Below are 72,089 nucleotides of genomic sequence, written 5' to 3' on the forward strand. Positions count from 1 at the left end.
TTTTAGTTTTTTTGAGGAACCTCCATACTGTTCTTCAGAGTGGCTGCATCAGTGTGCATTCCCACCAACAGTGCAAGACATTCTCCTTTCTCTGCATCCTCACCAACACCTGTAGTTTCTTGTGATACTCAACATCCCTCACCATAAGGGAAATCAAAATCAAAATCATGATGCAATACAACCTTACATCTGTCAGAATGGCTAAATTAACATCACTCAGTTGATCTTAAATCAAATCTGCCAAAACACTTAAAAAGGGATAAAGTAGTGCTTTCAACAAATGATGCTATCTACCCATCAATAAATACTGACCTTTGACTACTACTTTCCTGTATATCCAACAGTTATCTTAAATTGGATTATTGGCTTTAATGTAAATGCTACAACTATTACATTTGTAGGGCAAAAATCATGAGAAAAGCTTTGTAAATATGAAGCACTTACAAATTTCTTAGAAAAGACATAAGAGCATGCACCATAAAAGTAAATAAAAATTAGATTTATTAAAATTAAATAAAAACCGTGTTCTCCAGATGATATTAAAAGGGCATGAGTAGGCAAGATACACACTGACATGCATATTAGTAATGCATATGTCAAAGAAAAAATTTATATCCAAAATGTGTAAAGATATCTCACAAATCAATTAGCAAAAACAAATAACTCAATGAGAAACAGGCATAAGATTCAGCCACACACTTTGCAAATGAAATACGTGAGTGGCCAATAGAAAGATGAAAAAGTACTCAACATTATTAATCAGCAGTGATATCTAAATTAAACCATAATAAGATACTACCACACTTAATCAAATGGATCAATTTTTTAAAAACCTGGCAATGTCAAATATCAGTAATGCTAGTGGATATATAAAATGATATAATCAGTTTGCAGAACAATCAGTTTCTTAACGTATTAAACATCCACTTGTAATTTGACTTGCCTTTTTACTTAGCAATTCCACAATCTGATGTTTACTCAAGAGAATTGAAAACTTATGTCCACACAAATACTTGAAAATGAATCTATATAGCATTTTTATAAATAATATGCCCAAACTGGAAGCAATACAAATGTTAAACAATAGGTGATAAATTGTGACATATTTACACAATAGACTACCATTCAGCAAGGAATGAATTATTAATAGGCACAAACACACCAATGAGTGAGGAAAAGAAGGATGAGCGGAAGAAGCCAGTCACAAAAGTGTATGTACTATACGATTACATTGTAGGAAACTCAAAAAAACAGATCTAACCTGTAGTGAGAGAAAGCAAGTCAATTGGTCTCAGGTTGGAATAACAGAAAGGACACAGGTATTCCACTGTGGTGATGGGAAGGTTTTTTACCTTGATTGTGGAAGCAACCAACATTTGTTAAAACATCAAACTGGGTGCCTAAAATGGATACATTTGACATATGCAAATTATACCTTTATATCATTTTTTTTCCAAAGCAGGCAAGGAGAAAAGTTAAATTACAAATTAAAAACAAAAAAGAGGAACCATTATTTCTACGCAGCCATGACAAAGTAGCTGTCAGACTTAAGCTCCCTCTGTAAGGAGTATGAACTGCATAAAATATAACCGTGCACTATAAAAATTACTAAAGGAAATTCCAAAATTGAATAAAATGATACCAGATCAAAGTATAAGAAGGAGTAAAAAACACTGGAAAGGGAAAATCTAAGTAAATATAAAACACTGTTGACTATTTAAAGCACCATAATAATACAAATCAATTAATTAATAAACCGCCAATAATAATGTCCTGTAAGGCCTATAATATATTTAGAAATAAAATATAGGACAAAATATAAAAGTATATAAGATGCTACATGGAATCAAATGACTATAAGGGACTTGGGTTATATAGGATGTGGTAAAAGTGCTAATTTAAGTAAATTAAAAAATTAAAGATTATATTAAATATCATAAAAAGATAATAGAAAAAGAAAATACTTAAATAACAAAAAAGCAAATAAAATAATGAAAAAACTTGATTAGTACATTAAATACTTTGATTAATACAAAGGAAGACAGAAAAAGTACAGGAATAAAGAAAAAAGAATTTAAGGTATGAACTGAAAACAAGTAGCAAAATGTTTGACTAAAACCTAACTATATCAGTAATTACAGAAACAGTAACCACGGCAAATAAAAATATCACAGACAGCCTTAAAATTCTTAATCATATCTAGTTCATAAGAAACTGCATTAAATACAAACAATGGAAATTAAAAAGTGGAAAGCAACAGAGTAGGAAAAAAAAGGATATTTTTAAAATTTTTATTAAATGTAGTTGACATACAATATTAGTTATAAGTGATTTGACAATGATCTGCATCAGGAAATGCTCACCAGGGTAAGTTGAGTCACCATCAGTCACTATACAAAATTATGCATATGCTCTACTTCTAATCCCCATGACTTACTATTTTATAACTGGAAGTTTTTACTTCTTTATCCCCTTCACCTACTTTGCTCATCCCCGCACTCCCCAGCTGCCTGCCCCCCACTCTGACACCACCAGCTTGTTCTCTATTTGAGCCTGTTTGCTATTGGTAGAGCCTGTTTCTGTTTCACTGTTTGCTTGTTGGTTTGTGCTGTTTGTTTTGTTTTTTAGATTTCACACGTAAGTGAAATCGCATGTTATTTGTCTTTCTCTGTCTGACTTGTATCACTTAGCATAATATCCTCTAGGTCCATCCATGTTGTCACGAATACAAGATTTCATTCGTTTTGTGGCTGAGTATAAAGGGCATTTTATAAAGATAAAAGAGTCAATTTAACAGGAAAATATTAAAAATCCCAAATTCTTATGAACTTGGCAAAAGAGCTTCAAAATATATGTCTTGTGGAAATTGCTATTAGTAAGTTATTCTTCAATGAAATAATATTTTAACAGCTGACTGAGCCTCAGCAATGATACAAATCAACAAATATTGAAATAAAGTGCCAAGACTGCAAGGAAGTGGCTGTGAAGAGCGTGAGGAGGTAACAATCAAGAATTATATGCTAATAAATACAGAAAACAAACTTATAGTTGCCAGAGGGGCTGGGGGGTGGGTGAAGTTGATGTAGGGGAATGGGAGGTGAGGGCTTCCAGGGATGGAATGAGGAAGTCAGGGGATGAAAGGTGCAACATAGGAAATATGTGATATTGTAATAGCCTGTGTGATGACAGATGGTAGCTACACTTACGGTGAGCAGAGCATAATGTGTAAACCTACAGAATCACTAGGTTGTACACCTGAAACCAATACAACATTGTGTATCAACTGTATTTCAATAAAAAATAAACATAATTGAATGCTAAGCAATTATCAAGAATGAGTGTGAAATACCAAACCCTACACCCGAAAAATAAATAACCCAGTGAAGAAATGGGCAGAAAACATGAATAGACACTTCTCTAAAGAAGACATCCGATGGCCAACAGGCACATAAAAAGATGCTCAACGTCGCTCCTCATCAGGGAAATACAAATCAAAGCCACACTCAGATATCACCTCACGCTAGTCAGAGTGGCCAAAATGAACAAATCAGGAGACTACAGATGCTGGAGAGGATGTGGAGAAATGGGAACCCTCTTGCACTGTTGGTGGGAATGCAAATTGGTGCAGCCACTCTGGAAAATAGTGTGGAGGTTCCTCAAAAAATTAAAAATAGACCTACCCTATGACCCAGCAATAGCACTGCTAGGAATTTACCCAAGGGATACAGGACGCATAGGGGCACTTGTACCCCAATGTTTATAGCAGCACTCTCAACAATAGCTAAATTATGGAAAGAGCCTAAAGAATGGATACTCTTTATCTTTTCTTGGATAAAGAAATTGTGGATAGCCAAATTATGGAAAGAGCCTAAATGTCCATCAACTGATGAATGGATAAAGAAATTGTGGTTTATATACACAATGGAGTACTACGTGGCAATGAGAAAGAATGAAATATGGCCCTTTGTAGCAACGTGGATGGAACTGGAGAGTGTTACGCTAAGTGAAATAAGTCATACAGAGACAGACAGATACCATATGTTTTCACTCTTATGTGGATCGTGAGAAACTTAACAGAAACCCATGGGGGAGAGGAAGGGAAAAAAAGAGGTTAGAGTGGGAGAGAGCCAAAGCATAAGAGACTCTTAAAAACTGAGAACAAACTGAGGGTTGATGGGGGGTGGGAGGGAGGGAAGGGTGGGTGATGGGTATTGAGGAGGGCACCCTTTGGGATGAGCACTGGGTGTTGTATGGAAACCAATTTGACAATAAATTTCATACATTGAAAAAAAAGAATGAGTGTGAAATAATGATATTTGGAGACATTAAGAAATGGAAAGTTTTTACCACTACTAGAACCATAAGTAACTTAAAAATATACAACACAATAATAACTTATCCTGAAAGGACTATTTGAGAGATAGGAAGGAATAGAAAGCTTGTATTATTCATACACTGTATGTAGTAATTATTATGAGTTGTGTGGTTGAAGCAAGCTTTTGTTACCTGTACACGTAATTTTCTTTATTTTCACCTGGTAATTCAATCTACTACCTAATCTGTGTTTGATGCCATGTAGTTTACTGTAGCACCTCATATATACTTTAGGACACTGTAAGATTCATTTGTTTACTTATGTGTTGCCCATTGGACTCTGGAGTTCTGGAGCACAGATTCTGTCTTAACACTGTATTCCATGCGCCTTAAATATAGAAGTCACTTAAATTAAATTGTCGAAGGACTTATGGCATTGATTAATTATTTGAAAAAGCATGACTGAATGAACAAGTATCAGCATAGGAATAATTTTAAAAAGTCACCTGGGGCACCCGGCTGGCTCAGTTGGTTAAGCATCTGACTTCTGCTCAGGTCAAAATCTTGTGTTTCATGAGTTCGAGCCCCACATCGGGTTCCACACTGACAGTGTGGAGCCTCTCTCTCTCTGCCCCTCCCCCACTCGTGCTTCTCTCTCTCTCTCTCTCTCTCTCAAAATTAATTGATTGATTGATTGATTGATTGATTAAAAAGTCACCCTGTTTATTCCAGATTTGAGCAAGATTCTTTCTATATTAGTTATTTACTTCTTCCAACTGAGCTGCTACTTCTATAATAGAGACCATGTTCAACTACCAATAAACTCAGAAAATATAGCTTCAAGGAATCAATCAGACACATCATGCTATTACCAAACAATATTTTAAAAATTCAGGTTAGCAGTGCAATGGCATCACTAAGAACAAGCCTCAATACACAAGTTCAATACTGCAGAGCTGCTATTTTGAGGAAAAACCTAAGAGGATACATCAGAATGTGGGTCAATGTGATGAGAAATTTGCTCAGATTTCATTATTCATTATGTGGAATGCAAACACCAATTTTCCAGTATTTTATTCTTTTTTTCATTTCCCCCCTTTTAAAAACAGTCCTAATAGCTCTTGGGGCATAATCACAAAACAATGAAATATTTACAAAATAAGGTTGTCCCAATTATTATTTGATAATGTAAAGGATTCATTATTGAATATTAAAATTATCCAACATTTTTTCTTTATTTTTCAGAGCTTTCTCATGCCATCTTTCCTCCATCATCTTTCTCCATTTCTTCTCTTACCCCTTTTTCAATTTCATGAATAAATATATGAGCAGAGACTATAGGAAAACCTTCGAGTTTCGGGGTAGCTTTCATGTTGCCAATCATACCACAGAGAGACAAATGTTGAAGAAGAGGCAAAAAAAAGTTTTGGTTTGGACATGCGAAGTTTGATGTAATAGCTTTAACTCCAAATGGAAAGATAAAATGAACTAAAGTTATCAGGGACTTGAACAAAGAAGGTAGAACTGCACGGAGGGAAAGAAGGCATCTGTTTAAGAATGATGTCTAATATTATGAGCGCGGATCAGAAGCTGGGTCCCTCAAAAAGTAAATATTTGGAAATAGAACAGGTCTGTAGCAGGGAGAACATGCTAAAGAAAACAGACCAAGATTTATGTCAGCAGATTACTACAGAGCTATGACAGTATTTTTCCTAGAGGAATCCACAGCTTAATGTGGAATACGTAAATAAACAGATGGAATGATATCAAGCGATGAAGCACTTACAACCTCAGTTAGGTGGAGGTAGGGTAGATAATACACTTTTCATAGTCTATGAAGGGAAATGTAGCTTCTTAAAAAATCCTACATTGGATATAGAAAAGGTGCATAACTATTCAAAAATCTGTTTTGTTATCCCAGTAATTATTGATGTTCATTGACATTGCTCTGCTCCTCACAAAATGGAAAGTTCCTGAAATTAGCGATCATAATGTATAGTAGAATTTAACACCAATGGGCTTTAGTGCCAGATAGTCTGAAATCAAACCATATGCCTTCACCATATTCCTTACTAGTGTGTGAATTTTACCAAGTAATTTAACCTTCTTTATTTTCTCAATGTATATAATAATGGAACCTATCTCACAGATGCTGAGAATATTTTGGGGTGACAGTGGGGTTCGTGGGGTCCGGAGCCAATTGCCAAGAAGGAATTCTTGAAGATGTCTTTGGTGCAAAAAGGTGATTTATTAAAGCACAGGGACAGGACCCGTGGTCAGAAAGAGCTGCCCAGAGACCATCAGGAGACACTGGTTATATACTATGGAGTTGGGGGAAGTAAAGTCCAGGGGAAGTTTCCAGTAAGATTTGCATATGCTAAAGAAGACTCATAGGATCCTGGAAGCCCAGATATTGTCAAGCTAAGGCTGTTTGTCCCTCTAGCAAAGAATTAGCATCAAGACAGTAGGGAGTTCTGGAGAAGTGTTTTACTCTGTCTGCCTCAAGTATTTGTCAATGGGCTGCAGGTTATACAGAAATTTAATTTTATCTGCAATTTCTGCCTTTGTTTCCCACATCAATAGAGTTCATTTAATAAATTAAATGATTAATTTATGAAGTATCTAGTATATCCCAAGGTCAATATTGTTTACTGTTTCTGCCTCTGAATTATTCCAGAATAATTTCATTTATTATATATATTTTTTCATTTATTATAATTTTAACCCTTTAAGTATTTTCCTACAGTTAAATTCCTTGAAAATAGTAAACATAGGAGAACCACATTTATGAAAATAGTTAATTAATCAGAATGATTAAATTGTCCACAATTAGCTACAGTAATTTATTATGTGTAATTTAAGGTGACTTAACGAAAGTAACATTCATGCGTCTTCAAAAATACTATTTCAGTGGCTGGGAATCATGAAAACGATTTGTGTAGAGAATAATTCTGAGAATCACGCTATCTGGCTGGTGGCCCCAGGATTGAATTTGAGGACTTTAGTTAAGATTTTGTAATGAATCAGGAGTACCTGGGTGGCTCGGTTGGTTAAGTGTCCCACTCTTGATTTTGGCTCAGGTCATGATTTCACGGTTCGTGAGATTGAGCCCACATCAGCCTCTGCGCTGACAGCATGGAGCCTGCTTGGGATTCCCTCTCTCTCTCTCTCTCTCTCTCTCTCTCTCTTTCTCTCTCTCAATTCCCTTCCCCCGCCCTCTCTCTTTCAAAATAAATAAATAAATAAATAAACACTTAAAAAAAGAATTTATTATGAATCAGTGTCACTCAAGCCACTTCTATTTAATCTCATTTAATCCTCATAACAGTATTTTGAAGTCTTTATTATTATTATGTTAATTTTATTTGAGAGAGAGAGCACCCATGGGAAGGCTCAGAGAGAGAGAGGGAGAGAGAATCCCAAACAGGCTCCACGTTATCAGCACAGAGCTCAACTCTGTGCTTGATGATCCCATGAACCATGAGATTATGACCTGAGCTGAAATCAAGAGTCAGACACTTAACCAACTGAGCCACCCAGGTTCCCCGAGAGAGTCTTTTTTTTTTGAGATAGAAAATTGAGGTACAGAGCATAAAATTATTTCCAAACTCATGTGAGCCAATATTTGTTTTTGTTTAGATGCAAATACAGCATTTCATCCATTATATGTATGAATAAGCCCACAAGTATGTGATGACACGTTCCTTAAGTATATTTTCACTTTTCTACCTTTTACACTGGAAACATCACTGGCCCCAGCCTGCAATGTGGGGTGCTCCTGTCCTAAAGCAGTTTGTAGTTTGGTGCAGCTAAATTTACAAGACCCTAGGATGGTAGGAGAGGCAGCTACCTGGGCAGATGACCAGCAGCCACCAGCTGCAGTAAAAGAATCCAGCATCAAATGGTTTGATCTATCTGCTATCCAATACTATCTGGTCAGCTAGCACAGGAATTCAAGGTCAGAGTATGTGACGGAGACGAGTGGTTTCTGCCCTTAACTTCATCCTCATCTGCCTCACCCAACCAGGGAAACTGCAGGGCTCTCACAAGGTGAAGACTGTTCGCAGTCACTGAGAAGAGCACGTCAGCATCACAGCCTGTCCTGGCAGACCCGCCTAGGGAGACAATGAGCTGCTCTGAGCTTAGAACTCTTGTCGTATGGGCATGGTTAGCACGGTTGTGATGTACCAGGAAGAGGGGTGGTCACACTGGGACACCCTCACACCACACACACACACACACACACACAGCCACTAACAAGACTGAGAAAGCAGTTAGTTGCACCCTTGCAACCATGAGTAAGTGATGCTGATATTTGTTGCTGTCCTTGAATGGTATGCCCAGGATTGTAAATTGTTGTGTACAGAAGACTTCAGCAAAAAAAAAAAAAAAAGCATATTATAGACTTAGGCATGTGACCTAATGCAACCCTGTGTGTCCAACATCCAACCAGAATACTTAACTTTTTTTAAGAAGGCAAAAACAATGGTATATGGATTGTATCTCAATGAAATGGAAAAAAAGGTAAACCTTTTACAGAGACATGCATTGATAGATCAAAATTTAAGCAAGTTCATCATAAACAAAAATTTAATTGTGATTTTTGAAAATTCCTCAGACAAATCCATGAAACAAATATTGCTGAGTAGATGGTTTTGGACAACATTTAACACTGAGCTACACATGTAATAAATTTCATGGTGATGACTAAATTATACTACTACTTTTTTCAACAGGCACATCTACTTTCCAGTGTTTATTTTCTCTGAGACTATGTTACTTTGTCTTTAAGCTTCAATAGAGCTTTCTTCACTTCCTTGTTCCTCAGGGTGTACACCACAGGGTTTAGAAGGGGAGTCAGCACAGTGTAGAAAACTGCCACAATCCCGTCCACAGCATCCTTGGAGCCTGGCCTCAGGTAAACAAAAACACAGGGAACAAAGAAACAAAGGACCACAATGCAGTGGGAGGTACAGGTCTGAAAGGCTCTGCACCTCCCCTCGGAGGTGCGGATCTTCAGGATGGAACAGACGATGGACACATAGGACCCCACTATCAGGAGAAAGCAGCCCGAAGCCACTACCCCGATGTTGACAAAGATCACCCTCTCGTTCATGGATGTGTCTGCACAGGCCAGTCTGAGGATGGGTGGTCCGTCACAGAAATAATGCTGGATCTGGCTGGGCCCACAGTAGGGCAAGCGGAAGGTCAGTGTGGTCTGGACAGCAGAGTGCAGAGAGCCGCTGAGCCACGTGGTGGTGGCCAGGAGGGCACACGCTCTCCCACCCATCAGGCTGGCATACCTGAGCGGCTCACTGATGGCCAGGTAGCGGTCATAGGACATGACTGTGTAGAGGAAACACTCGGTGCTCCCCAGGAAGTGAAAGGAGTAGAGCTGGGCCACACAGCTGTGAAAGGAGATGGCCCCGCCTCCCGGGGAGATCAAGGTCATCAGCATTTTGGGCACAGTGATGGTGGAGAACCACATGTCGATGAAGGACAAGTTGGCCAGGAAATAGTACATGGGAGTGTGGAGGTGGGAATCCACCGTGATCACCAGCAGGATGAGGAGGTTCCCCACCACAGTGAGTACATAAATCACCAAGAAGATTCCGAAGAGGGGGATGTCCAGTGCTGGTGCATGGGGAAGACCCGTGAGGATGAACGTTGTCACTACGCTCATGTTTCTCATTTTCCACGCCTTTGGCACCTCTCCCTAAAGAATAGAGAGAAAGCACCCAGCATTTCATTGAAAACTAAAAACCCATTTTCATGTGGCAACTGCATCATCCATAGTAGATCATCCTAAAGTTAACCTCAACTTTGCCTGTTACAAAACTTATTTGGTAAAAATGATAGAATGATCCATCATCATCCTCTCTCCCCCCCACACACACACAAAGGAAGGTGCACACAGATGTATGCAGTAGAAAGTCAGAGAAACCCATTGTATCAATCTCTATTTATGTTTCATAAATGACCACCCATTTAGTAGCACAAAACAATGCAAATGTCCATTCTTACAGTGTTTTAGTCAGGTGAGTGGGGTGTTCTGCTCAAGGTTGAAATCGAGATGTCAGCTGAGTCTGGAATCTCATGAGAGGCTTGGGATCCGCTTCCAAGCTTATGGAGGTTGTTGGCAGAATTCTGTTCCTTGCACATTTAGGACTGAGGTCTCTGTCTTTCCTGATGCCCATTAGCAGGGATCATTACTCTCAGCCTTAGAGTCCAACCTCAAGTCCTAACTACCTGGCCATCTGATAACTCCCTGGCAGCTTACTTCTTCAAAGCCAGTAGAAGTTCTCTTGAGTTTGCTGTGACAAAAGTGTGAGATAACAGAATGCATCAAGAGTGATATGCCATCACAGCCTTGGGTCTCACCCACACTCAAAGGGAGGCAATTTAGCAGGGAATGTACACAGGGGACAGCAATCTGGGGAGCCTTTCGGGATTCTGTTTTCTCCCCAGAGTCCATGGGGAAACTTAAAGAACCAAGAATTTAACACTGATAGCAGTGCATGCTTCAAAATCTACGTTCGGTATGGCCGAACAAATCTCTGGGATCCTTATAGGTAATCTGGCAATAGTAATCCCAGCTGAGAAATTACAAGTATTAAATAAGACAATAGATGCGAAGTCATTAATAAAGTGTCTGACATTTGATACCTGCTCAAAAAATGATAATGCATCATACAACATTGTTGCCTTGTAATGCAGAATTACCTATCTCTATCTATCTATCATCTATCTATCTATCAAGAGGGAGGAATAGGAGGGAGAATTAAATTCTCTTGCTACTGTAGAGATTTCTCAATTTCAAAACTAGATCTTTAAGGAACATTTCATCGCTGGTATTGGGACTGGTGTCTCACTACCACCATCACCTGCTTGCAAAGGGACTTTCCTCAGAGGAGACTGAGAAACTCAACTCCATGACATGGACATCCCTACAATCTTCCACACGATCCAGAAGGCACCAAGCCTTGTACACTGCTGGCTCAACACTTCTCTCACACTAGACGATCCTTTATGAGGCTCTAAGAAGATAAAATTCATATGTGTTCTCCCAAACAGAATCCACTGGCAATTTTATTTTTCTTTTTCTTTTTTTTAAATTTAAATCCAAGTTAGTTAACATGTAGTGCAATAATGGTTTCAGGAGTAGAATTTAGTGATTCATCACTTACATATAACTCCCAGTGCTCACCCCAACAAGTGTCCTCCTTAACGCTCATCACCCATTTAGTCCATCCTCCACCCCACTTCTCTCCATCAACCCTCAGTTTGTTCTCTGTATTTAAACGTTTCTTATGGTTTGCCTCCCTCTCTATTTTTATCTTATTTTTCCTTCCTTTCCCCTATGTTCATCTGTTTTGTTTCTTAAATTTCACATATGAGTGAAATCATAGGATATTTGTCTTTCTCTGACCGACTTATTTCTCTTAGCATAATACACTTTAGTTCCATCCACGTTGTTGCAAATGGCCAGATTTCATTCTTTTTCATCACTGAGTAATATTCCACTGTATGTATATACCACATCTTCTTAATTCATTCATCAGTCGATGGACATTTGGGCTTTTCCCATAATTTGGTTATTGTTGATGGTACTCCTTTAAACTTTGGGATACACAATCGCTTCTCGGCCTTTTGGCTAAGATCAAGTATAAACTTTGGGATACACATCCTCCTTCAAATCAGCATTTTTGTATCTTTTGGATAAATGCCTGGTAGTGCAATTGTTGGGTCATAGGGTAGCTCTATTTTCAATTTTTTGAGGAACCTCGACTGTCCTCCACAGTGGCTATACTAGTTTGCATTCCCACAAACAGTTCAAAAATATTCCCCTCTTTCCACATCCTCGCCAACATCTGTTGTTTCCTGAGTTTTCATTTTAGCCATTCTGACAAGTGTGAGGTGGTATCTCACTGTGGTTTTGATTTGTATTTCTCTAATGATGAGTGATGTTGAGCATTTTTTCATGTGTCTCTTAGCCATCTGGATGTCTTCTTTGGAAAAGTGTCTGTTCATGTCTTTTGCCACTGGCAGTTTTCTAACATATATCCTTTCATCCTAAATATCCAGATATTTTCTAATTTGGTTTTGTTAGAGATAATATCCCTCTCTCCATCTTCCACTCCTCATACCCATAAATTCAGGCAACACCCTTATAAGAGAAGACATCTCCATCAAGTATATGATTCTTACTTAAGAACGACTACCTGAAAGAGGAAGAACAGAACCAACGCCAGAGGAAATGATATGTCAGCTTGATGTCAAGAAAAGTTGGGATTCTATACAATGAGAAATGAGGCATGAATGATGTTTTTTATTTAGCCCAAATTAGTGTTGAGTTCAGGATTATTTTCAATCATTCTTCAGAAAAGACTAGGAGGGACACCTGGGTGGCTCAGTCAGCTACGCGTCTGACTTCAGCTCAGGTCATGATCTCATGGTTGGTGAGTTTGAGCCTCACATTAGGCTCTGTGCTGATGGCCTGGAACCTGATTCAGATTCTCTGTCTCCTTCTCTCTCTCTCTGCCCATCCCCTGCTCACTCACTCTCTCTCTTGCTTTCTCTCCCTCTCCCAAAAATAAATAACTAGGGGCACCTGGGTGGCTCAGTTGGTTAAGCGTCCAACTTTGGCTGAGATCATGATCTCACAGTTGTGGGTTCAAGCCCCATGTTGGGCTCTGTGCTGATAGCTCGAAGTCTGGAGCCTGCTTCGAATTCTGTGTCTCCCTCTCTCCCTGCCCCTCTCCCACTCGCACTCTGCTTCTCTCTCTTTCTCTCTCTCTCTCTCTCTCTCAAAAATAAATAAACATTTAAAAATAAAAATAAATAAATAAATAAACATTTTTTAAAAGACTATGAAACTGGCTTTACCATATGAAAGAAGCCAGGATCTCTGTTCTCAGTAAAGTTTAGACAAAACGTATCCTGTGTCTAGACAACGTGGCTTAAGCTACATCAAAGCTATAATTTTCGTGGATGAACGAGAGTGGGAGTGGGAGGGAGGTTCAAGCTTCCAGGTATGGAATGAATAAGTCATGGGAATAAAATAAAATATGGTCGATGGTATTGTAATAGTGTTGTATGATGACAGGTGGTAGCCGCACTTGTGAACATAGCACAAAGTATAGAGAAGCCGAATCCTGATGTTGTCCACCTGAAAACACTGTGACACTGTGTGTCAACCATACACACAAAACAAACTTGGAAACATAGTTTTCAAATAAAAGAATAAATAACAGGGCGCCTGAGTGGCTCAGTCGGTGAAGCGTCCGACTTCGGCTCAGGTCATGATCTCGCGGTTCATGAGTTGGAGCCCTGCATCAGGCTCTGGGCTGACAGCTCGGAGCCTGGAGCCCGCTTCAGATTCTGTGTCTCCCTCTGTCTGCCCCTCCGCTGCTTGCACTCTGTCTCTCGCATTGTCTCAAAAATAAATAAACATTAAAAAAAAAGAATAAATAACAGTGACAGAATTATCATAATCATCTATATGGATATCAGAATTCAAAAAATGGTACTAATAGATCTGACACTTCTACTTTACCAGTGGGATCACGTAACCTGGGTAACTCCACATTCAGATTAGATGAAATATGAACCTTTTCATCAGGTGAATTGCAGAGTAGCCTGAGATTTAAGGCATGACTCTCGATTAGAGGTGTCAATATTGACTTTTCGTCCATGCTGCAGCAATTTGGTTCCTATTTGTAGGCCTTTAATTAGTAATTGTTTGTGTGTGTAGAGAGAGACAGACAGGGAAAGGGGAAACAGAGAGACAGAGAGACATAGAGATTGTGACAAAGTGAGACTTGATAATCCAATGTAGAGGGTTGTCTAACCATCCCCAAGCATCTTATCTCTCAGCAGAAGTTCACAAGGGAAGGCAGGGAGACTAAGAGAAATCTGCTTTTTTAAGAACTCACCTTACAGTATGTGATTCATTTCAGTACAAAACTCACCTGTGCTTTTTCTTCAAGTTTTTCACTATCTGTGTCAAGGAAGTAGTTTGCAAGCCATTACTCAAAGAACAGAGGTACCTGTGATTCCTTGGTGAGAAAGAGTGGCTCGTTTCTATTCAAGGACCCAACTGGTTCAAGCACAGGGAATGGAAACTAACAAGGCTAGATGGGTAGGGACTTAACTGGGGCGGGGACTCCTCTTGGGTCTTCAGGTTCCCTTGATGAGCTGAAAAACAAGAAACTAATCAAAGGTTTTTAACAATTGTTTTTAATATATTTCCCACTGTGTTTGCTTTTTGAACCCTCCTGAGATGAGTTCATGTCTCTCTGAAACTAGCATTTATACTTAAGAGGAAGGGAAGAGGACCCATTTAACTTTTCCCCTCAATAGTGATGCAGATAAACACACAATTGCTGACTCTCAACTTAAAATTGTCCAGAATCCATAAATGGTCACCACCTGTCCCTTCACTCTCCATCTGAATGCAACTCTCTCTTCCACTATCTTTTTGAGGTGTGTTTAAAATATATCAATTTCTAAACTTTTTTTATTGTTTCAAGTTTTAGAGTGACTTTGCCAAGGAAATACCTAAGGATATGTAACTATTTCCCACTTTTGTAACTAATAGATTGCATTGCTATCATAACTTTTATTGTCTCTATAAGCATGTGTAAACACACGGTATATTGAAGTGTATCTTCTTTTGTAAATTAGCTTTTCTTGAACTTTATTGATTTCTTTCTTTTAAGGTAATAGTCTTTTTCTTATTGGTTTGTCTGAACTTTTACAAATTAAGATAGCGAATTCAAGTTACTAACATTAACATCTACTGCTGGCTCAGACAAAAGAAAAAGCTTCATTACGCATAGAGTTGGCACAAATCTGTATAATTATAGTACCTTCTTTAGGAAAGCAATACGACAGTAGTTACTGAATTTAAGATTATATATACTCTTAATTCTAGTAATTCCACTCCAGGAGTCTATTCATGATTATGAAAGCACCAGTATATAAGGGTCTTTATTCAAACATGTGTGTTGATACATGGTTTGTAGTGGTGACACAATTGAAAACCAAAATATCCCTAAAAGAGAATAAATCATGATAATGCTGCATCATGAAACATTAAGCAGCTACTAAAAGACTGAATTTCAACCACACCAGTTAACTGTGAGGAACTTGCCAGGGACATTTTCAATGGGGAGGGGGAACATGAGGCACAGAGTACGGTTAGCAGCATGATGCTTTGGTAAAGCAAATAATCACATTGTATAATACAGGGACATGCAGAAGGGAGTGGAAGGATATAAGTGAGGTTATTAATCTGGAGTTGAGAAGTTGAGAGTTTGTTGAAAAACACACACAAAAATTAAAAATAAGAATAATAATATGGCATATCTGATGTAATCTAATTACTTTAAAGTCATATTCATTATTATCTTCATAAAAAACAGAAAATAGGGGCACTTGGGCAGCTCAGTCAGTTGAGCGTCCGACTTCTGCTCCAGTCACGATGTCCCAGTTCAAAGGTTCAAGCCCCACATTGGGCTCTCTGCTGTCAGCACAGAGACTGCTTTGGATCCTCTGTCTCCGTCTCTCTCTGCCCCTCCCCCACTTTTGTGTGTGTGCTCTCCCTCTGTCTCTCAAAAATAAATAAACATTAAAAAAAACAGAAAATAAAAGAATTGGATCTTAATCTACTGACCTGTAGGGATGTCAACATTATATATTTTAAGTAAAAAAGGCAAGCTAAACAAAAATTTATATTTATATAAATTTATGAATTTATAATAATATTTTACATTAAAACACATTCTCCTCCCCACCCACACTCATGTAACACATGCCTAGAAAGCCAAAGAATCAAACTTGAAAGTGGAACAAGAGACAGGAAGGCCAGGCAGAATTATTTCAAATTCATACCTAATAAATATGTGATGACAGTCCACTGACATTTCCATGGGGGGTTCGTCCACAGGACCTTACCATCACCATAGATGTAAACCCCTTGACACACTGTGGGATGCTGTCGCCCTGCCTTTCAAAATTCTACGTTGCTAATCCTGTCACGCCCATCATCTGAATCATCCTCTCTTGTACGTGCCTTTTGTTGTCCTTGCTTCTGACCCAACTCTAGGTTGATATATCTCATTGGCCAAGTCTACATCCCATGTCCATGTTCCATATCTGCTAGAAGGAATGGGAAAGCCTCTAGTATTTCTGTTTCTATAGCAAAATGCAGGCCCACTTCCAGGAAGAGAGTTTAAATGACACACAGCCAAAACATATGAACAAGTAAGTATTCCAGAAAAGATCCATGACTGTCCACCACACTGACCACACGCCATTTGTGTACCTCCTTCCCTTCCTTTTTACACACACACAATGTCAGCACTTAATACAGTGCAACTGTATTCCTAAGGTCACTCCCTTCACAGAGGGAGCCATTTTGATATATCACCATTTATTTCATCCAAATCCAAATCTGAAATCTCTGAGTGATGTCAGTTCCAACTCTGGTCTGAGGCAATCCTAACTCAACGTGGTGTGCCCTATGGGCAAAATGGTAAAATCACCACGAATATGTCTTAAATATAATAATGGAGTAATAATATAATATAAAAATAAAGGGGAGGAAAGTAAAACATGGAAATAAACACACACAAAAGCATTGTAGAAATACATGTAGAAGGTACCAGACTTACTTTGCAACTGACTGTGAGGTAGTAGCTAACATTAGGACTTCTGTCTTCTTCAACACATTTTCTTATCAGGAAATTCAGAATGTCAATGCCGCCAATGGGGTGAATCACACCGTTATTTCTGCAAGACACGAACAGGTATTGATCTTGCCAATTAATGCTGCAGTCGTTTATGATTAATTTTTACCTCTGACTGTTGTTATATGCAGAGGCATTCCTTAGAATTATCGAGATTCACTGTCTGAGGAAGAAGGCAAAGTAGAAACTTACTGCCCTATGCGTTAGTGCAAATATTTTTTCAGCAGGGGGGGAAAAGCCAGTAATTCCACAATTTTGTATTGTATGACACGCCAAATATTATTCATCATGCAATGTGTCAAGAAAATGAAACCCTCCAGGTGGAAATAAGAACACCAGGGAACTCATATCCTTCATCCTATGTCAGTACATCATACAGAGCCTTTGAACTACCTATTCGGTACTTCCGGAGTAACATGAAATAAAAAAGTGAGCACAGTACAAGCTGACATTCCTGAACGTTGTCAAAACTGTCAAAACTGGAACAGATTTTGTAGACTAGCCTAACTCACCCCAAGGCAACTAGATGTCCAGAAATGTCACTGACGTGGCAGTTTGTTTCCATAGGTTTTCCTCTCACGGTGTGGTACACAGATAAATTTGCAGGGCATCTGGATTTTATCTTCTATTTCTCACTCACCAGCTCCTATTGGCACGATGTTACCCATATAGAAAACCGACAAAGTAGCCTCTGAGTCTGTGGGTGCACAGCCACTAAAGTTAAATTGTTACCCAATAACCGTGATCCAAAACAGTACCTGTCCCCTGATAAAAGTTAACTTGGAATAAATAAATTCATGGTGTAGAAAAAATTCTTTTTTTAAAAAAAAATTTTTTTTTCAACGTTTATTTATTTTTGGGACAGAGAGAGACACAGCATGAACGGGGGAGGGGCAGAGAGAGAGGGAGACACAGAATCGGAAACAGGCTCCAGGCTCTGAGCCATCAGCCCAGAGCCCGACGCGGGGCTCGAACTCACGGACCGCAAGATCGTGACCTGGCTGAAGTCGGACGCTTAACCGACTGCGCCACCCAGGCGCCCCGAAAAAATTCTTTTTAAAAGACACAAAAATATCATTCTTTTTTATGGCTGAATATATTTATTTATTTATTTACTTACTTATTTATTTATTTATAAATTTATCTATAAATTTATATAAGTATAAATTTTGTATATATTTATTCCACCTCTTCTTTTTTCCACTCACCAGTCAACGGACATTAGGGCTCTTTCCACAAGTTAGCTATTATAGATAATGCTACCATAAACATCAATGTGCATGTTTCCCCTCGGATTAGTATTTTTTTGTATTCTTTGGGTAAATACCTAGTAATGAAACTGCTGGATAGTAAGGTGATGGGGAATAAGAAGGGCACTTGTGATAAGTGCCGTGTGTTGTACATAAGTGATGAATCACTAAATTGTACATCTGAAACCAACATTACACTGTTTAGTAACCAACATTACACTGTTTATTAACTAACTGGAATTTAGATAAACACTTAAAAAAAGACACAAGAACTAAGTAAAAATTCTTAATTTTGTTATGGTTGAATTATCGAAAACATCCTAAAGACAGAGAAGGGGTAAATTACATCTTAAGAGAAAATACTATACATAAACTAAAGAGAAAATAAAAAGTATTAGTAGTTGTAATACAGAAAAATATATACAGCAAGAAGTAAAAATAAATACAAATAAATATAATAGGCAAAAGGCACATCGGCTTTCCAGAAAAATGGAAAATTAGAAAGGTTGAAAAAAAAAACAAGGAAAGCATGCTCAACCTCCTTAGTAATCAGGGAAATGCATGTTAAAGCTACGATAACATATAATTTCATACTTTCAAGATTAGATTTTAAAATGTGTCAACGGTGGGGCACCTGGGTGGACCAGTCAGTTAAGCCTCTGGCTTCTGCTCAGGTAATGATCTCACGGTTCATGAGTTCGAGTCCCACATCGGGCTCACCGCTGTCAGCACAGAGCCTGCTTCAGACCCCCTGTCCCCCGCCGACCCTTCCCCCCCTCTCAAAATTAAATAAGGATTTTTTTTTAATGTGACAACTGTGTCTATACCAAGTACTAGCAAGAATGTGGACTGCAAGAGCCCTCTCACTCTCCTAGTTAACATGAATATTGGTATGAATGCTAGATTTTCAATACAGTTACAAATCTGTATACTGTGTGGCCCAGCAGTGCCTCTCCAGGGACCTACATAGATTTGTACATATGTGTTTCCTATCACATATACAGCTCTGCTTACGTGTAGAAAAAAAAATATTCACAACTCAAGTGCTGTTTGGAAAGAGAAGAGTGTGAACGGAGAGAGAGAAGAAAAATGTGCTTTGTTCATAAAAGAAATACCACAGAAGTAAGAAGAAAAAGGCAAATAAAGCAAGTCATGAAAATCAGTGAGTCTCAAAAGCATCATTTTTAGGTAAGAATACTGCTGGATGATTCCACTGATACAAAGTTCAAAATAGGAATGAACACATATTTGGTAAGCTTACAAAAGAAAATCAAGGAAAGGAATCACAGAAGTTTCAGGAGAGAGGCGCCTGGGTGGCTCAGTGGGTTAAGCGTCCAACTCTTAATTTCGGCTCGGGTCATGACCTCATGGTTCCTGAGTTCAAGCCCCACGTCAGGACGTGCGCTGATGGTGTGGAGCCTACTTGGGATTCTGTCTCCCTCTCTCTCTCTGCCCCTCCCCTGCTCGCTTTCTATCTCTTTCTCCAAATAAATAAAAATAAACTTTAAACCAATTATTAAAACAAAGAAAATATGCAGATTCCAACTTCTTAGAACCTCCCCATAAGTTGTTACTTACATTAGAATTTGCCACCACCCCCCCCTCTCCCCTGCAGAGATCTTCCATGACCCCATCCATAAAGAAAATCAGTTGTGAAGAAAAGGAGTTGTGGAGTGCAAAAACCACCACGTAGGCTCCCTAATACACATTAAATATCTTTCCTGACGTTCCAAGGCCAAGGATCCACACCAGAATTTAGAACCAAAGCCCCAATTTGCGATCAAGTATTCTTTTGCCTCGTATTATTCTATGTAACTATTTATTCCTACCAGGAATATCACAGAACTTAAAAAGTCCCCTTTGACAGGGGGACGAAGAAGTGTTTGGAGTCCTAAATTCCTTCCACCTTCTTTCTATATGCAGAATTCTCTCTTAGCAGAACCCCAAATCTGACTTAAAATCTGTATCATGAAGAAGTATAGGAAAAGTAGGAAATCGTATCCTCATAATAGGAAAAGGTACTAATAAGTACAAGCTGAAATACCTGATACTGATTTTATGTAATTTTTAAATTTTTTTTAATGTTTATTTATTTTTTAAGAGAGAGACAGAGCATGAGTGGGGGAGGAACAGAGAGAGAGGGAGACACAGAATCCGAAGCAGGCTTCAGGCTCTGAGCTGTCAGCACAGAGCCCAAGGCGGGTCTCGAACCCATGAACCGTGAGATCATGACCTGAGCTGAAGTCAGACGCCCAACCGACTGAGCCACCCAGGCGCCCTTGAGTTTATGTAATTTTTAAAATGGAGAATGGCTCGTGCAAAAAATAGACCAAGTGCAAAGTGGTGTCTCACAACACATTACTTAAAATTTGCACACCAACAGTGGTTCAAAGTAAATAATTAAAACATACTAAAAAAACAAAAACTTTTACAACAGATATTTATTGATCTATAGTTTGCCCAGCACTATTCCAGAACTAAAGCTCCTCTATTCTCACACATGGGGGATTCTTTATCATAGATCTACCTAGACTTGTAGGGGATTTTTATCTACTACCTACACAGTACAATCTCACCTTGGAAAGAGTCCTTATTCTCTTTAGAATTCAGTTTTTAAGTGTATACGGGGGTGTGCTCTAGATCATTTCTCTAAAAGTCCTTCCTGGTCTAATCTAAGTGTGTTTGACTTTTAAGGGATTGCCAAAATTTTATACTCCATCTAGCTTATTTGCATATTGGGTGATCAAGACATTTCTGCCTGAAACAGTGTTGCCTCTCCTAGAGATGTACTTTTTCAATCTGAGTGAAATTCAAAGGGCACGTGTAAGTAATTAACATATGGCATTCATGTAGCATCTTTGGCTTTAAAGTTCTTTCAGATTCCATCCCCACATCTTTATGGGATAAACAGATAAGGCAACATTATCTCCAATTTAGAGGTGAGAAATAGAAGGAGTGATCCTTCCTGACTCCTAATCAAGTGTGCTCGTAGCAGAATCCCAAGCTACAGAGACACTACTAGCAACTAGGTCAACTTCCTGGAATAGACTTAGCAAACATTTTGCTGTTAACAAAGCCCACTGCAACTTGTTTTCATGCAAGTTAATTGCCCCTGAAGGATGAAGCAGAAGTGATGTCAGCCCAACCCCTACCCCATGGGGACTACAGGAAGGAAGGAAGAAGCTGCTTGACAGAAAGTTGAGACTCCAGAGATCAAAGCCCAGGGACATCGCTGCCAACACTTTCAAAAAGGCTACGCAGAGGAGGGATGAGCCCAGAGAACTGCACAGAAAAAAACACAGTGACAAAACCAAGTCGGGGCATGTCAGAGGAGCCCAGGGAATCTGTGCAGCTCAAAAAGGTGCTTCCACAGGAAACAGCAAAGAGCAAGAAGAAGCTGAAGCAAGCGACAGACCATGACCTCATAGCAGATTCACAGCCAGGTGGTGGCCTTCAGAAGAGAAGACTCCAGAAGGGAGGCAGAGGTGTAGTAATGGAAATTCTTCTGACATACATATTTATTAAAAGTATGTGAGAGGTTTTGGGAAAACAGAAGACAGCCAAGATCTCCTAAGGGCATGTGCGTTACACATACATGGTGGGGAGGGAAGGACCTTTATACTCTACTCACCAAAGAAGTTCACCTCTCAGTTTTCTGACCCAGATGAGCTTCAGGGTCTACCTTAAGCCTAGTTCAGCTCATACAGGGTTTGAAATGGCCAGAGAAAGCTAGTATATGGGTTCTAATGTCCTTTTCCCCAAGACTGCTTATGGAGACTACTTTTTTTTCCCCATCACATAGATGAATATATCATATATTGATAATATCATGTGATCCTGACTAAATAGTCTACACCACGTAACTGTGGCAGTTTTCGTTTCTAATAGGTAAGGGCGGGCATTTTTTTGTTTTCCCAGGGGAGAAATTATTTCTGTGTAGAGAGAACAAGAAACTATAAAAATGAAAGAGGATAGAGATGGCAGGGAAGCAGGGAGACAATAAAAAAAAGTAGAGTAGAAAAGAGAATTGAAGCTAGCAGGAAAGTTCATCTTCTCCGTGTAAGAACCAAATTTAAAAACTAAATTTAAAAGGTGAGTTGATATGGATGCAGGAGAGATTGTAATTCCTCGTTTGGGATGGGAATCTAAGCCAGCTCTCAATCTCTCTCTCTCTCTCTCTCTCTCCCTCTCTCCCCAAAGGAGAAACTGAAACTAAGAATATTAAAAGACTTGTTCAAAACACTGTAACTCATAAGTAGTGACAGTCTCAGTAATGGAATTCTTATGATTTCAGGAGCTAGATTTAACACCTAACTGATATTATCCTGGATTCAGTGCCGAGCTAACAGGAACATCCAGACAGAAGGCAATGCATTTATTCAATAAGATTTAAGCATTGAGGAGGGCACCTGTTGGGAGGAGCACTGGGTGTTGTATGGAAAGCAATTTGACAATAAATTTCATAAAAAAAAAAAAAAAAAGATTTAAGAGTCTTCCAGTGCTAGATATGCCACAAACATGGGATGAAAAACAAATGAGACTAAGTCCATTAGGAGCTCGCAGTCTAATGGGGGAAATCAGGTACTCAGAAAGGTAAATTGCAGCATGCTTTGTGAGCCTATAGACACATGAAGGACTGTGGAGGCTACAAAGAACGTGTGACCATTTGGGAGAAATTGAGAAAAGGCTTTACTCAGTGGATCACAAATGAATGAGATCTTGAAAGATTAGTGGAAATTTTTCAGGCATCAGAAGAATGAGGTCATTCTAGAGTAAAGGGACTGATGTATAAAGAAATAGGAAAGAATATCTGGGGACAGCACACATTTGTGGGATGGAGCACAGAGAGAGGAGGCTAAGGAAGGAGATGAGTAAACACGTATTATAAAATTCCTTGTTCTAGGGGGGCCTGGGTGGCTCAGTCGGTTGAGCATCCGACTTCGGCTCAGATCATGATACCACGGTTGGTGGGTTCGAGCCCTGCGTCGGGCTCTGTGCTGACAGCTTGGAGCCTGGAGCCTGCTTCCAATTCTGTGTCTCCCTCTCTCTCTGCTCCTCCCCCACTCGTGCTCCGTTTCTGTCTCAAAAATGAATAAATGTTAAAAAAAATAATTTAATAAAAAAATAAAATTCCTTGTTCTAGAGGCCATGCCAGTAATTTTGCACTTTCCCCTTGGCTACTGTGGTGCTAATAAAGGTTGGTAATCAAGAAAGCATCTAGGAAATTTCTCCGAATTTTCTCCAAAATTCTTTCAGAATAGATTCTGTACTTCTATGGTGAGTGATTATCCAGTTTCTATGTGGTTTAGACCCTTCCTTGGGGTGACCACCTGTCTCACCCTGAACTCTCCTAGGTTTAACAAGGAAAGTCTCATGACCAGAAAATTGTTTAGTCCCCAGAAAGCTTGTTTTCACTGATAAGAGTAGTCTCTGTGGCACTGAAGAATATTGGAAGGGATAAGTTTACAGATTCATGGTGTAGAAGGAGAAAGGAAGAGCCAGATGGCAGTGTTTCGTCCTTTGCCCTGCAGAAGGTCCAACTAGAAATCAAATTTCATGCCACATCCCTGAAGCCTTCTGAGTGATTCTGGGAGGACCCTGCGTCCTCAGGAAGGTGACACGCCATTTTGGATGCTTGACTCCACTTGGTAAACAGACCGTAAAAGCAAAACTGGGTGGCAGGAAGGTGACATTAGGAAAGATCTCCTCACATGGGCCCTCAGTGTCTGGAAGAGCTCTGGCCATGTCCCTGATTTCTCCCTTTCACGTGGCTGATGCCAGTCACCTGTAGTCCTGGGACAAAAGGCTCTTTATGTTGTTGCTTCAAATCTGGGGACTTTGATGTGCTGTGGGACAACTTACAGGAAACTACATAGATTCACTTCAGACCTGAGGCACAAATGCAATGACTGAATTTGCCTCATAAGGAGAACCACACCACATAGTGGATGGAAAATAATAGCTAATGTTGACTGAGTGCTGCTGTGGATTATGTGAATTTATTGAATCCTTACAATGATTCCATGAAGTGGACACTATGATTGTCCCCACTTACACAATTAGGCAAGGAAAGGGGAAATGGTTTCCCAAGTTTGCCAATGAGTATAAATGGAAGAGCTAGGATTTTTAATTCTGGTCTGACCTCTGAGGCCATGCTCTTAGGATATAATGCATGCTTCCTTAGTGAATGAACAGATAGACGGATGGATGGATGGGTGGATTGACAGATGGGCTGCACTTATCCAGAAGCAGAGAGAAGAGATGACAACAGGTCCCCTTTGGTTGAGATTTTGTATTTCTTCACTATCCTGAAAGATTTTTAAATGGCATGTGTATTTTTGAGGTACAGTTTATGAACATAGTTATTTATAGCTCCCATGCCATTCGATGTGTAGCCCATACAATGCATGTTTAAAAATCTATGCTGATTTTTATTGCACACACCTGCATTAGGAGCTGTTGTTAAAAAATAAATAAGCTCTGGGGCGCCTGGGTGGCTCAGCCGGTTGAGCATCCGGCTTCGGCTCAGGTCATGATCTCACGGTTTGTGAGTTCTAGCCCCAAGTCGGGCTTTGTGCTGACAGCTCAGAGCCTGGAGTCTGAAGCCTGTTTGGGATTCTGTGTCTCCCTCTCTCTCTGTTCCTCCCCCACTCGTGCTCACTCTCTCTCTCTCTCTCTCAAAAATAAATAAACATTAAAAAATAAAATTAAATACATAAATAAATAAATAAGCTGTTACTTACCTCTCTGGTATACAGAGCAGAGATCAAAGTTAAGGAACACCATGGAATAGCTGTTTCTTCATGAATTGATTTAGGGTTTATGTGACTGTACTACTTCCTTGCACGAAAGGCTCTGTGTATGGTCTTTCCTTCCTTCACTCTCCCGAATTACATACAGATAATCTGTTACATAGGTTTTAAACTTGGACAAAACAGTTACCCCATGGAACCCAGCAGAATCCCAAAATCAAGGGTTGGGCAGGTAGGTGGGCGTGAGGGGTGGTTGGGGGTGGGATTACAGAATGATTGAGAACAAGAGCTAGGGCATAATCTCTCTTTCTGAGATGTCTTTCTGAGACCCTTCTCTGTCCGTGTTTGGGAACAGCACAGGATATGTGTTCCATGCCTAGAGAATCTAAAGGGCCTTGAGCTCTCCTTTCTGCTACTTCTTCTAGCAGATGTGAACAGCAAGGAAATGCACAGTGGAAACCAGACTTCTGTGTCTCACTTCATTTTGGTGGGCCTGCACCACCCACCGCAGCTAGGGGTGCCGCTCTTCCTGGCTTTCCTGGTCATCTATGCCCTCACTGTCTCTGGCAACGGGCTCATCATCTTCACTGTCTTGGTGGACACCCGGCTCCACCGCCCCATGTACTGGTTCTTGTGTCATCTCTCCTTCTTGGACATGACCGTTTCCTCTGCCATTGTCCCCAAGATGCTAGCTGGCTTTGTCTTGGATAGCAGGGTCATCTCCTTTGGAGGCTGTGTAATCCAACTCTTTTCTTTCCATTTCCTGGGCTGTACTGAGTGCTTCCTTTACACGCTCATGGCTTATGATCGCTTCTTGGCCATCTGTAAGCCTTTACATTATGCCACCATCATGACCCGGAACGTCTGTAATTACCTGGCTTTGGGCACCTGGCTGGGAGGTACCCTCCACTCACTTTTCCAAACAAGCTTCATATTCCGGCTGCCCTTCTGTGGCCCAAACCAGGTAGACTACTTCTTCTGTGACATCCCCGCCATGCTGCGTCTAGCCTGTGCTGACATCACCGTCAATGAGCTGGTCACCTTTGTGGACATTGGGTTCTTGGCCCTCACCTGCTTCATGCTCATCCTCACTTCCTATGGTATATAGTGGCTGCCATCCTGCGAATCCAGTCCGCTGATGGGCGCCGCAATGCCTTCTCCACCTGTGCTGCCCACCTCACTGTTGTCATTGTTTACTATGTGCCCTGCACCTTCATTTACCTTCGCCCTGGCTCTCAGGAACCACTGGATGGAGTGGTCGCCGTCTTCTACACTGTCATCACCCCCTTGCTTAACCCCATCGTCTACACGCTCCGCAACAAAGAGATGAAGGCAGCATTGTGGAGGCTGGGAGGTCGCAAGGATGTGCTGCCTCACTGACTCAGGCATTGCAGACATGCAGAAGACACTAGAATTTCGGGCACCAGATGGGACATCCGTAACCGGGGAGTTTTTAAGACAGAGAGGAAAGAAGGATCCATGCAGAGAGTAGAAACTCCTAGGTGGAAACTCGAGAAAGTTTCCTGCTTTCAGACATGATTTTTCCATATTTGTTCTTTCAATTCCAATGGAGATCGGGCAAAACAACTCAGCAAGGATGGCAGCTTGTGGAAAAGATCCAAGATAAGTAAAATATCCACATAAAAGCCTGTTTCTCTGTGGCATCAACCTATATGTTTATTATTGCTTCTAAGCCTTGAGCTGATACCCATATTGCTTTTTACATGTTACAAATAACCTTCATGCAAAACTTGAATTCAAGTTTCTCCAATGTTAAAAATAGTAACTAAGGGAGCACCTAGGTGGTTTAGTCAGTTAAGCTTCCACCTTTGGCCCAGGTCATGATCTCACAGTTCATGGGTTCAATCCCCACGTCGGGCTCTGGACGGACGGCTCAGATCCTGGAGCCTGCTTCGGATTCTGTGTCTCCCTCTCTCTCTGTGTCCCCTTCCTGCTTGTGCTCTGTCTCTCTCTGTCTCTCAAAAGAAAATAAACATTTAAAAAAATTTTTTTAAATAGTAACTAAGGACACACTACTGTTTAGAGTTTGAATATTGAGTATGCTTTGGCTTCCTTCTAAACTTGGCTTCATATTTTAAAAATTGAAACAGCTCTCTGACTTCATGTTTTTTAAATAGGTTCCATGCCCAGTGTGGGGCTTAAGCTCATGACCCTGAGATCAAGAGTCACATGCTCTACCAACTGAGCCAGCCAGACACTGCACTGGCTTCATATTTTAAAACTTAAACAACTGATATAACTAGAATTTTATATTAGAAAAAGAAGCAAATTGTAAAATTTTGTTAACGTTCATTTCCCAAATGACTAATTGGCACATTACCCTTATTAAATATTTGTCACACAGGCTTGCTTAATATGCTACACTTTAGGGGCACCTGGGTGACTCAGTTGGTTAAGTAACTGACTTTGGCTCAGGTCATGATCTCATGGTTACTGGGTTCGAGCCCCTCATCAGGCTCTGTGCTGTCATAACAGCCGGGAGCCTGGAGCTTGCTTCGGATTCTGTGTCTCCCTCTCTCTCTGCCCCTCCCCTGGTTGTGTGTTCTCTTTCTCTCAAAAATGAATAAATGTTTTAAAAAATCTCTAAAAAATATGCTACTTCAAAAAAAATTTTTTTAATGTTTATTTATTTTTTGACAGAAAGAGCCAGAGTGCCAGTGGGGGAGGGGCAGAGAAAGAGGGAGACATAGAATCTGAAGCAGGCTCCAGGCTCTGGGCTGTTATGACGCACAGAGCCCAACACGGGGCTCGAACTCACAGACCACAAGATCATGACCTGAGCTGAAGTCAGACACGCAACCAACTGAGCCACCCAGGCGCCCCCTCTACCTTTTAAATATATTAAATTCTTACATGTACTTGATCTTATTTCAGAATATCGTATATATATGTATACGATATACATATATCTATATACACACTATATATGTGTATATACACATATACATATACATATGTATATACGCATATATACACATATATGTATATACACATATATATACACACATATATAACATATATATACACATATATACACATATGTGTGTATACACACATATATACACATATATACACATATATAAACACATATACACATATATATGTATATACACATATATAAAATATAGGTTCCATTAATATATGTCTGTTAGCACAAATTTTTTGAATAGCTGCATTAAAAAAATCTTTTAAATACTCAGTAGGGCTACTCTCCCATCTTTTCTATTCATATTTAGATTATTTCCAGCTATTATATTTATTTAGGTGCATATACAAAGACTCTGTATTATTATATTTTATAGGTTATTTCTATGCTGTATATCATACTGTATCATGTATTATGTTATTATAAATGTTTTGATTTATATGTTTTGCTGTCATGACCTAATAGTCATTCTAAGTTAATGTTTTTATATATCTGCTCAGATTACTTATGTGTTATTTTTTAAATTTTATTACTCAGCAAAAAATCTGATTATCCTTATTTCTAAATTCTTAGAGAACATTTCAATTTACCTCTCTTTCACTTAACCTCTCTAGGACTCATTTTCTTTACCTGTAAAATAAAGTTAAGCAAGATGATCTCTAAGCTACCTTTTATTTTAATATTCAAAAGCTCTATAATTGTTCTATTCCCACTGCTTCCATGAAATTTTCTTAAAATTGGTGTGTGCAGGCAAAGTTCTTAAGAGAGAAATAGGAAAAGAGGAGTCACAGAAAAATATCAAAGATCGATAGCCAGTAGCCAGATTTTTTCATCCATCACTTACGTGCCAGAAGTGATAAAATATAGTATGGACAATTTTATCAAAAATTTGTTTTCTATTTGCACATGTTGCCTAGTTTGACAATTTCACTATATTCCAAGGGCCAGGATAGAACTAAGTGATAGAAGTTAGATATCATTATTTAAACTGCATGTAAAGAATATTCTAATATAGATGAACTGTCCAATAGTGTAATAGTCTTTTCTGCAAAATAGTAGTATTGTCACACTGAAAGAGTCATGGGGAAATTGGTGGGTTGGGTAACTGGTTGAGAAAAAGTGAGGATGTTGTACTCTGTCCCATGTCCCAGGGTTAATGGCCACTGTTAACAGATCACTCATCATGTATCGTTATTTCCATTTTTAAAATGTGGAGTTGCAGGGCACCTGGGTGGCTCAGTTGATTAAGCTTCTGACTCTTGATGTCAGCTCAGGTCTTGATCTCAGGGTCGTGAGTTCAAGCCCCGCTTTGGGCTCCGCACCAGGTGTGAAGCCTACTTTAAAAAAAAAAAGAACATTTTTTAATGTGGAGTTGACATACTGAGCATGAGATGAGGAGTTGAGCCTTCCTGCCAATAAGTGATGATGATAAGATATCAGCCCAAGTCCATCTGACTCCAAAGTTCATGCCCTTTTCTCTGTGCTCTTTCAAAGATGCTTCTGGAAAGCACAAAAATAGGTAGCACAGTCCTTCTTCCTGGGGGCTATGATACATACACGGAGAAGAATGATGTAGTACACTAAGACAGTTTGGGAGTGGGACTCCTAACAGAATACACTGTAAATACCACTGGATTTCCAGAGGAGCTAAAACACTCTTAGAGTAGAAAGACCTCCTAGAGGAGAAAAGCTTGATCTTAATTTCAAATAGTGGCTTAGATTCTTGCGTCTCACAGTGCAACCTATGAAATGGCAGCATGGGCATCACAGGGAGCTGTTCAGAAAGGCGGAACCCCAGGCCCTCCTCCAGACCTGCCGACTTAAGACTTGTATCCGAAGATTCTCATATGCACAACAGCGTCTAAGAAGCTTTGAAGACATTAGTAGATACAAATGAAGATTGAGAGGCGCCTACGTGGCTCAGTCAGTGAAGCGTCTGACTCTTGATCTCCACCCAGATCTTGATCTCCACGTTGTGAGCTCAAGCCCCATGTTGGGCTCCATGCTGGGTGTTGAGCCTACTTTAAAAAAAGAAAAAAATGAGGGTTGATTTCTTCAAGGCAAAATAGAGCAGAGTGAGAAGAATGGGAGGAAGTTATGGTAAATTTAAGAGAGGGTGAGAAAATCTACTTGAATAGAGAAACGTACTGAATAGAGGAAGGGTGGAGGAAAGAAGAATAAATAGATAACAAGTAGTCAGGTTTTAGATAGTCTTGAATTATAAAGTGAAAATGTTATGCAGCATAGTAAGGAAGTGTGTGAGGTTGGGTGGTTAGCATTTCTGGGAAGGGGGGCCGTTTGAGATAACCCAGTGGGGATTGAATCAGGCAGTGACGAGCAGGATGGAGTGAATCATTAAAGGAGAGAGATGAGAACTGAGGAAACCTTATAGGAGGCTATTTTTCTAATCATCCAACTGTGATGAAATAAGAGAATAATGGTAACGATTATAAAAATTAAGATGCAGATACAGGGGTGGGGGGGGGGCGCCTGGGTGACTCAGTGGGTGAAGCATCCAACTTCAATTCAGGTCATGATCTCATAGTTTGTGGATTCGAGTCCCACATTGGACTCTGTGCTGACAGCTCAGAGCCTGGAGCCTGCTTCAGATTTTCAGATTCGGTCTCTCTCTCTCTCTCTCTCTCTCTCTGCCTTTCCCCTGCTCACACTCTGTCTCTCTCTCTTTCTCAAAAATAAACATTTGAAAAAAGTTCTTTTAATTTAAAAAAAGAAGCAGATACAAATGGAGCTGCATTTCAGAACTGAAGTCTAGTTGGATTGAAATGGAAAAGAAAAATTCAAACAGACTTTGGTGTTGAACTTGATCCATCGGAAAGATTGGAAAGGGTGTGTGCTGAAGACATTTCCTAAAAATTCAAGAGGACAAAATCTGTGGGAGATCATGCCGTAAACCACAGGAATACCCTTTCTGACTATTCAGTGAATCCACAATCCGAAGCTTTGGAAGAATCTATAAAGCTCAGACTACAAAAAGCTCGCTCTGGATGTGTGGAGGATGGGACTACTGTGTTCCTACCAATGTAATGAAATAGGGACTCCAGGCAATAGTTTATACAGGTTTGATAAACTTTTCCACACCCCCTAGAAATAAGGCCTTGCCCATCAACATCTGCAGCTCTAGAAACCCTTTAAAAAGCAGGATAGGAAAAGTCTGGGAGAAATCAAGCTTTGCAAGACCTTCAGTGGGATTTTCCAGGCTCTCTTGGAGATAATGTATTTACTCGGATAGGACATTACGTATATCCCATGCGCCTAATGCAGTGAGCAATCTTTCTACTGAGAGATTCATTGAGAAAGGAAGTAGGCAATGATAAAAGTCAGTGACTTTTGAGGACCTGCAGAGTAATCTTATATGTCTTTAAATGTTCCATGAGGCAAATCGCACTTGGAGGTGACCACGTAGAAAAAGAACCATTAAAATGTAAAGATTGGACTCAGGTAAGTAAAAAAAAAAAAAGGCACTATTCAGCTAGTCTAAGTGAAAAGATGGTCATGGGGACAAATGGTCCAACTACAAGCAGGTAAATCACTTCCTCCTGAGTAGCACATCCAGAATCCCTTTGAAAATCTCTCATCCTAACGACTATGGGCTCCAGAACTCACCTCTCCCCTCTGAATCTCTTCTTGTATCACTGCTGTAGGGACAACATCTGTTAGTCTTTGCCCACCTATTTTTATTGAGTATCTAAAATATAAAAGACATATCTAGGCCCTTCAGGAGATACGCATATAACCCAATGAAGCATCAAGCACTACTAAGAGGAATTGGCTGTTTACACGGAAGGAGAGTGTTCAGGTAACAGAGAGGAAACCAACCTGCCTTGAAAAGTTTTGATTGTGCCTCAGATGGTGGAATCTCTATTTGCTAAGTGGAGAATGAAGAACCGTCAATGCGAAAGCATCATATGGAAAAATTGAGAGACGTGTGACAGACATTAGCGTGACCAATTAACAGCAATCAAAATGTACCAACTGTGAATGTCTAGGTTATTAATTATAGTGATTGCAGAGAAAATACAAAGGTGTATGGTGGAGCTACTTCAAAGATGGGCACGAAGTCATAGAATATTAGACATGGAATTATAAAAAGTGACCAGTTAGCGAGCAGATGAATCAGCAGTTTCTATAGCACACCTGGAATCCTCGCAAAACCTTATGGCTTAAGTATTTTTTTATCCACTTACATATGTGAGGAAAGTAAGGCTCAGAAATTTCAAGGGACTCCACTTTCATGGAGCCTGGATTGGAATAGAAGTCTACCTCTTTCCAGAGTCCATACTGGGGCGCCTGGGTGGCTCAGTCAGTTAAGCGTCTGTCTTTGGCTCAGGTCATGATCTCACGGTTTGTGGGTTTGAGCCCCGTGTCGGGCTCTGTGCTGACAGCTCAGAGCCTGCTTGAGATTCTCTCTCTCTCTTCTTTCTCTGACCCTCCCCTGCTTGTTCTCTCTCAAAAAATAAATGAATAAATTTTTTTTAAAAAGAACCCATATTCATTTACTTCTTTCACTGTATCTTAGTGCCTTGAGACCATCACCCACAATCCCTTGGTTACACGGGATACCACCTCGTACAGAATATTCCAAGTTGTGTTTGGCTTTTTTAAAACCAGATTTATTGAAGGAAAATTTACTCATTTAAAGCATACAGTTCCATTTTTTTAAGTTTACACAAGGTGTGCATATTCTAATTTTATAGCATTTCTATCACTTTATGCCTATTTGCAGTGAGTCCCTGTCCCCACCCCGAGCCTCGGGTATGCACTAATCTACTTTCTGCCTCTGTCCATTTCACACGCATGTAGGTAATCATATATGTGATCTTTTGTGTTTGACTTCTTTCATTTAGCATGCTTTTGAGGTTTATTTACAGTCACATGATATTCACAGTCATGCTCTTTTTTGAAGTTCATTATTTTAATCATACTCACTATTCACATGTGTAGCATATCAGTACTTAATTCTTTTCTATAGCTGGAAAGTATTGCGTAATATGCATATATCATGTTTTCTTTATCCATGCACCAGTTGGACATTTGAATTGTGTCTATATTTCAGCTATTATGAATAATGTATTTGTATACACGTTCTCATGAGAACATGTCTTCAATTCTCTCATGTGTATAAATAGGAGTGGAATTATTGTGTCATATGATAACCCAGGTACAACTTTTTGAAGAAATTCCAAACTGTTTTCCATAATGGCTGTACCACTTTGCATTCCCACCAGCATGTTCCAATTTGTCTACCATTTTTGCCAATATTTGTTCTTTCTTTCTTTCTTTCTTTCTTTCTTTCTTTCTTTCTTTCTCTCTTTCTTAATACAAGAGGAGCTTGGAACATCTTATTGTGCCAGGAAATGAGGAAGTATATGAAATAGATGGAACCTGTCAATAAGACAAGGTGACACATTGAAGGAGCTCCAAATGGCCAAAGCTAGCATAATTTGAATAACAAAATAAATAGTTATCATATTGCATTATATTTAATCTCACAATAAAAAAAATATATCCATGAGTCCCTACTGATGTAAATAATTGAATAAATAAATAATGGGGAAGAAGAAACAGCTCTTCCTTACAGAAATTCCAATTAATAATGTAGAAGATTGAGGGAAATTTTTTAAAAAATCACCATTAGGCAGGGTGCCTGGGTGGCTCAGCAGTTAAGCTTCCGACTTTGGCTCAGGTCATGATCTCACAGCTCATGAGTTGAGCCCCGCGTCGGAATCTGTGCTGACAGCTCAGAGCCTGGAGCCTGCTTCGGATTCTGCGTCTTCCTCTCTCTCTCTGCCCCTACCCCACTCGTGCTCTGTCTCTCTGTCTCTCAAAAATATATAAATACTAAAAAAAAATCACCATAGGCAAACAATAGAGTAATAATATTTTCAGGCAAAATACACAAATATATGCTAAAATCAGTGACAGTTTGACGAGATACAGAATTTAAGCATGGTGTAAAAGTATCTCCTCCACAAGACAGTTAACATAACCAATAACAAGATATAGTGGCACCATGTATAACTCTGAAAGGATGCCCTGAAAAGGATATAACATCGTTTCTGTGGTATTATTGTCAAAAACGCATAAGCTCTATCTACTCAGGAGAAAGCATCATCCCTATCCAAATTGAGAGACATTGTATGAAATAATTGACCATTACTCACCCAAAGAGTAAAGGTCATTAACCACAATGAAAGAATAAGGACTGGGGCATCTTGATGGCAGTTAAACATCCAATTCTTGATTTCAGCTCAGGTCATGACCTCAGGGTTCATGGAATCGAGCCCCATGTGGGCCTCTGCACTTAACTGCATGGAACCTGCTTGGGATTCTCTTTCTCCCTCTCTCTCTCTCTGAAAATAAATAGCTAAACTTAAAAAAAAAAAAAGAAGAGGGATTAACACAGGTTGGAGAAGACTAAGATCCTGTGCTGGATCCTGAGTAGGAAAAGGAAATTGATGAAACACCAGTGGCATTTTAATATAGTCTGTAGTTGAGTTTATAGTATGATACTGTCGATTTCCTGACTTTTATAATTTTACTACAGCTTATAAATTGGTAACATTAGGAGAAGGTGGCTCAAAGCATATGTTAACTTTATTCTAGTTTTTATTTGAGTATAGTTTATACATAACATTACATTAGTTTCAGGTGTACAACATAGTGATTCAATAAGTTTATCCATTATGCTGTGCTCCCAAGTATGGCTACCATCTGTCACCATACAACACCATTACGGCACCGTTGACTATATTCTCTATGCTATGCCTTTTATTTCTGTGCCTTATTCATTTTTTAACTTTCCTGTAAATGTAATATTTCAAAATAAACTGTTTTAAGTTTTAGAAGGAATTTAAATATTTTTTATACTCATATTGAGCAAACAGTATCTTTCTTTCCATTTAAGTCATGTTTTGTGTCAATCAGCACATTTTCCTTCTTTAGGTTTCTTTCTTTTTAACAGCTCATTAAAACGTACATTGCAACCATTAAATTAACCTGGTTAAATATACGATTCAATGGTGATTATTAAATTTACAAAGTGGTACAACTATTATCACAATCCAATTTTAGAACATTTCCATCACTTCAGAAAAATCTGTCCGACCATTTGTGGTCATTCCCTGTCTCAGCCCGGTCCTAGACAACCACTAATCTTCTTTCTCTTTTTATAGACTTGTCTTTACGGGACTTTTCATCAGAATGGAAGCATACAATATGTGACCTTTGTGTCTGGCTTCTCTCACTTAGCACACTGTTTTTGATTTCTATCCATTTTTGTGCATTAGTACTTTGTTCCTTTTTGTTGCTAAGTGATAGTTCATTGCATGACTATACTCTTTTTTCTTAAATCCATTCAACAATGAACAATAAATATGATTGTTTCCAGGCTTTGGCTATTACGAGTAATTCTATAAACATTCAAGGTTATTTGGACATAAGTCCTCTCTCTTCTGTAGATTCCTAAAAATGGAAATGCTAGATCATTAGGTAAATTCATGTTTAACTTTTTTTTAATTTTTTTTAAAATTTACATCCAAATTAGTTAGCATATAGTGCAACAGTGATTTCAGGAGTAGATTCCTTAATGTCCCTTACCCATTTAGCCCATCCCCCCTTCCCACAACCCCTCCAGTAACCCCTCTGTTTGTTCTCCATATTTAAGAGTCTCATGTTTTGTCCCCCTCCCTGTTTTTATATTATTTTTGTTTCCCTTCCCTTATGTTCACCTGTTTTGTCTCCTAAAGTCCTCATATGAGTGAAGTCATATGATTTTTGTCTCTCTCTGACTGACTAATTTCACTTGGCATAATACCCTCCAGTTCCATCCACATAGTTGCAAATGGCAAGATTTCATTCTTTTTGATTGCTGAGTAGTACTCCATTGTATGTATATATATATATCACATCTTCTTTATCTATTCATCCATCGATGGACATTTGGGCTCTTTCCACACTTGTCGATAGTGCTGCTATAAACATTGAGGTGCATATGTCCCTTCAAAACAGCACACCTGTATCCCTTAGATAAATAATTAGTAGTACAATTGCTGGGTCCTAGGGTCATGTTTAACTTTTTAAGAAACTGCCAAGCTGTTTTCCAAAGTGGCTATACCATTTTGCATTTTCACTAGCAATATATAGAAGTTTTAGTTTCCCTACATTCAGTAACACTTGTTACCTCTTATTCTTTTTTTTAAATCATATCCATTTCAATGAATATGGAGAGAGAAAATCTAAACTAAATTGGTTGAAATATCAGGGATCCCTATCTACCACTGATATAAAGGACATTATATACATTGATCTACCCAACATTGGAATGGACTTTCTTGCAAAATAATGATTGCTTCATCACTGAATTCATTCAAACAGAAACTATATAATTGGGGGGGGGGGGGTGGGGGGGGCAGGGGTGGTTAGGAGCATAATGGGAAATATTACTACATTGAATAAACTAGTGAGTATAAAGAAACATAGGTCATATGTTATGTGTCCTACTGCATTCTAAGTAAAATAATAATTATCTAAGTAAATAATAATGATATCGCCATTGTTAAATAATAATTTATTTAAGTAAAATAATAATGATATCCCCATTGTTAATTTGATAACTGGAAGAACAGAGAAATTAAGTACCATGATCCCTCTCTCTCAGCTAATAACTGCCTGACCAGGGAGTTAAACTTAAGTTTATAAAGATCAAACTAAAGTTGGCTCCTTAACATTTCCACTCCTTAATCCCCAAAATGCTCATGGGAAACTGGAGAAGGCGTGTTTCTCTTAGGAAGACATGACATATGCTCGTGGAACATCCAAGTAGTCCAAGGCACCACATGCTTGGGTGTTTATGCATAATTACCATGAACACTAGAGATTTCAGGTATGAATAAATCAGTGTGAGATAAAATATTCATAAAGGGCTGGTAGAGGAATTAATGTCCCAACTTCACTACAGAGAGTAAATTTGTGAGAGATTAAAGGAATTTCATTCATGTTCAAAAATGGAAGGCAGTGAGGAGATCAGGGAGAGATTAGAGCAAATTGCAGAGAAGATGAGGCAAACAGCATCCCTAGATAAGAGAGGTTTCTTCAGGGGATTGCAGGAGATAAAAGATTTTCTGATACTAGTGGAAGCAATGTATAGATAATTTTGAATATCAGACAGATATATTTTATGCCTGAGGCAGCGGGGAGGAGAGATAAATTAAACAATGTTGCTGTAAGAAGACTGACAAAGAAGCTGAATACAGACTATTTGCTACATTCCAGATCTGAGAGAGATGGGGCAAAAAATCATTGGGAACATCTAGGTGTAAAATAGGCATATGCAGGGTTAGGTCCATGGGAATTGAAGATACAATAGAAATCAGGAGTTCAGAAAAAAATCATCAGGGGCGCCTGAGTGGCTCAGTTTGTTGAGCGTCTGACTTCAGCTCAGGTCACGATCTCACAGTTCGCGAGTTCAAGCCCCTCATCGGGGCTCACTGCTGTCACTGCAGAGCTCACCTTGGATCTTATGTCCCCTCTCTCTCTGCCCCTCCCCCACTCGCACATGCATGCTCTCTCTCACTCTGAAAAATAAATATAAAACATTTCTTTTTAAATAAAGAAAATCTTCACAGAAAGTAACACTTAATTAGGTTTAGGAGGTTAAAGGATGGAAAGAATTGAAGAAAACTCTTAGATTTCAATCCAGACTCAACAATAAAGTCACAGGAAAACATTTCCCAAAAGGCTGAAACGACTTACAGGAATAACAAGAAATGTACTTAACAATTTGTCCTTATAATTATTCAGCCAATTCTCTAAGGCTTCGTTGCCACACACTTGAGAATTGGCCATGGGTACCTATAATTCAAAGAGCTCTCTTTGGGTGAGGAACGGATTGAACCACTAGGCCCGCATCTGACATAACAGCACCTAAACTCTGAGCAAGTATCCCCAGAAGATGGGACACAACTCCCTGATGGCACACAGCAATAAGATCCTGCTTATCTACTTCCACAATATGGCAGAGAAAATGAGGAGAGTGAGGGCATCTCAGTTCCGGAATATTCGCGAAAAAGATATGGTCCACGAGAGTAAGATTTGCGAATCCATATTTATATTGGTGTTATTTAGGGAATGCACTTCGCCAAATAATTGTTACAGTCCTTTATGTGCCTCAAAAAGATTGGGGGTCCCCTACTGAAATATGCAGCAGCCAGAAAACACTAGAACAGGTCCAAAGGACAAAATGAGCTTGTCTGTCTCTCATTTATGGGGCAAGACCAAGCTGACATAGCCCAGGGGCTAATGACATTTCAGGAAGGAGGAATGGCTGTTGATTATGTCTGTTGGTGACAGTTGTGTCACAAAGGGGATAAGTAGCCACTCCGTGTGTGAGGGGAGGGCCATGGAGACAGAGGCCCCCAACCAGGCTGTGCTGAGCCACTTTTTCCTGGAGGGTCTCATGTACACAGCTGAACATCCTGGCCTCTTCTTCCTTCTCTTCCTCCTCATCCACAGCATCACCTTGACTGGGAATCTCCTCATTCTCATAACTGTGAGCTCTGAGCCTCACCTCTGCTCCCCTATGTACCACTTCCTGGGGCATCTCTCTTCCCTGGATGCCTGTCTGTCCACAGTGACAGTGCCCAAGGTCATGGCAGGCCTCCTCCTGACGGTGCATGGGAAGGTGATCTCCTCTGAGGGCTGTGCGGTTCAGCTTTACTGCTTCCATTTCCTGGCCAGCACTGAGTGCTCTCTATACGCCCTCACGGCCTACGACCGCTACCCAGCTATCTGCCTACACTCCCCAGGGGACATGAACAGACGGATGTGTGCAGGGCTGGCTGGGATCACTTGGGCCATAGGTGCTGGGCACTCTGCCGTCCACACCGCCCTCACCTTTCGCCTGCTCTACTGTGGTCCTCACCACATCGCCCGCTTCTTCTGTGACATGCCCCCCGTGCTGAAGCTGGCCTGCGCAGACACCACCATCAGTGAACTCGTCACCTTGTCAACATCGGCCTTGTGGCAGCAGGTGTCTTCCCTTCATCATCATACCGGACGTCTTTAGTGTGGCGGCCGTGCGGCGGGTCCGCACTGCCCAGGGCTGGCAGCGTGCCTTCTCCACCTGCACCTCCCACCTCACCGTGGTGCTGCTGAACTACATGCCACCTGTATGCATCTACCTGCAGCCTCGCTCCGCGGGGGCAGGGGCTGGGGCCCCTGCTGTCTTCTACACAATCGTCACCCCCACGCTCAACCCTTTCATTTACACTCCGCGGAGCAAGGAGGTCAAGCGGGCTCTGCAAAGACTTCTGCGCGGAGGCTGCCGAGAGTCTCCAGCCCACCCCCTGACCTGCTTCGTGACTCTTAATGTGCCTGCCAAGGAAATGACTAGCCCCGGAGCAAAATGGGGAGGGGAAATCATTCAAGTGAAAATCAGCACCACTGAGTTTCAGCTCAGCCATGAACTTTCCCCCTTCCCTTTGGCCAAGCGACATTTATCAATGTCTCAGTCACAAACTCTTCATCTATAGATGGAAAGATTGCTTAGGTGATGTCTAACCTCCAAGATCTAGGTTCCATGGCTCAGAGGTATGTGGAATGCTCATTTGTTTTAGAAAGTGATTCTTTTTTATTTCATATGCAACAATTTGATTAAATTAGTAGCACATATTAAAGAATACTGATAATGGGGCACCTGGGTGGCTCAATCTGTTAAGCATCTGACTTCGGCTCAGGTCATGATCTCACAGCTCATGGGTTCGAGTCCTGCGTCGGGCTCTGTGCTGACAGCTCAGAGCCTGGAGCCTGCTTCGGATTCTGTGTCTCCCTCTCTCTCTGCCCCTCCCCTGCTCATGCTCTGCCGCTGTCTCTCAAAAATAAATAAACGTTGAAAAAAAATTTGTTGAAAGAATACTGATAATGAAGATGTAACCAACAAATAATAAATGAAAATTTATCTGTATATCACCTAGCTTTATTTTTAAGATAATAAAATACAATTACAAAGAGAAAAGTGACTTGCTCAAGGTCACCTAGAAAGTGTCATCATCTTTATTTTCCCACTCAGGATGTATAATGAAATAGTAGAAATAATGTGGATTTTGAAGTCAGTTAGACCTACCAGTATTCTAATCCTGATCCCACCAGTAGTAGATGTAGAATCTTGTGCAAACTTTTTAATAATATGCAATGTCTTCTATTAATAGTAATGTTGGGGTGCATGGGTGGCTCAGTCGGTTAAGCTTCCCACTTCGGCTCAGGTCATGATCTCACAGCTGGTGAGTTTGAGCCCCATGTCGGGCTCTGTGCTGACAGCTCAGAGCCTGGAGCCTGCTTTGGATTCTGTGTCTCCCTGTCTCTCTGCCCTTACCTCACTAGTGTTCTGTCTCTCTCTGTCTCTCAAAAATGAATTTTGAAAATGTTTAAAAAAATAGTAATGTTAAAAATAACTACTTTGTAGGCTTTTATAATGAGTAAGTGATATAATTATGTTATGTGCCTGTGCAAAATAAATGTTCCCATTTCTTACCAAGCAGGCTAAAGATGTCAAAGAGAACTTATTATACTAGCTAAGGTTCAAAGTATCTCTGAAGAACTGGCAGGGTTTTGATATCTTTGTCGAACATGGAGGAAGCAACTACAAAAATATATGTACTTCTAGACTTTGAGGTGACAAATAATAACTCAAGGCTCTAGTTAGAGCAGCTTGCCATATGAATGGGTGGAGCCGTGCTGTATTCAAAAAAGGGTGTGAATGACCCTGAACTACTCTATGGACTGAAAAAGGGCTTTGAATGTCAGGCTAAAGAGTTTGGATTATGCACCAGGCAATCTGCCTCTTTATTGCTCCTGTCCTTTAGGAAGAAGAAGAAGTCACATTCATAAATGCTAAAACATGGGATACGTGGAAGAGAGGAAAAGACAAATGGTGGAATGACCAGTTAATAGACTATTATAACATCCTAGACATGAGAGAAAACATTGTCTAACTTGCGTGATAACATTGGAGATGGAGAGGCATTTTACAGAATTGTGTTACAGGTGTTTTAAAAGGAACAGACTGAAAGAGTGTCGGAACTGGAACAGTAATCATAATCATTTTGGGCACACACATGTGCAAGGGACTGTACTTATTACTTTATATTATTTCTCCTTAGAACTATATTTGAGACAATGTTATTGATCACATTATACAGACAAGGAAACTGAGACTGAGGGAGGTGATGTAATTTTTCCAAGGTCATGCAGCCAGTAATAATTGGAGCCAGGATTTCAACTCACATCTCTGTGGCTTCAGAGCCCTCACATTCCGATTATACCATAATATCTTAGACAGTTGAATCTAGCCTTTGCTGTTAATAAACTCCCAATTACCTTAGAGGTCTCAATGTTATGCTAGACCTTTAACTAAGGGAAGTCTTCTTTGAGATAATTATTCCTTGACCTTTAAATAGCTCCTTAAACTCTTGGGTAAATAAATCAATGGCAGATGGTGGGAGACAAGTATCTTACTGTGAGAATGGCAGCTTACAAACAAGCAAGGAGAGAAAGAAGGTGATAAGGGATTAGATTTGGAGTCATCAGTATGAACTCATGTTTAACGTAACATAGCTACAGATGATTGCATATGGACATATTTCTAGAAATGTACACACACACACACACACACACACACACATATATATATACCCTTGATCTGTCAGCTTAGAGGGCCTAGAAGCAATGATACCCTAGTAACAGCAAGTAAATCTAATGCCCAGACATTGGTTTCTAATGGTGTTCTCCAAAAAAAAAAAAAAAAAAAAAGAACAAGAAGAAAAAGAAACCAGGAAAGGAACTTGGGCAGAAAAGATCAGCCTGGAGCATTTTGTAGTGGCACAAACAAAAAAGTACTAAACTATACACACACACACACACACACACACACACACACACACAGATAGGGTTATGTCAGAGACACAAGAACCAATTGAAAGGGTTCTCAATGGCCAAAATTTGAATAATGTGAGCAACAGAATAAATAAAGCAGTAATGGATTATAATTTAAATGTGAAATAGGGGCTCCTGGGTGACTCAGTTGGTTAAGCCTCTGACTCCTGATTTGGCTCAGGTCATGGTCTTGGGGTTCCTGAGTTTGAGCCCTGCAATGAGCTTTTCACTGACAACCTGCTCAGGATTCTCTCTCTCCCTCTCTCTCTGCCCCTCCCCCACTTGTATTCACAGTTTCTGAAAATAAGTAAACTTAAAAAATAATAAAAATTTAAATATAAAATAAAAAATAAATGTCTCAGTCCTCTGTGATATAAATGACTGACTGACTGACTGAATGAATGAATGAATAAGTAAATAAATAAATAAGGAGCACAGACAAATCCCCACTGCAGAAGCCCAAAGAACACAGAAGAAAAGAAATAAAAATGATAAGAGCAAAATTATATAAGCCAGAGACAATGTCTATAATCCACATGCCCAACAAATGACTTCCTGGAACGAATCTAGAATGTATTTAAGAAGAAAAAAAGAGGGGCGCCTGGGTAGCTCAGTCGGTTGAGCGTCCAACTTTGGCTCAGGTCATGATCTCACTGCTCATGAGTTCAAGCCCCACGTCAGGCTCTGTGCTGACAGCTCAGAGCCTGGAGCCTGCTTCGGATTCTGTGTCTCCCTCTCTCCCTGCCCTCCCCCACTTGTGCATGCTCTGCCTTTCTCTCTCAAAAATAAATAAACATTTTAAAAAAAGGAAAAAAGGAAAAGAAAAACTCTCAAAACTCAATAGTAAAAACAACAACAGCAATGCCAAAACAGAAAATGGGCAAAAGATATGAAAAGACCAGTCACTGGAGAGGACATATGCCTACCAAATAAGCACATGAAAATATGTTCAATATCATCGGGGATCTAGGGTAATAAAAATTAAAACCACAATGACATATCAGTTCACACCCATCAGAATGACCAAAATGAAATATAGTCGCAATACCAAATGATGGCATAGATGTGGAAGAACTGGATCCTTCGTATATTGCTGGAAGGAATGGAAAGTTGTACCATAGCAACTCTGGAAAGATTTTGGCAGTTTCTTTTTCTCTCTGTCTCTCTCTTTTTTTCCTCAATCTAAATTCACTTTCTTTTTCTTTTTTTTACTGAGACATAGTTGACATATAATACTGTGAAAATTTATGGTGTATAATGTGTTTATTTGATATATTTATATACTGCAATATGATTACCACCATAGCATTAGCTAATACCTCTATCACGTCATGTAGTTCTTTTTTTGCGGTGAGAACAATTAAAAGCTAATCTCTTAGCAAACTTGAAGTTTATAATCGTGTTGCTGACTATAATCACTATGCTGTGCGTTAGATCTCAAAGATTTATCTACTAGTTGCAAGTTCGTACCCCTAAACAATGTCTCCCCAGCCCCTGATAACCACCATTTTACTGTTTTTCCAAGATTTTTTTTTTTTTTAGATTCTACATGTAAATCGTGTCATATGGTATTTGTCTTTCTTCTTCTGATTTATTTCACTTAATATAATGCCCTCAGGGTCCATCCATATTGTCAAAATAGCAGAATTTTCTTCTTTCTCAAAACACTTAAACATGCAACTACCACTCAACCCAGCAATTGCCCTCCAGGGCATTGATCCTAGGAATATTTACACAAAAAACATATGCATAAATGTTTTAGCAGCTTTATCCATAACAGCCAAAACCTGGAAAGAACTGGGATTTCCTTCCAACCACTGTGAGTGGTTAAATTATCATACTTCCATATCATAAAATACACCCCAGTAATAAAAAGACAACTATTAATACATGCAACAATTTTAATAAATATTCAGAGAATTAAACGGAGTGAAAAAAATGTCAAAATGTTATGTACTGTATGATTCCATGTGTGGAACATTCTGGAAATGGAAAAATTGTAGAAATAATGAGCAAATTAGTGACTGCTAGGTGTCAAGGAGGGGGTGGGATTGAGAGAGAGGTGAGTTTGGCTATAAAAGGGTAATGTCAAGATCCTGGTTGTTTGATACTATTGTTTTGCAAGATGTCACATGGGGAGGAAATCGGGTAGATGATACACAGGACCTCTCTTTATTACTTCTTACAGTTGCATATGTATCTACAATTATATCAAAATAAAAACCTTAATCAAAAAAGACTAAGCAAAAAAAAAAAAAAAGGAAGAAAAAAAGAAAACAGAAAACAGGACAACGTAACTCCAATAATGTACCAATATCATATTTAAAACAATTGATTAAATGTTAACATAATAAACTTTAGCTAGTGTCACTAACGTTTTGAACTTGACATGAAAATTTTTTCTTTAAAAACAAATTAGGTGCTCCTGGGGTGCTCAGTCAGTTACGTGTCTGACTCTTGACTTCAGCTCAGGTCATGGTCTCATGGTTTGTGAGTTCGAGCCCTGCATCCGGCTCTGCACTGACGGTGTGGAACTTCTTGGGTTGGGATTCTCTCTCTCTCTCTCTCTCTGTCTCTCAATAAATAAATAAATAAATAAATAAATAAATAAACTTAATAAAAAATTAAAAACAAATTATATTTTAATTTTTTTTAAAAAAGTACCAAAGAGAAATTTTACAGCTAAAATTTACAATAAATGAAATAAACTCACAGAATGGGCTTCAGAGTAGATTAAAGACAACAGAGGAAAGAAACAGTGGACTCAGAAGTAAATCAAGAGAAAGTATATAATGTGAATAACAGAAAAAAAAATAGACTAGATAAAAGTAAACAGGGCCTCAGAGACCTATGGAACAGTAACAAAACCCCTAATATTTATATCTTTGGAGTCACAGAAAGCAAAGGGAAGGTGAGTAATGCTAAAAACAACATGCAAAGACATAGCAGCTAAAATGTTCTCAAAATCAGTGGAAGACAGATTCAAGAGCTGTGCAAACCTCAGACAGAATAAATCCAAAGAAAGCCATGTCATGGCTCATCATAATCAAACCTTTGGAAACCAAAGCCAAACAAAATCTTCCATGAAGGTAGAGAGAAGTGACAAATTACCCACAGAGATACAATGACTAAGAGGACAGTGGATTCCCCGTATAAAATAATGAAGGAAAGGGGCTTCCAGTGAAAGGAAAGAACTGCCAATTTTGACTTCTATATCCACTGGCAATATCCTTCAGGAATGAAGGGGAAATAAATACATTTTCAGAGGAAGGAAACCTAGGATTATTTGTCCTCAATATACTGATCCTTACAGAATGTCTTTAAAAAGTATACCAAACAGAAAGGAAATGATCACAGGAGGAAGCTTGGAACTCCAGGAAGGAAGACCTTGTGACTGTGTAAAAATAGAGGTAAATATAACAGACTATCTTGAAGATTTTTTAAAACTATTTTTTGACATTTGAAGCAAAAGTACACCATCTGATATGACACTCAATGCTTGTAGAGGAAATACTAAAGACAGTTCTTTTTAATGGAATGGCATAAAAGGAAGTAAGTAGAAGCAAGTGTTCTCCACTTTATGGCAAGTCATAAAATGTCAATGCCAACAATGTAACTTACATATGTATGTTGTGATACCTACAGTATACAAACAGATGTACTTCAAATTACCAAGTATAAATCAAAGCTGAATTCTAAGAAAGATCAAGGAATCAATAAGAAGACAAGAAAAGGGGAAACAGAGGAATAAGAAACAGTGGAAACAAATAGAAAACTAATAACACAATGGTAGGGTAAGCCCCTCAGACATCAAAAGATCAATAATGGTCTAAATAACGTAAATGGAGAGGCCAATTAAAAAGCAAAGATTTTAAAGGTCCATTTAAAAATGACCCAACCACAGGCTACCTGCAAGAAGCTTGCTTCAAATATAACAACATAGGTAGGTTGAAAGTAAAAGAATGAAAAATAATAAACCATACAAACATAATAAGTTGTAAAGGTTGTTTATATTTTCTTAACACAAGTCCATTATCAGATATATATTTTCTTGGTATATGATTGGACTTTTCATTTCCTTGATTGCATCCTACAATTTAATATTGAGTAGAGAAATAACCAAATCCAAAAAAGTCATGGACATGAAAAGTACAGCATAGGGAATATAGTCAATAATATTGTAACAACATTGTATGCTTGCAGATGGTAATTACATTTATCATGATGATCATCGCATCATGCATAGAATTGTCAATTCACTATGATGTACACCTAAAACTAATATAACAATGTATGTCCCCTATACTTCAACTAGAAAAAAGAAAGTAGGTACACTTTTCAAACAGGTATTTCAAGGAAAATATACAATTGGCTAATAAACATATGAAAAAATGTTCAGTATCAGTATGCATTAAGAATGTGCAAATTAAAACCAAAATGAGATACCACTGCACACCCACCAGAATGGCTATGATTAAAAAGAAAGACATTACTAAGTGTTGGCAAAAACATGCGGGAAAAATTGTCATGTATTGCCGGTGGGAATGTAATAATAGTAAGGCCTCTTTGTTTTTGTTTTGTTTTGAATTTTTTTAATGTTTACTTATTTTTGAGACAGAGAGAGACAGTATGAGCAGGGGAGGGGCAGAGAGAGAGAGGGAGACACAGAATCTGAAGTAGGCTCCAGGCTCTGAGCTGTCAGCACTGAGCCCGACATGTGACTCGAACCTGTGAACTGCGAGATCATGACCTGAGCTGAAGTCGGAGGCTTAACTGACTGAGCCACCCAGTAGAGCCTCCTTTGAAAGCAGTAGGGCAGGTTCATAAAAAGTTAAACATAGACTTTCCATTTCGCCCAGCAATTCTTCTCCCCACACTTTCAAATAACCCCTTGAGAAGCACAGGGGCATTCATCAGTGACCAGCGCTGCCAGATCCACACATCTCCCCTCCTCCTCGACCACTGCCTCTGGGTCCAGATATCTTTGCTGACCCATCTTGAGTCTGAACTACTTTTCAACAAAGGGTTGCGGAATAATTAGATATCCATGTGCAAAAACATTTACTCAGATCAACAGCGCACACCATATAGAAAAAGTGATTCAAAATGATCATGGGTTTAAACATCATGATACATAGAGAAGAAAACATAAGCAAAAAATCCTTGGGACTTTGGGATAAGCAAATAGGACACCAAAAGTTCAATCCATTATTAAAAAATTGAGACATTAGAATTCATTAAAATTAATATTTTCTGCTCTTGGAGAGACACTATCAAGAGAATGAAAAGAGAAGGTGGATTAGTGGAAAATATTTATGAATCATATGTCTGATACGATTTGCATTCAGAAGACATAAAAAATCCCAAATCTCAAGACTACGAAAACAACCCTATGTGCCCTATGAGAGCACAGACACTGTGTGTCTTTTACTTCTGTGTCTGCGATGTTTAAAAACAGAGCCTGGTATAGGATAGGTGCTCAGTATCTGTTTACTCATTAAATAACTACATCGTTTGTGCCAGTAAACCTCTGAGACAAAAGGTGGAGCGAAAATAATAAAGGGAAAATGCTGATTGCTATGGGATTAGAGATTATTAGGTCTATTTGAGAAAAGGACAAACATCCTCCTACCAATAATTGGTAAATGTTTCCAGTAAAATTAATATAGCTTCTCCTAGTACCTATATTTCCTGCCCTGAAGTCCCAAGAGGTAAAACCCAGTATAGGTTCCCTTTATTCCTGATGGCTCTATAAAGTTACCTCGGTTTCTTGTCCTTAGGATCCAGCATCAGGAGGAAATCTCCATTTACCACAGTCCTTTGAGACCAGAGACCAGACGCAGAAGAACATCTTCCTATTTTTATCTTCATTTGGGAAATGAAGGAGTCCTCCCGAACAAAATGCCCTACAGCACTCAAATAGACCACTCTCATGGCCACCATAATCTTTCCATACAGGTTTATTGAACAAATGAATACAAGGCCAAATCTAAAGTCCACCAAAGTCCACATATCCGAGACAAAGCTTCACAGGAATCCAGACATGCCTCAGTCAAAAATCCCAAATGTTACCATTTTTGGATTTACCATCATTCAACCTTTTATACTTAAAACTTTATAACTTCTTGGGGCGCCTGGGTGGTGCAGTCAGTTAAGCCTCTGACTTCAGCCAGGTCACGATCTCGCGGTCCAGGAGTTCGAGCCCCGCGTCGGGCTCTGGGCTGATGGCTCGGAGCCTGGAGCCTGTTTCCGATTCTGTGTCTCCCTCTCTCTCTGGCCCTCCCCCGTTCATGCTCTGTCTCTCTCTGTCCCAAAAATAAATAAACGTTGAAAAAAAAAATAAAATAAAAATAAAAAAAACTATATAACTTCTAAAAATAAGCTGGAGAATGGCACATGAACTGTTTTTTTACTTCCTATTAAAAGGTAAAGGACTGATCCTCCTCCTCCTTATATTGTCTTTGTGAAATAACTTATAAATAATTAGCTTAATTTACCCTATATTTGAATCATTTGCATTTCTACTTTGATTTCTTACTGTTCTCTCCATAGCTTCATACACTGTCTGCCTTTACTAGGAGTTGGCATCTGTAACTAACACCGTTTCTACTCAAGAGAACACCCTTTTCTTAAAAGTCTTACTCAGTGCAATTTTGACATCTTTGTTCCTCAGACTATAGATAAAAGGATTCAACATTGGCCCCACAATGGTGTAAAAAACTGTGGATACCTTATCTTGATCCAAATACCCAGTAGAAAAAGGTCTTAGATACATGAATGCCGATGCTCCAAAGAAGAGAGAAACAGTAACTATGTGGGAGGTGCAGGTACTGAAGGCTTTGGACCTGCCCCCTGTAGAACGGATACGGAGGATGTTGGAGACGATCAAGGTGTAAGAAATGGTGATGGTGAGACTGGGCATTATTACATTGATTCCCACCACAATGAAAACCACCAGCTCGTTGACGTAGGTGCTTGTGCAGGAGAGCTGAAGGAGAGGAGGTATGTCACACATGTAATGATTAATGATGTTGCCATCACAGAACGTGAGCCTCAGCATGCACCCGGTGTGCGCCATGGCACCCACAAACCCCATTGCGTATGTTCCTGCCATCAGCATGAGGCAGACCTGGTGGGACATGATGGCCTTGTAAAGCAGGGGCTTACAGATGGCCACATACCGGTCATAGGCCATCGATGTCAAAATATAGCACTCATCAATGACAAAGAAGGAGAAGAAACAGAGCTGAGCCACGCAATCTGCATAAGAGATGGTGTTTTGCTTTACAAAACCTATCAGCATTCTAGGCATTATGACAGACGAGTAGCAGAGATCAATGAAGGAAAGGTTGAAGAGAAAGTAGTACATGGGAGTGTGCAGGTGAGGCTCCAGACCAATCAGAATAATCAAGCCCATGTTCCCCATCACGGTGACCATGTAGATTCCTAAGAAAATGAAGAAGAGAGGCAGCTGGAGTTCTGGCTGTTGTGTTAAACCCAACAGGATAAACTGGGTCACTGAAGAGTCATTGCCTGCTGCCATTGTTCCCTAGGGCGTATCTGTGAGAACAGGACAGGGGGTGACATTAAAATGAGCACCCAGCCCTCTTCCCCCAATCCCTCCGTAATGAGACAGAGTCCCAGAATGAGAATGAACTCACACCCACCCTCCTGTGTGCCACTGCTGTCTCCATTGGATAAAGGCTGAGATTGTTTAAAGATGTCTATCAAAAACACCAGCAGGCAAGTGCTGTAGGGGGAAGACTGAGTACCCCGTGAGGGATCAGGACTCCATCATCTCTGCTGTACTTCAGCTTTCACAGTCCCTCAGCCCCCCCTAATGCTCAATGGCTGTCTTAGCAGACAGGAGATCATGGCATTTCAGATCTTCAGCCTCATAGCTGAGGTTTGGAAAAATAAGGGATACATAAAATTCATCACTCACCCTTCTGTATCGGGATTTCACTGTTGGGCTGTGCTAACCCTTCTCCCTTATTTTCAAGGGAGCACAAGGGGCTCTGATGAATTTTCCAGGCAAGTAGCCCAAAACGGAGATTCTTCTTTGTTACTGGGTTTGTTCTGAGCGAATTTTGTATGAAAGGAACCAGAGCACAGACTTCTGAGAAGCCGTGAGTTATAGATCATGATATCTAATGGTGGCTTTGCCCAGAGTATTTTTCTCCAGGCTAGCGGGTAGTAAATAGTATCTACTCATGCCCAGAGAGCCCCCTGCTAATATGACCTCAAGGGTTTTCATGAGTTAGGAAATCCTAGAGACCTGATTAAATATTGGAAGACATTTCTCCCAGTGTTTTCCCCAGAGATCAGGCTTTGTAGCAAAATTACCTACTCTGCATTTGTAGCCTAGTTCATTATAATAACACTGCATTATTGGAATTTACCCTTTTACATACATTTTGGTCTGTTGCCAAATAGGGCATATCCCCAAGCAGAAAAGCAGATGATCTTTCCTGCATCCACAGCACCTCTTGCTACATGAAATCCTACACATTATTTGTTGGTTTGCTGTGTCTTTTCACAATCCATACACACATACCTTCATACACTCACATCCATGTTAATTTAAGTTTCAAAGGGGGCAGGCTTTTGTCTGTTTTCTTCAGTACTCTTTCCGTAGCAACTTAAAGTATTACCAAGCATATATAGTAGGTACTGAATAAATATTTGTTTAATTAAATGAATGAATGAGAATCCCTTTTTTCCATCCTTCCTGGATACTAACTACAACAGAATTCTTGCCCCACAGGCAAAGGCTTACGTGGTGTCAACCCTTTTCTTTGCACACCTGAGTGCAGAACAGGAAAAACACTAGTATGGTAAGTGAAGGCCACTGCGGAACTCTTAGTGGTCATGTAGGAGCACTTCAGATCAAAAGTATTGAACTCAGAGAAAGAATATAATCTTCCTCCTCTCTGAATGTCACATAGAGGACTTCCACAGGCTCTCAGAGAGGTCCCGATGTCTCTCCCCAGGGACTACAGCATACACTCAGATCAAAAGACAGATTTGGATTAGTATACGAAGCTCTAAAATGCCAAAATCCAGGTCAGCTCATGATGGGAGGGCATTAGGATTTTTATTTCTTTTTTGGCACAGGATTGAAATAATCAAAATGCAGACTCAAGAAGATTAACACAGTGTGCACCAGCAAGATGGACTGGTATAAGGAAGACAAGAGGCAGGGTCAGCTTTGGAGGGCAATCACAATAACCAGTGAATGATTTTTAAGTGCCCTGAGTTAATAGTGCTACTGTGAGTAATTCCAAGAAACAAACATACTCTTAGAGATGTTGCAAAGGAAGATCCATTAGGACTTCTTACAAAGAAAGTAGAAATAGACAAAAAAAAAAATTCCAAAAGATACTAGCCTAGGTGTTTGGATAAACTATGCTATCCTACAAACAAAAATAACTCAAAAACGTTGGAGATATTTATAACAATCATACATTCAGTGTTGAACATGATGAGTGCCAGCTGCTAACAGGAACTCCAAGCATAAATGCATGTTAGGAAAATGCCCAATTAAGGTCAAATAAATGTAACAAGGAAAAGGAGGAAGGTTGGTACATGAGAAAAAGATTTGGGGATGGTTTCCCTGGAGGCTAAAGCCATGGGATCAGGTAAAACCCAGTGAGCGAAAATAAAGAGAAAAAGATTAGAAGGGCAAGAAGAAAATTTGAGAAATCCTCCAATTGTGGGTTTTATGCTTAGGATAATTTAAAACCAAACAGTGACTGAAATGAGTCCCAATTATCATTCTCAGACCCCTCAAAATTACTAGAGGACTAAATATTCCTCAGACCAAACTTGAACAGTGTCCCACTGGACAGCTATGCCTTGGACTGCAGCAGTGATGAAGAAAAACTTTTTTTTTTTTAGGTTGTTTTTTAAAGTTTATTTTTTTTTATCTTGAGAGAGAGAGAGTGCGCAAGCAGGGGAGGGTCAGAGAGAAGGGGAGAGAGAGAGAAAATGTTGAGCAGGCTCCGCGCTGCCAGGACTCGAACTCATGAACCAGGAGATTATGACCTGAGCGGAAATCAAGAATCAGACGCTTAATTGACTGAGCCACCCAGGCACCTGGTAAAAATGCATTTTCTATGGAAAGTTACAAACTCTTTTTTAACTGATACAATAACCAGAAATGCTCCCTCCACTCTATCAAATCACATTAATAAGAAAAATCTAGGGCTAAGGTTCTAAGCTAGAGCTGAAAGTATTTTTTCATGTTTAATACACACCATGTAAATATGGGTAAGTGTGGAGTGATTATAGGAGATTCTGGGCAAGTGTGGAGTGATTATAGAAGATTCTGGGCTTAGCCTTATGTCACAAAACTCTCATTTCCTCCCTTCCTTTCTCCCACCTGCATAATGGTCACCTTAGCCTAATTCAGTTATAACAATGCTAAATGGTCATCTTTTCCCTGAAATGTATCATAGCACCTCTTGCCCACGCCTGACTCCTTTTTAAGTAACTCAAACCCGATATGTTCTAACCTGTCAAAGTCAGGGGTAATTAAACCTTTATGTGATGCTATATTTTCTAAGGATGCAGAAAATGAAACCATGTATCTTAACATTGAGCATGATGTTTTGATATATGTATACATTATAAAATGATAATCACAACCAAGCCATGTAACATATTCATTACCTCATGTAATTACGAATTTTTTGTAGTGAGAACACGTAAGGTCAACTCTCTTAGCAAATTTCAAGTATATAATACAGTATTGTTAACTATAGTTGCAAGGTTGTATATGATCTCCATAACTTATACATCTTGCAAACTGAAACTTTGTCCCCTTTGAAGAGAAGCGCCCCCTTTTGGCCACTCCCCAGCTCCTGACAACCATCATTCTACTCTCTGCTTTCATGAGTTTGACATGTTTAGACTACATATATACGTGATATCATGCAATATTTGTCTTTTCATAGCTGCCTTACTTCACGGAGCATAATGTCCTCCAGGTCCATCTATATTGTTTCAAAAGCAGCCAGTCTGGAAAAACAGTATGGAGGTTTTTCAAAGAGTTAAAATTACAACTACCTTATGACCCAGCAATTGCACTACTAGGTATTTATCCAAAGGAGGCAAAAACGCTGATTCGAAGGGGCACATGCACCCCAATGTTTATAGCAGTGCTATCAACAATGGCCAAATTATGGAAAGAGCCCTAATGTTCATCAACTGATGAATGGATACAGAATTTCTTTCTTTTTTTTTAAGGCTGAATAAATCATAAGCATTTTTTTAAGTTAGCTCATCCCAAGATTAATTCTTCTCTAAAATCTAATCAGTAAAGAAATACACGAAGGCCTGTAGTCAAATAAGATAAATGAATCAGCTGAAGCAATGGGCAGGTGGACCATTATCTGTAGAAAGCAGAACTCTCTAGTAAATATTAGACTGGAAAAGTACACCTTAATCTTAAAGCCAAATGAAGCCTCTTGCCTATTCCCTCTTGTCTGATCCCCTGTAAACAAAAGGAAATTGTGGACATTCCCTACAGACAGAAAAGGGATTCCATGTACCAATTACGTTGCAGGAGTAAGGGTGGTGAGATAGTGCCAGAAAGTGTCATTTTTCTGTTTATAAATGAATTGGTCCAAAGAGGAGGAGGGAGCGGTCTTCTTGCTTTTGAAGCACAATAGCTCCACCTAGTGGTAAAGGTATGGCTCACAGAATTTTAGACCCTTCATATTAGCTATTTCTCTTCTCTTATGAAATCGGGTAAAAGGTAGAAAAAGCCCAAATTTCCAGTATGTGGAGAAGAAAGGAAGTCCTTTCCTCCATGGAAATGTGAGAGGAAAGAATAAATATTTCTGAAATGCTAGGAAACAGGATCTGACACAGACCAGGTGCTCAATAAATGTTTGTCATTTGATGGCAAATAATGTCAATGATGGCGAGGGGCAAAGAATAGATGCTGCCATCAGATTATATTTGTGAAATAATCACATATATGAGGAAAACAGTGTAATAAAGTGGGAAGTGGGTAAGAGCCTAGCTCCTAAGGCAAATGACCATATTTTTTTTTCAAATTTTTATTTAAACTCTAGTTAGTTATCATACCATGCAATATTGGTTTCAGGAGTAGAATTCAGTGGTTCATTCATCACTTACACACAACACCCAGTGCTCATCATAACAAGTGCCCTCCTTAATGCCCATCACCCATCTAGCCCATCCCCCCCCCCCACCTCCCTCCATCAACCCTCAGTTCTCTATTGTTAGGAGTCTCTTATGGTTTGTTTCCCTCTCTCTTTTTCCCTTCCCATATATTCATCTCTTTTGTTTCCTAAATTCCACATGAGTGAAATCATATGGTATTTGTCTTTTTTCTGACTGCTTTCTTTTGCTTAGCATAATATACTCTAGCTGCATCCATATCATTGCAAATGGCAAGATTTCATTCTTTTTGATGGCTGAGTAATATTCCATTGTGTATATATACACGTGTGTGTGTGTGTGTGTATACCACATATTCTTTAAAATGGCTGTTTTTAAATTTTACATCATCTTCTTGTTAGCTGCCTGATCTTAGGCAAGCTGCTTTCTCTAAAACTCAATTTCCTAATCTTTAGAATAGGGACAAAATGGTTCCTGCTTCATAGCATTGTTGAAGATTAAATAAGATTCTGCTTGCAAAGTACTTGGTATACAAAGAAAGCACTCATGGTCAAGTGTCATTATCACCATATTGAACTGTTGTGAGATCTGAGTATGCTAATGAATGTAAAGAATGTAGCATACTAACTGAAACAGCCAAATAAATATGCACTGGTGTAATAATAATGTTATTACTATTATATTAATAATACCAATGTTCCCAATATTACTAAATTACTATTCTATGCATCACCTTCATGTTTTCCTCAAAATATAAAAGCACAATTCAATAATTCATCTCTAGATGACATGTTCTACCATAATTCAAATTCAGTCTCTCTCAGCTTCTACTTGGAATCAAACTGAAGTTTTGTTAATAACTTCAGATAAAATACATATTACCTGAGTTGTTGGTTTTGAGGGAGAACCCTACCATCACACAGATGTCCCCACACTGAAAGATATTTTTTCATTCATTTTTGGAACTGCCTGCCTGAAATTTTACCAATCTGGTACTCTTCTTTGCTAAACTATGAATTTTTTTATGCTAGTGCCTTTGGGAGTGTTATGGCACAGTCAGTAATCCACCCCTTTCTTGTATATACCCAACTTGGATGACAAGTGAGGGTAAATTTTGATGGCGAGGGACAAAGAATAAGAAGTACTTGCCATGAGTATTTAAATAGCCAATAAATGATCTTGTTTAGGAAGAAGATGATCAGATTCCAGAAAAGGATCTAGAAGGCACCAAGGACAACCTTCACATACTTCAACACATATTCTCAACCTGGACAGCATCCCATATGATAATTTAATGTTATTATAGAGTACTTTCTGAGCTAACTCAGCCAGTAGAGAGTTCAATTTTCCCTAACATTTTCATTGATTATCCAAAGCAAACAGGCATAAAGAAAAAAGAAGAAAAGAGAAGGGGGGAAGTGTCTTGGAAAAGATAACAATAATACCAATCTCCCCTCAGACTGACATTCCTTCTTTAGTCTAAGGTGAAATTTTCTCAGAATTGTCTATGGCCATACCACCCTGAATGCACCCCATCTCATCTGATCTTGGAAGCTAAGAAGGGTCAGGCCTGCTTAGTACTTGGATAGGAGAATGAATGTAGATATCACAAGGTGCATATTGAACAACCCATTTGGACCCATTTCTTGTTTCTTGGCCTGTTCCTATGAGAGAAAGCTTTGGGGTCAAGTATAGCACCAAAACATCCTCAGGGTAAGGTGATTATCTGGCACACTTTATAGAAGTCTCACTCTAATTGGAATTTATATCAGTTAGATTTCAGTGAAGGAAACAAACTATTCTAGGAATTTTAAGCAAAGAGGATTACAGGGAATTAAGTGCTTAGAAAATCACCAACTGCACTTAGGAAATGGATTCTAGACTGGAACTCCAGGATTGACTCCTCGTCCTCTGCAAATCTGACCCACTGGAGAGGTGAGAATCAAAGTGGGCAGAACTCACCCTCAGTAGCTTTTCACTAGACCAATAATTCTAATCAGTGCAAAATTATCTTTTAACGATTGTGTATTTCAAACCATAATTTATTCAGCCTATGAGCCGCTAAGAGTATCATAGACTATCTTCTCATTTTCGAGGAGAGAGGGGGAAAAGACATAATTAGCTACAAATAAAAATCGCCAATACACGGTCTGACATGACTGTATTTCCTAATTCTAACTAAGTTTGGACAACCATCAATGGAACTTTTAAAATTGTTCTTTTGATTTTATTATATCTCTGCTAAGCCAATAGCATTCACAATCCACTTCATGCTCCAGAGTGTGCAGAATTTTTTAGTAGAGTGGCATCTAACAAAGTTCAGGCTCCTAACAGTTCACAGTGTTGCCTTAAAGGACTGTAAGTTCAATATTTATTCAGGGGATGGGAGGTGGAGGAAACAGAGAAAAAAAATGGACACTCCGAGCTTGTGGAATTCATGTATGTGAGAAGAGAATTTTTATTCTGCTTGACAATGAACAACATTTAAATAATTTTTCTTTTTTTTTAAGTCTGTTTACTTATTTTGAGACAGAGAGAGTGTGCGGGGGGAGGGGCAGAAGAGAGGGCAAGAGAGAATCCCAAGCAGGATTCTCCCCGCCATGGGTGGGGCTCCATCCCACAAACCAGGAGCTCATGACCTGAGCCAAAATCAAGAGTCGGATGCTTAGGGGTGCCACTCAGGCACCCCTTAAATGATTTTTCTAATCTTTATTGATTATCTTAGTGCAAACTATACACAACCCATTCTCTTAAAAACCCTATGAAACACATTTTGCCGATGTAAGTATGTTCTCTGAAGCTCAGAGAATTTAAGTAATATATTCAAGTTCATGCAACTAGTTGTGTCATAACTAGTATGTAATTCAATATCCAGTATTTTTAAAATAGGATTTATTTTCTTATTAGTGTTATGAATATATAGATTTAATTTTTATAATTTTATTACACTATCAAGATCCCCAGAGTCTCACTGAGTCACTACCAAGTTTAGAAGAATTTCCCAAAGGTTGGATATAGTAGCAAATTTTCTTCTACCCTCTACTCAAGAAATAGCTCTATTTTTTTTTTTTAAGAGTATGGCTGCCAGTCTATGACAAATCTCAAATACTGTACTTCCTATAACCTCAAAGGACTAATTACATTGTTTATTTTCAATAAAGTTGGGCCAAAGTTGTTCCCTTTTGGGATTTCAAAGCAAGTTCAAAGCAAGTTAAAGTAAATTTTAATTGATTGGGTATAGGAAGAAATATTCATGCAAGTTATAAGAACTTTTCTTTCAACACCACAGAGGGGTTTTTCTTGGTATCACTTGAAGCACACAGGTATTGATAACAAGAAGCCTTCTGTGTGCTTCATTGACCATACACAGGAGTCATAAGTCCTCTGACTGCACATTCTTCAAATTGGCCAGGGGAAGAAGCCTCAGGAATGCAGTATTAGAACAGGTACAAGCCAATTTCTATCAGCTTCCAATCTCAGACAACTTTGTATGCTCAAAATTTATTCTTACTCCTGAATTAGAAAGGAACTTGGTGGAATTAAGTCTCGTTAAGGCTTCTAGTTTTAGAGTACTAAAAATACGGTACATTTCATTGCATATTGTAATACAATTTCTGTTTTTCTAAAGGAAGATAGGAATGAGAACTCTTCATTCCTACTTTTGGCCGTTGAGTTCTACACACATAGATCGATACTTGAGCCAATATCGTGCTCGCTACACGAAGCTCTGATTTTTATGTTCTGAATACCCAGATAATAAGACTAACAAATTTCTCTTTCATTAAGGGCTCAAGCACCACATCTCCAGCTTTTGGAAAACTTTGTCCTTATTCTTCTCACTAACGTTTCATGTGAGAATCATGTGCTGCATGTATAGAAGTAACTGGTAACCTACTGTATTTGAAAGAGCCCAAAGTACGCTGCCCCAAATAATACAATTTCAGGGAAAATTTTTATTCTACAGTTACTGTGTTAATCATCCCAACTTCAAGCCTTTAAGAACTAAATTATTTTTATTAAGAAGTAAATAAGTCAAAATAGTCGCATCTCTTTTTAAATTAACACATTAATGATTATTCGACAATTCGAATGATTATTCGACAAACCTAAAAGCAAAAATCCATGTAATAGGTATACAAGACACTGCTAGCAGAAATGGGAAGGATCCAAAAGTAAAAATTAAGTTCCATCTGTCTGTCTCAAAAGCCAATCCAGTTTTTGTTCCTACGAGCCTTTAAGCCCCATCAGGTTTGAATCATTCTTCATCCAACAAATAGTATGTGCTTGTCTTGGCTATCTTTAAAGAGAAATATACTTACATAATAATTATAAGAGTATTTTATGCAGTAGTTTGATAATAAAAACCGAGTAATCTTTATCATCTCATTTTCCTATTGAAAAGCTCAAAAGTTTTGATACTTTGGGTTACTTAAAACCTGAAAGTCTCCTATCCCTTCTTGATCTGCAAATATTCATCCTTAATGGCTCAGTTAAACGCTATCAACCTTACGAAGTATTCCATGCTGCCCCCAAACAAACGTACCTTTCTCTTCTCTGCCCCCACACGACTTTGATTTTACATTTACCAGAGCCTTCAATGAATTCTAATGGAACTTATCACTTGCAATCAATATATCTAACCCTTACAACACTATGGATCCTTAGCAATTTACACAACTTTGTGTCTCCAGTATCGGGGAGAACTCCTGGCATGAAGTGTTCAAGATTGTATCTGATCTTGTATGTATGGGGAGTACTTAGCTGGCCCATTCCCTATTCACGGGCACACTGGGGCATGAGCCAGCCATCTGGAATGTTGTGAGAATTACAAGTGTGGATTTATTGCTTCTCTGGTCGTCTGTAAAGTTAGCTGTACTACCACATTACAAAGTTGGTGATGGTTTTAGTTTAGAAAACTAGGCTTCCCATTTGTGGACTCTTCTGTATCCAGCCTTCCACTTAGCCTTCTCTTATACCTCAGTCCCTATTTCCTAATCACGTTCAAACTGCCCGACTCTCACTGTCTTCTTTCTCTCTAAACCCAGTATTTCTCAAGCTTTAAGGTAAATAAGATTAACCCAGAGAAATTGTCAAAAACCTGTATTCTTGGGCCCTAACCCCAGAGAATTATTGCATTTTTATAGGTAGAGCCTAGAAGTCAGCATTTTTAATAGACAAACTAAATGTCTTTTTAATAGACAAACTAAACTTCTGATGCAGGTTCTCCATGCTCTTAGGAAATATTCAATAAACCTAGATTCACCCTTGGTTAATAAGGCATAAAATTCATTCAAGGGGTGCTTGGGTGGCTCAGCCAATTAGGCACCTGACTCTTGATTTTGGCTCAGGTCATGATCTCACGGTTGTGCGATCAAGCCCCACATTGGGCTCTGCACTGGGTATGGAGCCTTCTTGAAATCCTCTCCTCCCTCTGCTCCTCTCCTGCTTGTGTGCTCTCTCTTAATAATAATAATAATAATAATAATAAATAAAAACTTAAAAATTACTCAAACTTCAAGATGCCAAGATCATACCTAAAGAGGAGAAAAGAGAAAATAGCCAAGCAAATGTGTTGCCAGCAGAATGAGGAGGATTTGGAGAAGGGAAGCATCAGAGGAGCACTGGGTGGAAGATAAGGAGCTTGGAGGACTAAACGGACACGTGGACATACATCATGGAAACTGGAAATTTACAAGACCAAATGGTCCATGTGGGTGAAGACACTGAGAGAGAGGTCTCATAAGCATAGGTTTATGGTAAGTCCTGGCAGGAAGGTCCTATCTTTCAAAAAGGAGATGGGAGGGCTTTGATGATTCCAACCAGATTTAGGATAAGAAGCCCAATGTGTAATGCCATGAGGGAGTACCTATTGGGAATGATAAAGTAGGTAGGTACCTGTGTGTGATTCTAGATCTGTAAGCTCCAAGCAGAATGCTCCACTTTCTACATGAGAGAGATCCAGAATATCCTGTGATAGAACTTGAAAGACAAGGAGCACAAATTTCTGCAATGTACTCAGGTAAGGGAGGCCATCTTCTTTAGGAGTGATTGGGGTCCAAACACCTACCTGTTATTGCTCTGTAAGGGGAGCTGAAATCCTCTGAGATAAGGCTCAGTCTAGCACGCATTCTGAGGAGTATTTTCATTTTTTCAAGATCAAAGCTTTAAACTACATTAACTAATTTCTATACATAGAATTCTTATCATTAGCCCACAAAGGAAGCAGGATAACAATTGGAAGCTGACATCAAATCAAATTCATAGTCACAAACTCTCTCTCACCTAAGACATGATGGCTGAGCAGTTACAAGTGAAGCCTCCAAAGTCAGACTTTCTAAAATTCCAATCCCTAACTCAGTAGATATGGGTCCTTAATTTCTAACTAATTCCCTTGCCTGTAGGGTGGAAGTAATGCTTAAGTAATGCTTATCTTGCAGTTTCTGAGAGATTTAAAAATGAAATGAGGGGCGCCTGGGTGGCGCAGTCGGTTAAGCGTCCGACTTCAGCCAGGTCACGATCTCGCGGTCCGGGAGTTCGAGCCCCGCGTCGGGCTGTGGGCTGATGGCTCCGAGCCTGGAGCCTGTTTCCGATTCTGTGTCTCCCTCTCTCTCTGCCCCTCCCCCGTTCATGCTCTGTCTCTCTCTGTCCCAAAAATAAATAAACGTTGTAAAAAAAAATTTTTTTAAATAAAAAAAATAAAAATGAAATGAATGAAAAGTTCCTTTCCTGACACATAATAGCTACTGAGTAAATGCTAGCTGTTGTTATATTATGAGGCATTAGTATATTGTGCTATTCCAAATCAATGCCCTTTTTCCCTCTGGAAGGTTCAAGTTTCAAGTCAAAATAGCCATACTTACTAGTGCCACCGTCTGACATCAGGGTTGGATAACCTTAAATGTTCATCTTAGCTCTACCTCTGAGGTTTTTTAAACCTGCTCTGTTCCAGTTTGCTCAGTTGTAAAGTGGATAGCAAGAGTAGCTATGTAACTGTGTGGGTTAAGTCATGGTGCAGAGCAAATGGGAAATGTGTGTATGTGGTGTATGTGTTTTACAATAGTAGATAAAAGATAATATTAAACATTTGACAGCCAGGCTTTATAAGCTATTTTTAATCATAATATTTACCTGATCCTTTGGAAAGAGCCACAGTTAGCACATTTTCCTTATCTGAAATGACTATGTCATCCTGAAATAGTGCTCTAGTCTCCTACACTGGGTTGTATGGAGGTATTTCATTGATTTGGGAGATATAATCTCCAGGCTAGCAGAATAAAGCTTTATTATTAGCTAGCTACTCAACCCCAGGACTATTCCTTATTGACACAACCAGAACTTGCCCTGAGTGCCTTTCGCTTTCGGCCTTGTAACCAAGATTCCCTGCCTTGGCTGATCATTTTTCTTAAGGCTGCTTCAGACAGAATCCAGAAAATACTTATGCTCCCCATCTTTAATGCTGGAAGTCTAGACTAATGGATGATCTGGGATTAAACTATGCCAAAACTCTCAACGCTTCATTCCTTGTCAATTAACTAAAGTAATTTGGCGGTAACTTGTATTCTTTCTGTCTTAGAATGTTTTCAACATTTTCCTGAACTGACAGGCAGGAGTTGTGAAGTTCAGAGTATTTGATGCGGGACGTGAGAAAAGGAGCCTAGAACCAAGATTTCTAGTGAAACCCAACCCTTCAAAATCTATGGATAAATTTCACGTGGCACCCAAAGCTCCAAGGACAAGACGAGGTTATCTCCAAAGTAAAGCAAACGTTGAAGAGGCAAGTTGATACATACTATGTCCTTTGGTAAGTTTCCCTCTCCCTTCTCACCTTATGCCATGAACATGTTGGGAAAGCTGAGGAGGAGGGAAGACTGGTCAATGTTAACCCAGGAAGAGGGATTTCCTATAACCTACAGAAGGAAGTCTTGGTAAAACACACACACACACACACACACACACACACACACACACACTCAGAACTGAGGCTCTGCATGTTTTCATGCCCTGTGGCTCTCTGGCTGATTAAGGAAACTAAGATCTCTAAAGTCACTGAAAGCCCTGACTTTTATTGTTGTTTTATGCTAAGCCAGGAAACAGAAGGACCACAAACATTCAGAGTTCTTGATCCCAGTAAGATTTTTTCATAGTACATTTGTTCTCTGACCCCTTCCTTCTTCTGGATTCTTCTAAGTTCACACTACTCAAGTGGTACCCAGCCAAAGTGAAACAGGGAAAGCAGTATGTGCGTGAGAGCCACAGAAAGTTGGCAGGAAATTCTGCCTCTACTGCTATTTGATCCTAGAAAATTTCCCTAAACTTCTTCAGTCTTCCTTCCCTTATCTGTAAGATGAGAACAGTTATATTTATCTTTGAGAGCTGACATGAAAGGAGATACTGCATCCAAAATTTCCCAATACGTACTTAGTGTTCAATACCATCTGTGTTATTATTAGTATGCTCTTGCTATCATAATTTTGTGTAAGTCACCAGTAAGCAGACAGATTAATATATTCTCAGAATGTAATCAAGCGCTAGGTGCCTATTATTTTATTGATTGATTGATGACTTGTGGCTGTAGATCCAGTTATGAAGTTCTGTTTCGTTCCTCCTGCCGATGACCAGAGATGAGTCCTGAAAACTGGACTCACGTGACAGGGTTTGTCCTTCTGGGTTTCCCCAGAAGCCACATCCTGCAGCTCCTGCTGTTCCTGGCTTTGATGGCAGCCTACGCTGTAACGGCCACAGGCAACCTGCTCATCATTGGGCTCAGTTGGACGGATCGACACCTGCACACACAGATGTACTTCTTCCTGAGGCACCTGTCCTTCCTGGAGCTGTTGCTTGTGTCTGTTGTGGTTCCCAAGATGCTTGTCGTCATTCTTACGGGGGACCACTCCATCTCATTCGCCACCTGCATCATCCAGTCTTACTTCTACTTCCTCCTAGGCACCACCGACTTCTTCCTCTTAGCTGTCATGTCTCTAGATCGTTACTTGGCAATCTGCCGACCTCTCTACTATGAGACTCTAATGAATGGCCGTGTCTGTTCCCAACTGGTTCTGGCCTCCTGGTTAGCTGGATTCCTCTGGGTCCTGTGCCCCACCATCCTTGTGGCCAACTTGCCTTTCTGTGGCCCCAATGGTATTGACCACGTTTTCTGTGACAGTTGGCCCTTGCTGAGGCTCTCTTGCGGAGACACCCGCTTACTGGAGCTGGTGGCTTTCGTGCTCTCCACGTCAGTGTTACTGGGCTCGCTGGCACTGACCTCGGTTTCCTACGCCTGCATTCTTGCCACTGTTTTCAGGGCCCCCACACCTGCGGAGCGAAAAAAAGCATTCTCCACTTGTGCCTCACACCTTACAGTGGTCATCATTGTCTATGGCAGCTCCATTTTTCTCTACATCCGTATGTCAGAGGCTCAGTCCACGCTGCTCCACAAAGGGGCCTCTGTCCTGAGCTGTATCATCACACCCCTCCTGAACCCATTCATCTTCAGTCTCCGCAACGATAAGGTGAAGCAGGCCCTAAGAGATGCCCTGATGTGGCACAGAACCATGGCTTCGAGAGACTATGAGGGTCACAAGTAAAAGGAAATATTGGATTAAGAGGTTAAAAATGTATGCAATTTGTAAAAATGTATTTGAAGTTCAAATCAGTCCAACAACACCCTGCACTTTTCTCAGACAATTAAAAACTAGCCTCCAGAATGACGCATCATGAAAGAGAGAGAGAGCCTTCGTTTTCCTCTCTCCTCTCTTCCTGATGCCCTCCCCTCCCCATAGAGAAGGCTGATCCAGTTGGCCACACTTCAGAATTCTGGTTAGGACACATTTCCCTTGGGGCAGGTAAGCGTGTGGACTTCCTTCAGGGACGCTGTTCCTCTTCCTCCGTATGTGTATTCTCAAGCGTACTTACAATTGCTTCAGGGTCTTGTCATGCAAAGCCAATCAGAGAATGCTAAAAATACGGAGACTCAGATCTGGAGCTTAGAGGGGAGTAAGAAGAAGGCTTCTGATGACTTCCATCTAGACTATTACAAACAAGATTAACCAGAACCTGAACATTGGGAAATTCCATTTGGGCTGCGGTAATAACTGTTTCTTTGATCTTCACTTGCCATTGCTGTTTAGGTGACTAGCAGCTCCTATAGGAATCTCCTGAAGGAAAAACACTGTGACCAGTGAAATATTTAGATATCCCAAATTCCCAAGTCAACTTCTGCCTGATAGACTCTAAACACAAAGCCAATCATCCAATCACTTATTTAAGAAATATTATTAAATACCCAGTAGGATTAAGGCACTGAGCTAGGCAGGGATGGGACTAGGGTGACGTCTAGGGCCAAGGGAGATGTCTAGGGCACAAATTTTATTTTATTTTATTTTATTTTATTTTATTTTATTTTATTTTCAATATATGAAATTTATTGTCAAATTGGTTTCCATACAACACCCAGTGCTCATCCCAAAAGGTAGGGCACAAATTTTAAAGAGACACACACCCACGTGGTTGTGCAAGTACAGGGTCAGGCTGTGCACAAACCTGAGAGTATATGCTTCCTTGGTGCTGCATCAAGGCCCCTCCATTGCTGCTCTTAAATCTAGGCTGTGGAGCTAGACTGTGGGGAATAAGTTTAAGAGCTTCCATGGGGCGCCTGGGTGGCTCAGTTGGTTGGGCGTCTGACTTCGGCTCAGGTCATCATCTCACAGTCCGTGAGTTCGAGCCCCGCGTCAGGCTCTGTGCTAACAGCTCAGAGCCTGGAGCCTGCTTCAGATTCTGTGTCTCCCTCTCTCTCTCTGCCCCTCCCTTGCTCATGCTCTGTCTCTCTCTGTCTCAAAAATAAATAAAAACATTAAAAGAAATTTTTTTAATAAAATAAATAAAGAAATAAATAAAAAGAGCTTCCTGAGCTTGCACCAATGGGTTAACAAGACTCAGGGCGGAAAGCCACCACAGGGTGAAAGCACCCAGCATAGAACAAAGCATAGAGCAGAAAGCCGCTTCCACAGGACAAAAGCGTCCAAGAACAGGTAGAGGCAGAAAGCCACCACAGCAGGGTGAAAATGCCCAGGATTTATCATTAAGTAAAACAAGCATAGAGTGGAAAGCCGCTACAGGGCCAACATGCCCAGAGCTAATAAGCAAGAAAAATGCCTTTTTAACCCTGAGATAGCATGCTCTATCTGTCTTAGCCCCTAGAAAAGTTAAGATAAACAGACCTGGTGCCTGGTGCCTGCAGTAAACAGCCATCTGCTCAGCGCCAGGACTTTGATTTGTATTTACCCTAACCCCTAACACTGCATACCTTCGAAACCCCCTTTCTCTCACACACATGAGTTAATGGCCACTGTTTTATTGTCTCTTTCTGCGCGTGTATCACATTTATAAGCCTTCTGATCCTAATAAATACGGAGCAAGGATCTTTACTCAGGGTTCTTTTCTCTTCCCAGACATTAGCCTCTCTCATATTCAATTCTGCATCCACTTTCTTGCTGGACAAGAGAGAACTCCAGACTCAAAAGTCTGCAACGCTAGACCTTGAGTATGTAGTAGTAAACAAGATAGACAAAGCCCTCACTTTTATACAATTTATAGTGTAGTTGGGATGGCTGGCAAAAAAAAAAAAAAAAAAACATACAGACAAACAAACAAGAAAACCTAAATACACACATTACTATGTAGTTGCAATTTGTGACAAATGCTTTTGAGAAAAGAGCCGAGTTTCGTTAGAGGGACTAGTAAGGAAAATTAATCTGGATTAAAGACCAGGGAACATACCTCCGAGGAAATGAGCTCTATACGAGGCCTCAGACTGAGCAGCAATTATCCAGGAAGAAAGTAGGGGAGCAGCATTCCAGAGAGAACGAGTAGTATTTGCAAGGACCCAGAGTCAGATGAGGGAATAAGAGAAACAAATGCACATGAGGTGGAGAGGTGGAGGTGGAGAAGGAGAAGGAGAGGTGGGTTGAGGTCCGTTCAGATAGGACCTTATCTATAAGGTTTATGGGGATCTTTCTTCCTTCATAAGGCAATGTAAAGCCTTTGAAGGGTTTTAAGCAAGGAAGTGATCAAATAATATTTTAAAAAATCAATTGGCTGCTGTGGGGACAACAGGTTAGAGGGAAACAAAGTGGATTTTAGAGGATCGAGTAGGAAGCTATTGCATGGATTTGGAGACAGATGTGCTAGTTATGACTTTACAATTGGCAGTTGGATTCTCTCTCCCTCTCTCTTGGCCCCTCCCCTGCTTATGCATTCTCTCTCTCTCTCTCTGTTTCTCTCTCTCTCTCTCTCTCTCTCTCAAAATAAATAAATAAATAAAAACTTGTTAAAAAAGAATTGTTTTGAGCTCCTCGGGTATATTTTATGTCCAAGAAGAAATGTCAGAAAAGAAACACCAGATGTACGACCTTCATGCCTACTTCAGCTGGAACTTTCTCAACAGGGCCAACATCATCATAGGAGCAAGTGCCATCTGACCCAAACATCAAGCCTGCATAGCAGCTGAGACTTTTTCTCTAGGAGGCACTTGGGAGAAGTTCTAGGGTACTCATTCCATTTTCTAGCTGTGTTAAAAGTTCAGGTCACCAGAACTTGACTGAGGTTGAGAACAGCGCAGAAGTAAGTAGTAGTCCAGGTAAGTAATAGACAAGTGGTTTTAGCTACTCTGTAGGTCTTCTTGAGCAGGCTGCCCCAGAGAAACAGCTCTCAGATTCTCAGGTCTCTGCTTCTGCTTATCTGGGGCGGGGGGGGGGGGGGGGGTCAGTGTTCCAGGGGACCCAGAAGGTCTTTCTGCCTCCTCCACAGTTTCTTCATGGCCACGATCACTTCCTTGTTTCTCAGGGTATAGATGGCAGGATTCAGCATGGGAGTGACCATTGTGTACAGAACAGAGACCGCCTTGTCCGTAGGGAATGTCCGAAATGGCCTCGCATAGATGTAGACACAAGGCACAAAAATTAAGGTCACTACAGCAATGTGAGAGGCACAAGTGGATAGGGCTTTGCTCAGGCCCTCCCGTGAGTGGCCTCGGAGCATGACTAGCAGTGCCGTGTAGGATCCCAGGAGCACCAGAAAACACATCAAAGTCACCAGGCCATTGTTAGACACCATCAGAAGCTCTAAGACAAAGGTATCCGTGCAGGCTAATTTGATCAGCTGAGGCACGTCACAGTAAAAGTTGTCCAGCTTGTCAGGCCCACAGAATGGCAGCTGGATAGTCAGTCCAATCTGCACAATGGAGTGGATGAAGCCCCCCACCCAGGAGGCTACCATGAGGAGCCCACAGACTGTGCGGTTCATCACAAGCATGTAGCGCAATGGCTGGGAGATGGCAACATAGCGGTCATATGCCATCACCGTCAGCAGGAAGATCTTGATGCCTCCAATGAAGTGGAAGAAGAAGAGCTGAGTCAGGCAGCTGCCGAAGGAAATGATGGGGTTGTCTGAGAGCAAGTCAAACAGCATCCTAGGTGCTGTGATGGAAGAGTAGCAAAGGTCTAGGAAAGAAAGGTTGCCTAAGAGAAAGTACATGGTTGTGTGGAGGCGTGAGTCACAGGTCACTATGGCCACAATAAGGAGATTTCCAGCTACGGTCATAAGATACACAACAGAGAAGATAATAAAGAAGAGGAACCGAAGCCCCCATACCTGAGAGAGCCCCAGGAGGACAAAGCCTGTCACCTGGGAATGATTTGCTGGATTCATCTGTTTGGTATAACCTGGTAAGCGAACCTGCTGAAGAAAACGCACGTACTCGTCATGGGATCCACCAGCTTCTCTGTGATCATTTCCTCTGCCCTCTCTGGGGAATCCTCCCCTGTCTCATTTACTATAAGACGACTATCCTAAGAAGTTCTATAGGAAACCACGCATTGGAACATCCCATATTGGTATAATCAAGCACAGGAGCGTATAACTCAGGGTAACACTGCTACTATTTATAGTTCATGAAAATCAAAAATAATCAGCCTTCAAAACTTGAGAAGTGATACACAGAGAAAAAACTGCAACCCCGGAAGTAAATGTCACTTCTCCCGGTACCTAGTGGTCTAAAACAGGAACGATCTTCCAAAATTCTCTCTCACTCCCCTCATCCATGATGTCAATTAGCCAAAATACCTGCACGCTCTCCTGCAGTCTAATATCTCATAGCTATAGATAGCCTTTATTTAGAAAACCCGAAAAATTCCCACAGGCCAAATATTTAGACCTATAAAGGTCGTGAACTGCTGTCTTCTTAAAGTTAGATAAGAAAACATGTGGAAGAAGAAGCTGCCTGTCCAGTGGCTCTGGGAAACCCAGAGAAACTATAGTCCCCGGGGAAACACAGGGAAAAGCAACTAGAATACTGAACTGCCCCCCAAAAATGTGTTTGTCAGTGTTAATTTCAGGGACATCATCCAAAGAATAATTGCTTTTTCATATGAGAAGCAGCAAGAGAAGGCCACAAATATTATCTAAAGGTAAAAAATCACTATCTACGTGCAAAGCTGCCTCAACATTTGAAACCCTTAAAAATAAAAAGGGTGTTTTGTATATTTAAGTATGTTCAAAAGCTGGCTATTGGTGAGACTTCTAGAATTAATGTCTTCATACTCTTCAATGGAAGTGTGACGTGTCATTCCGCCCTTAATTTTAATTACGACTTTTCAATTATATTTTCCTGCCTTTGTTCTTTCTTTATTCGATAGACATGTACTAAGCATCTTCTATTTACTAAGCACTATATTAAACACTGAGAAATTTTCGAAAATAAGACCCATGACACATTTTGCATAGAACTTTCACCTTCTGACACCTATCCACCCCTCCAGCTTCATCATTTTATGCATAGTCTCCTCACACATACACAATGATATATACAGAGCTACCCAAAGTTCCTTGAACTTGCCATGCTCAGCCCATGCTTCCCTGGTTTTCTTTATTAATCTCTATGTATTTATTTCATCTTAATTTAATTTTATTTTATTTTAATTTTTTTAATGTTTATTTTTGAGACAGAGAGAGACAGAGCGTGGGCGGGGGAGGGGAGGAGAGAGGGGAGACAGAATCCGAGGCAAGCTCCAGGCTCTGAGCTGTCAGCACGGAGCCCAACGCAGGGCTCAAACTCATGGACCAAGAGATCATGACCTGAGCTGAAGTCAGATGCTCAACTGACTGAGCCACCCAGGCACCCCCCATCTTAATTTTAAAATTTTATTTATTTATTTTGAGAGAGAGACAGACAAAGAGAGTGAACAGGGGAGGGGCAGAGAAAGAGAGAGAGAGGGATAGAGAATCCCAAGCAGACTCTGCCCTGTCAGCTCAGAGCCCAATGTGGGGCTTGATCCCATGAACCATGAGATGACCTGAGCCAAGGTCAAGAGCTGGGAGCTTAAACCACCTGAGCCACCCAGGCACTCCTATTTCATCTTCATTTCAAGGAAATGTTTCGAATACACAACATTGGGCTTTCCAGTCAGTTTCCAGTGGGAAGAACTTGGAAGTCAAGACTTTCATCTTTGAAATAAGAAAAAGCTAAACAGCGTGACAGGCAATGACTTTTCTCGGAGCCATCAGAGACTGGAGGTTACAGGGCAAAACGCTACCTCAAACCCTGGAGGGACAAGGGAGGCAAGAGGAAGTCGCAGTGGAGATCCAAGGGAGGCAAGAGGAAGTTGTAGTGGAGATCCGCTTACCTGGCACAGAACACTGGAGTCATACACAGATAGGAGCACCTAACTAGCAATTCTGACAAATTGCTGGAGGCTGAGTGTGGACTAGCATGCCGGTGGGGAACTCCTGGGGGCTGCCATCTTAGGGAAACCCTACACTTTCAACGGTTCGATCTCCACAGTGAAGAATGATGAAAGATACTCTCCTAGCACTGGAAGAGTGTGAGGAGAAGTAAAATATCTATTGTCTAGAATGAAAAGCTTTGCTAGAGCCGTATCCCACCTGGGAGAAGGACATTTTCCCCCCTTCAGCGCCCTATAGCCTTGTGGTATCACCTATGGGGGTGAGTGTAGGGAGGCAGGCTGACTAAAGACTGAAGTTTAATCACAAGACTGTAGAAAGCTTCTCTCCTTCAGGGACCTTCTCTCCACACCAGCAGGGCTCCAGTGTGAAAACAGTGGGTTACAGCTGAAACAACCACAAGACACAGACTCTAAGGACAAGTACTTAAGGATGCCTGAAGGCAATGCAAGAGGTGCCTTCCCCAACTACGGCAACTCCCAGGCGGATTCACAACAATTCTCACACTAAAGTGTCTTCACCTCAGTTCCCGTGACCTGACGCTTCCTATTATTTTATGTTGGGCTATTCAACAAAAACATCACGAGTCGTGCTAAAAGGCAAGCAGAAACACCGTCTGAAGAGACAAAGTAAACAAGAGAACTAAACTCCTGTATCATACAGATGTTAGGATTATCAAGCAAGGAAGTTGAGACAGCTTTCATTACTGTGTTAAGGACTCCCACAGAGAAAGTGAGCAACTTGCATTGGTACTGTAAGGAGAGCGATGGGAATTTTATGAACGTATCAAAATGAAATACTAGAAGTCCAAAACACTGTAACAGAAATAAAGAATGCTTTGATGGGGTCCTCAGTAGGCTGGACCCAGCCAAGGAAAGAATAAGTAAGCTTAAATTCCCAAACTGAAATGCAAAGGCTAGAAACGGAAAAGAAAAACAAAATAAAGCATCCAAGAATTTGGGGATAGTTTTTTTTTTTTCAAGTTTTTATTTATTTATTTTGAGAGAGACAGAGACAGCGGGAGTGAAGGAGGGACAAAGGAGAGGAAATCCCAAGCAGACTCCATGCTGTGAGCACGGAGACCGACGTGGGGTTGTAACTCACAAAACCTCGAGATCATGACCTGAACCAAAACCAAGAGTCCTAAGCTGAACCAACTGAGCTGAGCCACCCAGGCGCCCCTGGGATAGTTTTAAAAGATGCAACATAATGTAATCGGAAGACCAGAAGGAACAACAGAATGAAGTAAAAGAAGTACCTGAAATAATAATCACTGACAATGTTCTGAAAATAATGATATACATGAAACCACAGATCCAGGAAGGCCAAAGCACACCAAACAGAATACCAAAAATAAAGAAATATATATAATATACACCTAGGTATGTCATATTCAACAACAGAAAACCAAAGACAAGGAGAAAAATCTTGAAAGAAGTTAGAGGAAAAAAACTGTCAACAATAGAGGAACAAAAATAAGAATTACAAGGCAAGTCTTGTCTGAAACCAAGAAAACAGGAAATAAGTGGACTGATACATTTCAAGTGTTGAAAGAGAGAAAAAGAACACCAGCCTAGGGGCACTTGGGTAGTTCAGTTGGTTAAGCGTCCAACTCTTGGTTTTGGCTCAGGTCATGATCTCACAGTTCCTGACTTCGAGCCCCCCATCCAGGAGGCTGTGCTGGGAGCACAGAGCCTACTTCAGATTCTCTCTCTGCTCCAACCCTGCTCATGCTGTGTCCATCTCTCTCAAATAAATAAATAAACTTAAAGAAAAAGAAAAAAAGAACACCAGTCTAGAAGTCTAAATCCAGCAAAATTATTTTCTAAGCATTAAAGGGAAATAAAGAATTTCTCAGGCAAATAACAGCTGAAAGAATTCATCGCTAGCAGACTTGCCCTGCAAGAAATGTTAAAAAGGAGTTATTATAGAGAGAAAGAAAATGATATAGATCAGAAAGTTGGATTACATTGTGAGAAGTAAGGGAGATGATTCATTTTCAGACATACCAAGGGCGCCTGGGTGGTTCAGTCCGTTAAAGCTTCCAACTTCAGCTCAGGTCATGATCTCACTGCTCCTGAGTTCAGTCCCTACATTGGGCTCTCTGCTGTCCTACAGCGTGAAGCCCGTTTAGAACCTCTGTCACCCTCTCTCTGCCCGTCCTCTGCCCCTCTTCTGCAGGTGCGAGTTTGCACACACTCTCTCTCAAAAATAAATACACATTTAAAAATTAAAAACA

General features: G+C 40.0%; 6 protein-coding genes across 7 annotated transcripts; 3 read left to right on the top strand and 3 right to left on the bottom strand.

The window, feature by feature from the left end:
- Positions 1–8,990: 8,990 nt before the first annotated feature.
- On the bottom strand, positions 8,991–10,015 carry LOC106976628 (olfactory receptor 10G9). The gene has a single exon (XM_015074054.2). The coding sequence runs from the start codon at positions 10,004–10,006 to the stop codon at positions 9,086–9,088; it is 921 nt and encodes a 306-aa protein (XP_014929540.2). The 5' UTR covers positions 10,007–10,015; the 3' UTR covers positions 8,991–9,085.
- A 15,487-nt stretch (positions 10,016–25,502) lies between these two features.
- On the top strand, positions 25,503–26,489 carry LOC106976629 (olfactory receptor 10G6). Its single transcript, XM_015074056.3, is given in 2 exon segments — positions 25,503–26,168; positions 26,171–26,489. Coding segments are annotated over 2 exon segments (933 nt in total). The 5' UTR covers positions 25,503–25,513; the 3' UTR covers positions 26,449–26,489.
- An 11,943-nt stretch (positions 26,490–38,432) lies between these two features.
- On the top strand, positions 38,433–39,564 carry LOC106976596 (olfactory receptor 10S1). Its single transcript, XM_015074020.2, is given in 3 exon segments — positions 38,433–39,030; positions 39,033–39,059; positions 39,062–39,564. Coding segments are annotated over 3 exon segments (1,128 nt in total).
- A 9,008-nt stretch (positions 39,565–48,572) lies between these two features.
- Positions 48,573–49,948, bottom strand: LOC106976630 (olfactory receptor 147-like). Its single transcript, XM_015074057.3, has one exon. The coding sequence runs from the start codon at positions 49,503–49,505 to the stop codon at positions 48,573–48,575; it is 933 nt and encodes a 310-aa protein (XP_014929543.2). The 5' UTR covers positions 49,506–49,948.
- Positions 49,949–62,736: 12,788 nt separating this feature from the next.
- Positions 62,737–63,832, top strand: LOC106976597 (olfactory receptor 6T1). The gene is given in 2 exon segments (XM_015074021.1): positions 62,737–63,678; positions 63,680–63,832. Coding segments are annotated over 2 exon segments (1,095 nt in total).
- A 1,049-nt stretch (positions 63,833–64,881) lies between these two features.
- Positions 64,882–67,819, bottom strand: LOC106976631 (olfactory receptor 4D5). 2 transcript variants are annotated; one of them, XM_027036392.1, is made up of 2 exons: positions 66,918–67,819; positions 64,882–64,900 (listed from the first exon to the last, which is right to left on the bottom strand). In XM_027036392.1, exons 1-2 carry the CDS (start codon positions 67,817–67,819, stop codon positions 64,882–64,884), a joined length of 921 nt encoding a protein of 306 aa, XP_026892193.1. The 2 variants fall into 2 exon arrangements, with proteins under 2 accessions (XP_026892193.1, XP_014929544.2); XM_015074058.2 differs by lacking the exon at positions 64,882–64,900 and having other exon boundaries at positions 66,875–67,819.
- Positions 67,820–72,089: the final 4,270 nt, after the last annotated feature.

The sequence above is a fragment of the Acinonyx jubatus genome, chromosome D1 (assembly GCF_027475565.1).
Source record: "Acinonyx jubatus isolate Ajub_Pintada_27869175 chromosome D1, VMU_Ajub_asm_v1.0, whole genome shotgun sequence".
NCBI lineage: Eukaryota > Metazoa > Chordata > Mammalia > Carnivora > Felidae > Acinonyx > Acinonyx jubatus.

Coding starts and splice junctions, on each gene's coding strand:
- LOC106976630 (XM_015074057.3), bottom strand. CDS start 49,505: ATGGCAGCAGGCAATGACTCTTCAGTGACCCAGTTTATCCTGTTGGGT.
- LOC106976628 (XM_015074054.2), bottom strand. CDS start 10,006: ATGAGAAACATGAGCGTAGTGACAACGTTCATCCTCACGGGTCTTCCC.
- LOC106976631 (XM_015074058.2), bottom strand. CDS start 67,819: ATGAATCCAGCAAATCATTCCCAGGTGACAGGCTTTGTCCTCCTGGGG.